Genomic DNA, 68158 nt, shown 5'->3' on the forward strand with positions numbered 1-68158 from the left:
AAAAGAGGTTCTGTCATAAAAAATGGTAAGTCTCCTGCTGTTCCTATTCTAATTATTGATTTTATTTTTTCCATGTTGAAATTTCCACCAATAATTCTTTCTAATTAATTTTGTGTATATATCTAACAGATGATCATAGAAATGCTACAGAGGATAAGATAGACGGTTCTGTAGTAGATGATAGATTTGTGTTTGACCCGGAGGAGTGCAGTGTTGAGAATGGAAAGTGGGTGTTCAACCGTTCTATCAAGCCTCTTTACACAGACAGAAGCTGCCCATATCTTGACAGGCAAGTTTCTTGTCACAAGAATGGACGGCCGGATTCTGACTATCTTCACTGGGAATGGCAGATAGAAGACTGCACCTTGCCAAGGTTGACAAGTTACAATTCATGTCAAATCACAGATATACTTCTGCATGAAGTTCTGTTTACCTAACAATTATCTTTGATAACTTTATATGTAGATTTGATCCAGAAGTTACTCTTGAGAAACTTAGGGGCAAGAGGCTATTGTTTGTTGGGGATTCTTTGCAAAGAGGTCAATGGCAATCTTTGGTCTGCATGGTTGAATTCATCATACCTGAGGACCAAAAGTCCATTCGACGAGGGCGCGCTCATACAGTCTTCAAAGCCAAGGTATATATAGTTCTTAGCTTTCAATCCAAGAATTGAATGGCCATTCTTAATGTCTACGATTTCAAGCTAAGTAATGAAATGTTTCCATGTTCAGGAATATAATGCTAGTATTGAATTCTACTGGGCTCCATTTCTGGTTGAGTCGAATTCTGACCTCCATATAATAGGAAATCCGAAGGAAAGAATACTAAAAGTGGATTCAATTGCCAAGCATGCCAAACACTGGGAAGGAGTTGATATCCTTGTGTTCAATACTTATGTATGGTGGATGAGCGGCTATACCATCAAATCATAGTAAGTTTCTCAATCAACCAAAGAAATTTTTTGAAGTATTGGCATTTTGTTTTTGCCATTTAAGATTGATTGGCAAGCAATGTGTAATTTGAACACAGCTGGGGCTCATTTCCAAATGGGGAAGAAGGGTATGAAGAACTAGAAGCACCAGCTGCCTACAGAATAGCATTGAAAACATGGGCCAACTGGGTTGACTCAAATGTCAATCCCAACAAAACTCGAGTCTTTTTCACTACCATGTCCCCTACACACATGAGGTCTTTCTCTCTCTCTCTCTCTCTCTCTCTCTCTCTCTCTCTCTCTCTCTCTCTCACACGCACACACAAACTTATTAGCGTAACCAAAAACAAAAAACAAAAAAAACCCAAAACCAAACGTAACAAGTCAAATTTGTAATTTGCAGAAGTGCAGACTGGGACAACCCAGAAGGGATGAGATGCTTCAATGAGACAAAGCCATTCTTGAAGAAGGGGTTCTGGGGAACTGGTTCAGACAAGAGGGTCATGCGCGTCGTGGCTGAAGTGTTGAAGAGAATGAAAGTTCCTGTTTCAGTCCTGAACGTAACCCAGATGTCAAATCACAGAGTTGATGCTCACACAAAAGTTTACACCGAGACCGGAGGCAAAGTACTAACAGATGAGCAAAAAGCTGATGTGCTGCACAATTCAGATTGCATACATTGGTGTCTTCCAGGAGTTCCAGATACATGGAACCAAATATTTTTGGCACATTTGTAGCCATACATGTTTCATGTTTGTTAAGCAACAACGAGAGAGGTATCAATTAAAAGTACCACCACGCATAACTTCTTGCTGTTCAATATGAATTCTTGTTTCATTTGTTTACATTGTATTTGAATTGAATTGTACAGCCAAGCTGCTGAAGCAACTTGTTAGTGTGGTCTTTGTTGTCAGCTCTGTTTTGGTAAACATAACAGCTACAATATAGCCATTTTTTAAAATTCATCAACAAAACATGCATCATATTTGTGAGCCTGGAGGACTTAGCAGAGCAAAGGGAACAGGTAAATAAGAGGTGTGTGCTTAGCATGAAAGTACTCGTTCAGCTTTCTGGTTGAATTTCCGTAGGTTGTTTGTTGGCCAAGTAGATTGCCCGCCAAATCTTGTTTCACAACAATAAACAGTGAAACCCAATGAGTTAATAACAGAAAGGAAAAAAAGAAGAAAAACAAATGAGTGAATACATCAAAGGATCTCTTAACTCGATAAAGAGCCCATTTGAAAATGCTTCTCTACTCTAGAAAGCATTTTTGTTCGTAAGCCATTTTTATTAGAAGCATGTTGAAATTTTAAATAAAAATCCAAGTGTTTACAAAAAGTGTTTTTTTGAATAGTTGCTTCTTCCATAAAGCATTTCCACACGCTTCTCCCCAAACCCTAAACCCTTTTATAACATGGAAACACTTTCACCTTTTTATGTCAAACATTTTTGGTTATGTGAAAGTGTCTCTAGGAATTTTAATTGCACTTACAAACATGCCCTAAGAACTTACATGCATACATGAAGTGTACTGCTAAACGAATCCTAAAATTAACTGAGTACACCTTATAATCTAAGTTAACCTTAATATTTAATAAAAATGTAAAATTAACTAAGTACACCCTATTTAACTACCAAAAATAGCCCTAGTACAACACTCTAATACCAATCCTAAACCAAATTTCTCTTTTTACAAGAATCTGTACCCTCTTTTCAGATTTTGGGTTTCATCAAAATCTTTAATTTCGTAATATCAATCTTAAACTAGTATTCGTTGCGTTATTCGTAAGCACCAAGCAATACGAAGATTTTTCTATGTTTGATAAGGGTTGAATATAGTGAGTAAGGTGTACTTATTAAAATTTTATTTGTTTCACAATTCAATATATCATTGTTGGTCATTTTATATTAGGATAAATTAGTAATTCAATAAATAGTTTGGTAGTAGGGTGTACTCAGCTAATTTTAAGGTTCGTTTAGCAGCACTCTATATAAATTACCATTAACAATATGTCTACATCAACTTCCAAAAATGCCCTAAGAACAATCGTACATGCATACATGAATTCCGATCGACAGTATTATCTACATGAACATCGCCGTGCGACCCCGCATCCATCCGTCGGTCTCTAGAGTACCAGTCCAGCCCAAGCCTGTGGGCCTTAAAATCTAGCCCAAGCATGTGGGACTTAAAATCCAGCCCAAGCATGTGGGCCTTAAATCCAGCCCAAGAATGTGGGCCCTACATTTAGGCCCAATGTTGTGAGCAGTGCAACCCAGCCGAAAGCCCTACTAGAAGATTTTTCTTTACTGTATCGCTATATTTGGAGGCTCAACGAAATCAAAGCCACCTAACCGTTGTTGTTTCTGGGAGATTCGAGAAACTACGACATTTTCTGATCACCAACGCTGTTCAGGTAAAAATTCTAACAATTAGGGTTCTCTCAGTCTCTAATCATCTTTGGGATTTAAATCTCACTCATTATCTTTAAAGATCAAAGCTGAGGTTTGCGGTTAGGGTTTAGTCAAATATCGCGCCTCTTTTCTGTGAACCAGTTAATTTTCTCTCTCTGAATTTATTTTTTGGGTCCGATTTTTCTCTCTCTGATTAGGCAACGACAATATACAACCATGGCGGGAGGTGCGAATTTCATGAACAGAGTTGTCTCCTACCTCGTCAATGAGGTTCTGGTTAATAGCCTTGCCAACAGGTGCCTCTCGATCCTATAATCCTATTTGATTAGCTTTTGATTTGTTGAAAGCTTCTTTCTCTGGCCACACGGACATCACTTTGTTCCCGATTGGCTCGTTCCCTTGAAGCAAAATTATCTCAAAGCTTCAATCTTGTTTCAGCTGTGGCGCGAAAATCTTATGCGCTATGGAAATTTAGATGCTTGAGGAAATTTTTCCCCGCAAAAGAACATTTTTTTATGGTTGTATTATGATTTTCTATGATCTTGTATATGTGATTTGTTCCATTTTGTCGCTGCTAATGAGTATTGAGCTAGTGAATAAAGCTTCTTAATAAGCCATTAAATTCCTGATTGGTATGCTCCCAGAAGCGAAACAAATTCAAAACCTCTAATTTGGAGCGTTGAGAATATTTTGCCACAGTTCTGGGTGTTGTTTTAGTTTAAGATTCTATATTTTACTGTTCTTTTCTTGTTGTTTTACTTTCTGGTTTGATGCATTCTATGTGGGCATGCTATTTACAATACTGGTGATGCATACTGGTTTGAATCCTGAAGCATTCTAAGTAAAGCTTTTTTTTTTTTGTGGCCTTGAGGAATATTCGCTACCACAATGGATTTGCTCATTCGTTGTGAAATATTTGTTAAACTCCCTCTCAATGACCGTAGTTATGTGAGATAAATTTCATTATTTTTTTGCATGTATGTGTGCCCCCTTGTAAGAGAAATGTTGTCACTTAGACCTGTAATCAGTCCTGCTCAGCACCGGATTTACTCCTCCGTCATCACTCTGTTTATAGTGCTATGCTTATGATGACTCTGTGTAGGCTTGTAATGATTGTGGAGATGACTGCACAAACTAAAAAACCAAAGATATTGGGCCTTTTTCTTTCTTGAAAATTATGTTCTGCATTCTTTGAGCTATGCTTGTAATGGAACTGATCTCTTACATGAAATTTGTCTGGTCTTTTCAGCCGTGCATTCCAGAGGTTTGCTGTGAGGACGTCAAAGAGGATTGAAGATATTTCAAGCATTGGTAATGTTGCGGTGTATTGTTCAATAATATTAGTTGCTCACTCAACTACACATTTGAGTATATTGTTGTGATGTTATTTTACAATGATTTTGCTTATGCAGCTGCCAAGAAGAAGGAACAACTTGCTGAACAGATGAAGGATTTATCTAGAAACATGGATGTACGTTTTCTTTCTTGTAAAATTTGCTTCCTTTGAATATTTGAGAATATATATATATAGTCCTGATCTCTTGAACTACAGGGTCCAAGAGATTTGTGGTCACTTACCATTAGCAATCCCAAAGTTTCTTTTTTTTTTTTTTCAAATCCTGTGATACTCCCATTCAAATATTGCCATGTGTCCATTTTAAAGTAGAAATTAAACTCTTTTTTACAGCTGGATTTATTTCATAATTTTTATCTTATGAAATAAAATTAGAAAATTGAAAAGAAAATTGAAAAACTTAAGAAAAAGAGAACGTATCATCATAACTCTCCTTTGGGATAAATTATGACAGTACCAATAATTAACAATTATGATGCATCTATTTTACATTATTGGTAAATGTGTATTCCTAGTTAGAAAGGCTTTGATATCTTTGGATATTCAAAACAAATTGGATGTAAATTCAACGGTTCACTTACTATTGCACTCCTTTTAAGAAATTTTTTTGAACCATTCGATTAATATCCAACGGTGGGTGACCACAATCTCTTGGACTCCTGTGGTCCAAGAGATCGGGACTCTATATATATATAATATTTGTTTCTAATGCCTTGTACTTTTTTGTCCCTGGCTGCAGTCTTTCAAAGACCGTTGATACTTGGGTGGTGGTTGTGGTCCTGTTATTGCAGCATCTGTATATGGTGAAATGGAATGCTTTTTCTTTCTCCGCCAGCGTAAAGAAGTTTTGTGTTTCGTAGATGTGCTTTTGAATGCACGTAGCATGTTGTTAGTTTCCAACTTGTTTAAACTCTGGTGATTCTAAACCTTTTACAATATTGTAATCAGCAGCTGAGTTAGAAGCTAAGTAGACCCCTTTTACGCGGCTTTACCCCTTTTATGTTGTGCATGGTGAACTCAAACATCTATTTCCAAAATTCTTCGCATATTGACGTGAGAGTAGGCCGTCCACATTTTTCTATGTAGTTCATGCAAGATAGCCAATGATATATTACAACGAATCGAATGAAACATATCAAAATTCAATACAAATTTAGAAATAAAATTATAATTAAGTATTACAGTGAACTAATAGAAACATGTAAAATGGCAGAAAGAATTAATTTGATTGATTCGGTTGTTTTGGATCGGTTTGCATTTTCACGGTTTACACCCGGCGAGAGGTAAAAAACGCAAAAAAATTTTTAAAAAAAAGGAAGAAGAAGAAGAAGAAAGCCCATCAATTTGTTACCATGCCCGCAAGCCCACTATCACTGTTACGGACATAAACCTCCAAACGCTATTGCAAATCAAATTTGACAAGAAAAGAAAGAAAACTTTGCAAGGGGTTTTAGCATTCTTCACCAGAAAAGGGAAAAGGGTTTAGCTTTCTCCACACCGCTACGATCCATGGCGACTATCATTTCCAGGACCGTAAATCATCTTCGTTACGTCAACCGCTCTCTGGTCCGATCCAGGTTGCCGATTTCGTCACCACGGCTCGCTGAGTCTCTTCAAAATCGGCATCTTCCACTCCTTCAACAGGTTCGTCTTCTTCAATCGTATATCATCTCTGCTACTCTTTTCTGTTCTTTCTCCATTTGGCTCTAGAGAAGAGAATTAGTAAAGTTTCAAAATTTCCTCTCCTTTATTCCCGTTTTCCTTCTCAAATCGAAATAGCTGGAGCTTATTTCATTTTCTGTTGGTTCATCTGCTTGGACCGCAGTCGCTGGGGATTTATCGAAGATGTTTTCTTTCAACCACAACCAATACTGCAGCAAATGAAGGAAACCCAGAATCAAAAACTTCAGAAAATGCAAATTCTGATAATTCTGGCGATGGGAACAAGTCTGGGGAATCACATGAAAGTAATAATGCTGGAAAATCTGTTCGAGGAGGGGTAATCGTATAGCGCATGTTCTTTTTATTCAAATGTGAAAATGTAATTGAAATGTTGATTTTTGAGGTTGCCTTTTGCAGCCGGTTTCGTGGTTGAGTTTTCTGCTGCTGGTAGCAACTGGAGCTGGAATTGTACTCTATTACGACAAGGAAAAGAGACAACATATAGAAGGTAGACTACTATGGTGAGTTGGATGTATGTGAGTCTTGCATGTTGGAGTTGAAGTCCATGAGTCTGCAACTTTGTCAGTGTCTCTTTTTAATCTTGCCCCATGCTCTGTTTGATGTGCCATGTGTATCAATATGCTGCCAATGCTGATTTTGATGTTAAATTTGTAGCCTTTTGCTCTGTTAATTAACTCCTTTCATTCTGTCTAAGGATGCTTTCAGCTTTGACTCACAAGATGCTGCTTGTGTGCGTAAATGGTTACATACTCTGTTCACCCAAGGATTAACTCCTCTCATTATTTTGCTGCAGAAATATTTAAAGCATCCAAGGAAGTAAAGGAAGGACCATCTGTGGGAAAGGCTGCCATTGGAGGTCCATTCAATCTTATCAACCATGACGGGAAGCGAGTAACTGAAAAAGATTTTTTGGGGAAATGGACATTGCTATACTTTGGTTTCACTCACTGCCCTGATATCTGCCCAGATGAGTTACAGAAGTTAGCTGCTGCAGTTGATAAAATAAGTGAGTCCTATGTTTGAACGAGGATCTGCCTTCTCTTTCTTTCTTTTCCCGAAGTTGGTATTACCATTTTCTGATCTTTTACTTTTATTATTTGTATTCTCAAGCGTGCAATTCCTTATATCATTGATGTTCTGTTGTGTCTGCAGAGGAAAAAGGAGGGATTGAGATAGTGCCCTTGTTCATATCTGTTGATCCTGAAAGGGACACCGTTGAGCAAGTCCGTGAATATGTCAAAGGTGCTTGTCAAGATTTTAGTGTGCTACCCTAGATCTCGTTGTAATAAGTAAAAATTACATGATGTAAGTTCATACCTGATATCTTTTTCTCAACTGTCTCAGAGTTTCATCCAAAGCTGATCGGGTTAACTGGTAGCTCGGATGAAATACGGAGCGTGGCTCGTGCATATCGAGTATATTACATGAAGACGCAAGAAGAAGACTCAGATTATCTTGTCGACCATTCCATAGTCATGTATGTATCAACATTTTCCAAAATGTTCTTTTACCATATTGATTCCTTCTTTCCTATTCATAAAAGCAGCTTACTTATGTGGACATGTGCTAGTGTGAAATATCACTGCTATATGAATTGAACTGTCCCTTAACCAATCTTTAAATTTGTTAAGTGCGTTCTGAATTCTTACTGATCGATAGCGTTTCGTAGAACAGATATGCTATACATATTGATAAGGTCTTCTACTTTTCTTGTGTGTGGTCGTTTGTTCATTTCGTTGTTAATACGAGTCATTTCTCTGTTGGTCTCGTGATACTTGTTGAATTCCATTTCTGTGCAGGTACTTAATGAGTCCCAAAATGGAATTTGTTAAATTTTTTGGGAAGAACAATGATGTTGATTCACTTGCTGAAGGTATAACGAAAGAGATCAAGCAGTACAAGAAGAAATAGAGGAATAGTTTTCCCTTTCATTCCCAGTGAATAACATTTGTACGGTTTCTTTTGAATTTAAGAGAATGTGATGAGCAGCTACTTATATTTGAGAAATTAATTTCAATCCAAGACATTTTCATGGAGTGACAATTTTCAGGAAATTTGTCTGAATTTTAAATTTCGTTGTATTTTTCTCACAGAGAGAGAGAGAGAGAGAGAGAGAGAGAGAGAGAGAGAGAATTTTTGGGAAACTTGTCTGAATTTCAAATTTCCTTTTTGTTGTATTTTTCAGAGAGAGAGAGAGAGGAGGAATGATTGTTTATAGGAGTCTTGAATGAGCATCATATTGTGATATCTCTGACATAAAACTAACTGCGACAATACAATATTCAATATTCATGTTACAGCGAAGTTAATTATTAAACCCTAGTAATTAACTTCAGTAGTACAAAAACCACTCTTATTTGACTAAGGATCGAGTGGCATTTCCTCTTTCTTGTCTGTATTTCTCGACTCCAACTAACTCTAGCTGAATCTGAAGTGACGCACTTCTTAATATCGACTTTGGGCATGTACATGTCCACCTCATTCTTAGACCCCCCAACCATTGCCTCATGCTTGCATATGGCTTCTGGCACTTCCCTGGAATGTATGGCATATCCTTTAAACAAGAATCGCTAGCCAGTCGTACATCTTATCAGATTACTCTTCAAGTATGGCTTAAAGTTGCGCATGCCTTTCGACATCACCTCTCAACTTCTTTAGGGATCATGGCCTTTCCAAGATAAACCTGTTGCATCTCTTCTCTCCAGATCTGCAAGCAGTTTGGCATATTTCTTAGTTAGTTCTTTCAGTATTCTCCAAGGGTTGTTCATTTACAACAGCCAAAGAAATTGAAAGCTACTAGATACTCATTGGCAGTTGCACCCCTATGTTAGGGATTATATGCATAATAATAAGATGATATAAAATGAGGTATTCAATTGTAGCGTGGTGGTGTGTGTGTCTGTGGGAGAGAGAGAGAGAGAGAGAGAGAGAGAGAGAGAGAGAGAGAGAGAGAGATGAAGCCTAAACAAGCCATGCATGGAAGAAATCACAGAGAGAATAGAAAAAGTTCCCCACCGTTTCACGAAATTCCACCCGGATATGAGGCACGTTTGTTTTGTGGATGTCATTTCCATCTGGCCCTCTCTTATAGTACTCTCTGCCAATCCAGTGTGACTGAACCAGAAAATTTGAAGACTCAAGTTCAACACTATCAACCAAAACTACTCATACGTTATTTCAGAGAAATAAGCTCATCAAGAATAATGAGTCATAACATTACAAACCAAGTGCATGTGTGGGAAATCAATTGCACATTCAAATCTGGTATGTAGCTAGATGCAGTGACTAGCTTATGTAATGCAATAACATAGTAACGTACCTTAAGTGCGTGTGAAAAACCAGATTGGTAGACAGAATTACGGGCAATTTCACATAGGTCACATGAACTCAATTTCCATACCTGTAAAGGGAGAACTTCTCAGTAACTGGGCCTTTACATACCGCTACCTAGAGAGAGAGAGAGGGAGAGAGAGAGAGAGAGAGAGAGAGCTCACAGAAGCAGCTATACTATATTCTTCCACCAAAGGTTCTTTTGTTAAGTGGATTTGGAGAGGATCATCAGTAGAAAGAGAAACATTAAGACCTCGTAAGAAAAACATAGGAAAAGGGTTCCGATGGTAGTCCAAAAACAGAGAATTGTTGCTCAGGGGTGACATAGCCAAGCCAATCTGATAAGATAAACAAGCGCAAGCGCTTGTAGAGAATCAGAAATTGCACAAGGCAAAGTCATTTATCCTATAAATAAGAATCCTTTCTCCTAACCTGGGCTAAATAATACAGATATTGAAGCACGGGAGATTTTCTCAAATTGATTCCATGTGCAATATTATTTGCGGTAAGAAAGGTTGCAGCAAGGTGGTCAATGTCACCAGCCTGAAAATTATTGAGCAATGACTTCACATGATGCAATACATGTGTTCAAAGAGAGAATAAATCTTTAATATATATACCTCCCCAGAATGCGGACGAAATTTGATTGTTGTCATGCCTTTTGATTCACGAAGCTATAAATAAAAATCCAACAGCTCAGCATTTGATGACAATATATGGCATAAACAGATATTAAGTACGCAATTAGGAGAACTACAGAAAATTAAAAGCGAACACCAAACTTTTAAATAATTGGAATAATTTTACTATTTCTTAAACTTGTAAAGATTCTAGTATTTTTATGAGATCTAGGCCCTGGTATTGCAACCACTGCAAATGAGACTTACAACAATGAAAAAAGTAAAAGAACTAAACCCATTTGACTTTCATGATTATAAACAACGAAAATGCGTAAACAATCACAAGGGACAAGAGGGATACGATAGAAGTTATACTACCCTAATCACAAAGCTGTTCTTCAGATAGTATGGGGAATAGATACAGAACATAGGAAAGTGTAAAATTGTTTTTGACAGCATACCTTGTTTAATGTGTAGAGATTAGCATAACAGTAGTACACGTAGTATGAAAATGCAGGATTGAATACATTGGTCCATTGTGCTGGTGTTGGCATGTGTTTTGTGGGGCGTCTTTCAGGTTTGCTTTCGTCATCCACCAAATCTAACCCCACAACCTGGAAATTCAAGCATGTTTAAGTTAAGCATCAAAGCAAGAACTTCTTCAAACCTAGACATATATGCAAAACAGTAGCCTGATTTCCCGAAATTCTCTTCTTCAATGAGGAGAATACTTAAATGTAAACCCAGTGATGGTAGCTTGACTTACATATTAATCAGACCAACGTTTATAACATATAGGGAAAAAGTATAAGAGAAGAATTTTTTAGGGCCCTTTTGAGATTCTAAACATGTAAACTAACCTAATTAACCTACATAAATGAAAAAAATATTGAAGATTTTGCAGACAAGGTGACAAACCTGTTTCAGGAAAACATGCAGTTGTGGATGAGAATCTGGATCTATGGTAACCTCAAATAGTGGAATAAAGATATTGTCAAGAATGTTCTGAAATGATGTTACTATTCCCATTTCCTTGTATATATTGTACAACCGTGGCAACTGAAAGGAGTAAGAAAATTACAAGTAAAAACCAACACATGAGTAACATTCAAGATTTTTATCTAATACAAGTGCTTGTGGAATAGTACCATACAATTCCACTAATCTTATAAACGTTACAGAGAAGAACAATTCTTTTTTTTTTTACCTGAATCAACCAAACAACATTCTCACTGTATAATTCATTGTTCACTATCCAACTAGCCATTTGGTCCCACTCACTTTGCTTCCTACCATATATTGATATTCTGTACTCAGCCATCTGCAGCAGAAAAATGGAGCATCAGGTGAGGCTGATCTATCTAAACATGCAGAAACACAACAAAGACACGCAATGAACATTCACACATGACAAGGCAAGGATAGCTCAGAAAGTGATTAAGAAGACAAACAGAGACCAGATCATGGATAAAAACCTATCTGCAAACAGGAGCAAGGAAGCACCTGATATTTACTGGCAGACAGATCAGAAAACACTTGCTTGGTCAGCTCAGCAAGGAAACGACCTATTCAAGAAGAGATTATCTAAGACCACAATTTATATATTGATCGCTGACTAAAAAATTAAGCGTCGTGATAAATTCTTTAAAATGGATAGAAACGACATCTCAAAGCCATGGCTTAAGAGTCTAGTTCTTCACTATAACGCAGTAACTTTTAATAATTGAGCAAACAAAAGACAATACCTTGAATAAGATTATCCTGCTTAAGGAAAATCTCACGAAGCCTACTTTGACCACAGGGGTTGTACTTGAGATTAAACTTATCAAAACGATGAAATGTGCTCTTGTCTGCATGAACATCCAAAAGGTCAACATTTAGGTCGTACCTGTTGAAACAAATGTGAGAGATTATTTCCTGCTGCTTAAAATAAATATTTTTAATACATGAACAAGAATTGATAACAATAAGATATTCGAATATGTATATTTTTTTAAAAATAAAAAATGGCAGAATAAAATACCCAGTCAAATCCAAACTCTCAAAAACCTCTTTCAAGGTCAAATAGGTTCCATCTCGAAATATCACAACCTGAATAGAAGTACACAGAACTCGAGAATAAGTGAATATCATGCAAAAGTCATAACTATTATTATAATAAACCTCTTTTCAACAGTTAAGTGACTATTTGCATAGCCCCTTAGGAAACTATCAAGTTTGGAATGATTATGCACAGTTGATAGAAATAAAGGGAAGAGAGAACCACTTAACAAAATATCAGCATAAAACTTTTAAATTACCTCATCAGGCTCTTTCCTCAACTTTGATTTTATAAACCTCAAAAGATGTTTCTGGTTCATGCATGCCGAATGATGAACATGTGTATCAACTTTTCTGACATTATAAAAGTCACGATGTGGAGCACTTTTCTGAGCCAGAAATTCCCTATCCGCATTAAGCATTAAATGAAGATTGAATTTCTGAATGACATACAAATAAACACATTGTCAAAGAACTATTACTGCTCCCACGTAGAAAAGAGCATCGACAAGCATCTCAATGACTAATAATTATCAACAAAGGTCTGTTTACTTGTTCCAGAAGATTCAGTCGATGATGGCATAAAGTTCTGATATTCCCTGCTGCTATAACTCGAAGTATGTGATGTAGGTCAGTGAAGAAGGTTGTTGCATCGGCAACAGGAAAAAGCTCTTCTCTTGCTGCAAAAGAGGGGGAGGGGGTAAATGTGCATTAAGATCTCTACAGAGGAACAAATGTCCTCAACTATGACAAACAAGAAAGATACACAGCAACAGCCTCTTACAATCTTTATTAGGATACACATGAACAACCCCATCTTGCATTTCAAAATAATGCTGCAGAACAAAGGAGAAGTGTGTTAATTGGACCCCCAAAAAAAATTACTATTTTTCTGAGTTAGAGCTTAGAGGTTAGAATACTAATTTGAAAAGTACAAACTCACATCAGACTTCCCCTCAGAAGTATAAAAAAATGGTGCTGGGTTAGGCTTTGGGGTACTGGGGTCAGATATAATTTCTTTCTCCCATGGAGCAACTGTCTCGCTGAATACATATCTTTTTCGCAATTCAAGGCATTCTTGAAGAACCACATAGACCTCCACTTCATCGGTAGATGGCACTTCTGGAAAAGTTATAGATGAAAACAGAACCAAGTAGATGTCATTCCCACTCTCCAGTTTCAAAATTACAATTTAACATCACGTACTTAAACTAGTTGAAACACAATCAGTAACTCGTCAAAACCAAATAATAAGAAGCAAGAATATGGTGAACAGGGGAAGTTAGTAAAGGGACATTGTTTAGGCTTCCACCATGAATATTTGCACATACAGAATATACATGCTTCTTTGACCTGATATCAAAAGTTTAATGGAATCAATTATCTTGTTAAAATCACTGCTATCTTTAATATTACCCACTCAGGTTATGCAGTTTTTTGTCAATGTTCCCCAAGAGTTGAAAATGTGCTCCTTGTTCTTAATGTTTCCTAGAACTTCTTATTTGTTACAATTTGTATTAGTATCTTTTTAGTTGGCAGCAACAAGTAATGTTCAATGATATACAGCAAGTCCATACAAAACCCTTCAAATAACACATCTTCTTAAAATATGCATGAAATTGTAATATATAATAAATCATAAATAAAAAGGAAACAACCACAGAAGTGTACTTCTGGGTGAAGAGAAAGAGCTCATACCAGTAGGAGTAATTTTAAGTTTAGCAAAAGTCTCTTGTTCTGGCTCTTTCCTTAAAATATCAGCTGCAATTGGATCAGGCTGAACGCCATGCAGATCACCAGATACACTATGGGACCGAATCATACTTGAAGGAGCTATAGGAATTTGCTCTCCATTGGCATTAACATGGTTCGGTAAATTCTCAAAAAGGATTTTACCATCTGGCCCCTGAAAGAGATGTCCAAATCCAATTCCAGATATCCGTAAGAATTTTTCAAGAATAACGAAACAAACTCAGTTTCCCTGAAGAATAAAATTCAGGTGCACACATTCACTGGAATATGCAATAATAATGTGAGGCCAAGGACAATGTGCAAGAACATCATGTTACTTTAAAGAAAGTGAGATTATGGAGGTTTGCACCTCCCTCTCTCTCTCTCACTCTGACACACACATGCTGCACAGGTGCTGAATAAACTCACCACAGTGCCTAGTTTAGCATTGTCAGTCATATTATCTTCATCATCTGATCCTTCTACACTCTCAAAGGCACTGGCACTTGCAACTGGAGATTTAGGAGAAGTTGGTCGTATAAGATTACCAGTTCTCTTAGCTGAACTCGCAAGCTCAGTAGATTTCCCTGAAAAAGAAGAAGTCTGTACTTTAACAGCAAAGGAAACTGGCATCTATCACACTGGTGCTTTGATATCCAAAATTTGGTAATGACAGATAGGGTAAAAAGGAAACTTCGTGAAACACTGCGCATTTGCACAATTCATATTATATCCAAGCCTAATAACAACATCAAGCACAAAGAAAATATACATTGTGAAAGAAAATCTTTCATCATTACTTGCCTTAATTTCACTCTTTGCCACCATGTTCCAGCCCACTTAAGGTGTCAAGAGGAAATGGAAAATCCATTTGCCAGTTTGCACGTGGATAACATGACAACATAGAAAACTTATCGCATCCAATTTGTGTCCTGTATATTTTAGTATCTTTTCCTTGTTCGACATTTACAGATGAGCTCCCACGGAGTATCTTATTTGTTCCATTTGTTTGTTACTGTTTTCATGCCCATTTGAGTAATTTTAGGAATCAAAGTAGCCACAAAAACTCTATGAATACAGCATACCTTACTTTCAACAAGTTCTAATTCCATTTTGGTTTACTCTTTGGTTAGGCTAAAAAATAAATGAAAGTAAATGAGTGTCATGCTTACTGCTTCTCATCATACAGAGATGCCATATAAGGCAATATCTATGAGTATTTCAATTAGTGCAGACTTATATTATAGAATAGCAATACACTGTAGTTTAGAAGGAGCTATTGAGGCATTGATAATCCTAAAGAAAACCATATGTCCAAATGACGAAGCCAATCCAAAAACCACGCGGCACGACTATATGTATCAAATCAAAATTATGAAATTAAAGCGAAAATTGATTATTCTGGTGACAAATCCAGCCGAGCCATACCTTCCGGAAGCGTGTGCAGCCTCGGCAACCCGGCAGGAATACCATCAACCGGAAGCAAGCCGTTGCGCCTATGATCGTCACCGTCAATCCCGCCTGAGATCGCCGTCACGTCCGGCAACGACGCCGAGCTCCGCCGGTAATAGCCGCTGCCCTTGCGACGCGCGTGGCTTCTACGCTTTTTCATGTGCTGCGGTGAGTCACCGCCATCGGAGTTGTCCTCTCTCTCCCTCTCTACCGTCTTCGCAAACTCAAGAAGCTGATTTAGGGTTTTGCGGTGCATATAGTAGGCCGACACAGCCACCAGCGAAGCTCCAACCAGAGCCGCCATGGCCAAATGTATAGCATACGACTCCATTTCTCGCGCGTTCCGTATTCTCAGAATACTATCAACGTTAGAAAAATGGTGGTTCCGATTTCAGTTAGAGAGAGAAACAAAACCCTACTGAAGAGCTCGGCAGAGAGTCTACAGATATAGTGCTCCCTGTTTTTATTCGGGACAAGCGCGACCTGCTTCAATATTTATAGGGAGAACGAGCGAAGAGCTGAGAGACTGAGACGACATATTCTCTCTGTTTTTCTCTATTTTTATTATTTATTAATTTTCTCTGCGGTGATAGTCTAGTAACAAAATTAAAATTAAAAATTAAAAATTACGAAAATGATAAGTGAGTGCTGGCTGCTTTTTATCGCCGCTTTTGCAGATTAAATTTTAATAATTATTTTGGTAATTATTTGTTTTGTTTTATGTGTTATTTTTGGATTTATTAATTAAATAATTAATTACCTGATATGGAGGTGTGGGCCATGGGTCCAACCAATGTGGGTTTGGATAGGAAGAGGAGCATTTCGTGTACACAGCGGTGTGGATACTTGAGTCACTTTCATTATCCACGCACATGCCACATATGCTAAGGGATTTCTGGGCACATGTTAAAGGAGGAAGCAAAAGCTTAAGCCTTTTTTACCCAAAAAAAACAAAAAGCTTGAGCCTTAAATCCTATCCTATGTGTTCCATTTTAAGCAAATTAATTGTTGCGTGAGAAACCCGCTAAAAACAATATAGAATTATTAACTACTTTTTTAGTCAAAATACTAGGTTTTTTTTATTTATTAAATACAAGCGATAGTCTAAACTACAAATAATAGAGATTTCTCACACGTACACAACTAAAATGTCTTAGGAGTTTGATGTCAAAATACGAAAACTTAATATTTCTTTGGTTTCTAGTTTCCATCTTGAATACGGAAAATGAAAATTGAAAAATAGACCAAATAGAAAATGAATAAATATATGGAATTTCGTATACGAAAATAAAGCTTCTATATTCAATATTACGAGGCATAGAGATAGCTAGCAGTTAATCTCTTAAAGATATTTTCTTCTCACTATTAATAATTTTCCTATTTTTTATTTAAAACCCTAACTATTTTCATTATTTTTCTAGTGCAAATCTTAGCAATAACGGAAACAACGAAAAACTGCACAACAATATAGGAAGATACAAGTACAACATGTATAAACGCTTGATTATTCTTTAATTTGATATCATAAGTGTCCCTTTTCACAATATTTTCTATTGTGTATTAATGAAACCATGATGGACTGAATTAGTGGAAGATAATCGTTTTGCATCATTTTTTCTTTTTTCAATTAGAAGAAGTGCATGATGAATATTTTAGAGTGTTAATAATAGGAGTTATAATAATTAACGAGATTGTAATTGCCGATCAAATTAAATGTTTCAACAACCCTTGTAGAACATTTGAATAGTGCACTTCTAATTAGTTTTCTTTTTCTTTTTCTAATGTGTAATTGAATTTGATACAATACTAAAAGCTTATATATTCTTCTATATAATATATTTTGTTAATTTCGACCATAATGCTTAATCCTTTTCTGTTTGGTAGTAGAAAGAAACACCCCACCTTCACAAATGGTGCACGGCAATAGTTATCTGGAATAACTAACCTTTAATGGACCATCTTGGAGCGATGAGTCATTCTCTCAATCTTGTTGAAAGCAAAGCAAATTCAGCAAATCGAAGGAAATAGAAAATAATAAGAAATCATCATCGGTCATGTATTCATATGTTCATCCAAGTCGCACTTTCTTGCAAAACCATTAAGCTTTTGACACAAAGCAAATTATATATATATATGGGGGCGAATCCGTGGCACTACGTTTTTGACACAAGTTTTGACACAATTTTTGGACCATTAGATTACTCCACTTTCAATGGTTGAGATTAAATATTACATGATAAGTAGTTTTAATTTTTTTAAATAGACAATCATTAATTTTATTCTCTCTCATAAAAATAAAAGGAAATTTTTATCTCTCCAATCTTTTTGAGGGTTTGATTTAGGAATTTTAATCTTCTCATATATGAAAATTGTGACTATTACTTTTTTTTTTCCCGATTAATAGGGACAGAATACAAGGAGAAAATTTGATGCCACACCAACTTGCTTCAACCTCCTCCCTCTTTGGGGTTGGTTCTAGAAATTGATGGATTACCTGGTGCATTGACATATGGAATTACAGTTTATGAATTGTCTTTGCTGGGCTGTCCAAAATGAGTGTTTCTTCAAATGACCTCAACACCCTGGTTGTACTCTGCTCCCCTGTGGTCCTATGTATGTTTGGTTGTTGGTTTTGGGTTTTTGCCCACGGGTGACTTTTATGAAAGTTCATTTTTCTGATAAGAGAGAGAGAGAGAGAGAGAGAGAGAGAGAGAGAGGGGCATGCGAATGTGGGGTTTGGGTATTTAGTTTTTGGTGAGATTCTTTATTTATTATATTCTAATAAATATTTGAGATTAAAGAGGCATGAGAGATTATGTCTTCCAGCAAAAAGGTTGGAGAGAGAAAATTTTCCTTTTATTTTTATGAGAGATAATAAAATTAATGATTGTCTATTTAAAAAAATTAAAACTACTTGCCATGTAATATTTAATCTCAACCATTAAAAGTGGAGTAATCTAATGGCCCAAAAATTGTGTCAAAACTTGTGTCAAAAATATAGTTTCATGGATCCGCCCCATATATATATATATATGGCAAACCTTAAACGCAATTAATCAGCATAATTAGTTCTAGTTGTGGCTTAACATATTTTTCCATGGCAACTAGTTAAGAGACTACATCTAACTAAAAGAAATGTATTGTCAATGGATGATTTCACAATCGTTGATGCACACGTGTCAAGTACAAAAATAATGTATAACTTCAAAAAATGTTAACATCAATATATTTTTTAACAGTTGTTTGGTTACAATCACGTTAATTTTACCTAAATACAATAACATCTAGGCTTAATTTCCAAAAAATTTATGCACATATGGCAAGTTATAGGAAAGGTTAACTGCAAGAAATGCTAATGTTGTTGGTTTCACAATCGTGCAATACTCATATTGCTTGAGTTTTAGTTGATGAAAAAGAACGATAGGTTTGTAAAACTTCAATTAAAACGTTTAAAGAGGACGTGTTGGTATATTGTGGGAGGGTTTTCCTTTACAAAAACGTATACTACAATCACGTGCTCAGAGATTGACATAGAATTGATTAAATTTACCTTATGTAAAAAGGTTACACTTAAATAGGTGTTATGAATAAATTTGAGTGGGAATATCATACTTATTGAGTCATTATGACTCATTAAATGATACATATGAATCATTAAATAGTTACATATTACTCTTAAATAGTTACATATGACTATTAAATAGTGCTACACCACTTAATGAGCTAAAGGTACTAATGAATGGATCACCATGACCCAACCATTATTATATTTTTATGTAAAGGGGTAGAAATATGATCGTGTACCTTTAATTTGGCTAAAGGGCTAGTGCATGCCATCAAGGCTTGTCGCGACAAAACATCGCTTGTTGACAGTTTGACATACCTGTGACCTTCCCTATCCCATCAATTTCGACCCAAACAAAAAAAAAAAAAGCCCATCACTTATGCAGTACATGGTAATTACTAACTAACCGTTAACGCATGGACCACAATTTTGCATAAGTTGGTGTGACAAATGACAAAAGGGGTCGATACCTTTCTTTTTTGTTCCAAGATCAGTTGAAGGAAACAAGATCTCAGTGACTCGACGACACATCTGGTTGACACGTCATTGGGTAAGGTAGAAATTATAACTGCTGGTACTTGATACTATATTGTTATCACTATGGAACTTGAAAATTATGACCAATCAAACAACTTGTTAGTTTATTTTTCTATTTTACGTAATAAATACAAACGATGATGAACGTGTCACTTAATGGATAAAGATGAATTTTTGAGGAATCAACGAGTTTGGTATTTTCAAGTGTTTGTATTGAATACGAGTTCGAATTGTTATCAGTCCTCAAAATTTGCAATGTCTTGCTTATTATTGTAGCATTGACGGATGTGTCTTCCACCTTGAAAGTAGGTTTGGAATTTCCTAAACCTTTTGATGTTGTTTAACCATAAAAGTACCATTTACAAAGGTGAAAAGCATATATAAGTATAGATCTAATGGATACGTTAAGAATAATTTGAGCTAGCTAGTGTAAAAGTGATTGGAAATTAATTAAAGAAATAACTTTCGCTGTTGTTTTTGAGTCACCAGTATCTTTTATATTTATCGCGTACTGATGTTGAAGGACACATACCTTTAAATTTAAATAATTTTCACTCTTTTTCGCTTAGTGCCCTAGTGGGCAGGGCACAGACTAAACAGTGTTGAATGTTGATGGTAACAAAATACTAAATACCAAGGATATAGCCTCAGACCACACAAAAACCAAAAAAGCATCTAGCCGAAAAAGAGAAACATAACAACTTGTGGAATGATCTCTGTTTTTTTATTGGGTTACATGATTCTTTGCTTTTTATTATCAGAAATGAATTAAGATTATGGTAAACTGAGAGTTCGATGCCCGTAACCAAAAAATAATTTAGACGTATATGCAGTAAGATATTATGTCATTGCATCTTATGCTGGTTTGATTCCATGAAACAACGGCGAGCATGAATGATTACGCAAAGGATTGGTGGGTTTGTTTGTTGGCAAATAGTGTTAGCATAAGGTCCTTTTAGTTGGGAAAATTCCCATAATATTCCTCTTTTTGGGGCTCTGGCTTGTGATATTCCAAACTGGTATCAGATTATTATAATTAGGCAGGAGGTCCTGTGTGTTGGGTGGAATTGGAATCACATTCCCTTGAAGCACATAGGGAGATTGTTAAAGAATATATAGGGGAATGGGAGAGAATTTCAGGAGGAGGACGATTGATAAGTGGATTTTGGACTGAGGATCAAGCATCTTCCTCTATGCTGCCAAGTTTTCTAAATTAGAAAGGTATCTTTTTGGACTCGTCGGTGAAGTCTTATTCACAGGGGACTTTGAATTTTTATGACCCAATAACTGAGATTGGGATAGAGAGATGGTAGCATAAGGACCGGATTATTCTTTTGAGGTGAGTCGTATGCTATGGGGACAAGAATTATGCCCTAAATAATACCAGTGTGACAAAATTTTGAAAAGCCCTTTGATACGAATATTTGTTTGTTTTATATTTGGCCTCTTTAGTGTAGGGGTAAATACCTCCATATACACTTGCTCTATTAGTTAGAGGAAATGGCATATTGGTTTGTGTTGAGTGATATTCCTATAATTAGTGTGTATGCGTTTAATGAGATTCTTTGTCTTTTGTGAATAAAGATTCGAACTTAGGACATCTTTCAACATTGAAAAGAGAAGTATCATTAAACCAAGAATTAGTTAATAAAACCATTTAAGTTAATTGATTCACGTAAGAGTGACAACCATTATTCGTATTCTTATTTCATCATATAGAATAAATTTGTGCATGTCCACTCATGATTTTGCCTCCTTGGGACTACTAGAGCCAAAAGGTTTTGAGAGCTAAAAATTATATGAACAAGAGAACCACTAGGATTATTACTTGACCTAGTAGGAGAAATCTCTGTAAGAATCCCCAACAGTAGACAAGCATTTTTTTTCTTTTTTTGGGGTCAATGTAGACAAGCATTACTTGTACAATAATGTAATCATTCTGTATCCATCTGTCCTTTTTCTTGATTCATTGTTAACGTAGAATCCAAAAATCCTTTTCAATAAAGATGCCAAATCCCAAAAAGTTAGTGGACTGCGAGCAACTTTTTGGGTCACAATTCCCTGACCACTTTTTTCGACTGTTCTAAAGAAAGACATCCATGCCGGCCTTTTTTGGGCGTAACATGTGCGTGGGCTGGAGTTAGTAAGCGCTTACTCTTTATGGCCCATAGCTAACAAACTGATCCTTCATGGGTCATTTACCTCAAATATTATATTTCTTCCTTTTTCTAAGCGATAGTCAAAATCACTCAAAATTAATCTAATCTATAATGATGGGAACTAAAACTTGAGTGCAAAATGACGAATTGACTGTCCTGATTAACTGACTTAACCCACATATGTAGATTAGTACACTTAAATGTAGGCATTCCTTCTCTCCTATACATAATTCTCTATCCCCCTTCTTTTTTCAATAAAATGTTTTCTTACATCTGCAAGTATCTCCCCCACTTTCAAAAATGTAACTTTTAATTGTCTTTCTCTATGCTAGGTATGTCAACAATCATTGTAAGTTAATTACAAGATTTAACTTTAATACAAAGCATGAAACATACTGGAATTCAAAGCTTCCCTTGGCTACTGAGCTTGATATGGCAACTATGAACCAGGTGAATTAATTATGAAATTACTCATCTAAAATTCCACCAAAAATAAAAGAAATTTCCTTTAACTTCGATCACTTTGACGCGACAGACCGCATCATTTGTACGATGTCCGAGGATTTATTAATCAACCTCGTCCCAACAAAAGCCAGTAAGGTACTAAAGTCTAACCACCAACCTCACGTCGCCACGTAATCAAGCGCAGCTTAAACTGCGTTTGCCAAAGCACACCGTATCCGCCCTCTTTTCTCCCCTTCGTCAAACATTTATCACTGGTAGTGTTATCGTCCACTCCGCGCAATTGCTTTTGCTCTTCTCTTCCTGCTTGACCAGTAAGCTCTTTACAGCTTCAATGGCGTCCGTACTGAATACGGTGTCGTCCATTAGATTATCGAAACTCAACGCCAGCCGAGTTCGGACTCAGTCCAATTTGGCGCCGATTTCTGTTTCGTTTACCAGTGAGTTCACTCGTCTGTCAAAATCCAGCAAACAGTGTTTGAAACACTTTCAAGCTGCCTATTCAATTATTTCAAATTTTACTTCCATTTCCTTTTTTATTTTCTTAGCAATCTAGTGACTAGTGAGATTTACTGATTGAGCTTCGTCTTATCTGTTTTTCTTTACACTGAAACGAGTTTGTAAACTTTTCAGGAAGAAGGCTTACGGTTAGGGCTGCGGAGACCGATACAAACGAAGGTATATTATCATATTGAGCTTCTGCATTTCTTTTTTCTCGAGAATTTTGATAGAGTGGAAGTGGATTATGGTGAGAGCTTTTGGGGATTTATGGTTGCTATTTTTGTTTCTTTAGCTGTTGAACCTCAGGTACCCGATAAGGCACCGGCTAAGAATGGTTCGAGCTTCAACCAGCTTCTTGGTATTAAAGGAGCTTCTCAAGAAACTGTAAGTCGTCAAATGTTGGCTCATTATATAAGTTTTAGTGCCTTTTCTCTGTGCTCGGAATTTAGTTTCTTCAGATGATGCTAGAAGCTTAAGTTTATAATATACTTAACATGATTAAGGCGGATAATCGGAGTTTCAGATTTTTAGTTGAAATGCATCTTCTAGTAGATTTTAAGTTGATAGAGTTATAGCTGCAAGAAAAGATGACACAATATTTGAATATGTGCTTTGAACTGTACAGAATAAATGGAAGATTCGTCTTCAGTTGACAAAGCCTGTAACTTGGCCTCCCCTGGTATGGGGAGTAGTTTGCGGAGCTGCTGCTTCTGGTACGCTCCTTGTATATACCGAACCACCTGTAGTTTCATAGTTTCTAGTTGCCTTATACTGTTGGTTCATGATTGGAAATTGTCTATGGAGCGAATGAAGTCCCCTACAACTTACAATGCACATCAATATTCCTGTTTCCCATCTCCTCCCAATTTGCAATTTCAAGGGCTTACTTTGGAAGTTCCTGCAGTAGTACTGCCATCTTATCGGGGCTGTGCTGTTCTCCATTAATACTTTCTTCCTTTTTAATACAGCTACTAAATGATTTGTCTCTGGCTTGGTCCGTTAAGCCTATAATGTTATACTAACCACACATTTAATGTTGATTGCTGATTTAAAGATTACACACCACTGCCAGAATATTTTCCTTTTGTAATGAATTTGGTCAGGATCTCAACTTGGAGATCCATTAAGGATAAAGAACTGCCACTTCACATTAATTTATTGATGTTATGAATTTGGTTAGTATATGGACTTGGAGATTCATTTAGGATGTATTACTGCCTGTGCCAGTGATGAGTAATTTATTGATNTTGAGACAACAGCACGGTGTGGGAGTGGTCAGAAGTTTTTGACAGGTCATCTGATATTAGCGGAAGTCATTATACTTCTTGAAATATTTAATGTTTGCAATTCTAGTAATATTTGCTACACTTCTTCTCTGTCCATAAATTACTTTTGAGGCAATTCTTTCATGTTGCAGGAAATTTTCATTGGACTTTTGAGGACGTTGCCAAATCAATAGTTTGCATGTGTATGTCTGGCCCTTTTCTCACTGGCTATACCCAGGTATGCTTTACTTGGAATGCGAAGTTTGGTTTTGCTTTTGATCTAATGAGGTCTTTACATTCCAATAACTCCCTGGCCTTTTTTAGACACTAAATGATTGGTATGACCGAGAAATTGATGCAATTAATGAACCATATCGTCCAATTCCCTCGGGGGCAATATCTGAGAATGAGGTAAGGGTGTACTTAACTGTGTTTTGTATAAAAAAGAATGGATGACGACTACATTTTTAATCCTGTTCTTTTGTTGTTAAATTTTCCCTCAGGTCATTACTCAAATATGGGTTCTGCTTTTAGGAGGCCTTAGCTGTGCTGGTATATTAGATGTGTGGGTAAGTAATTGAAATGGACTGGCTCTTTCTTACCAATATAAATATTTAGATCAATGTCAATCATGAATTTCTGTCCTTCTTAGGCAGGACATAAGTTCCCCATACTTTTCTACCTTGCTTTGGGTGGATCCTTTCTATCATACATTTACTCCGCTCCACCTTTGAAGGTAAGTTTTCCCCACTATCAACAAATCAAATATTCCAGAAGAAACTTTGCTTAACCCCTGACTAAGCTTCATGAGTTGTTGCAGCTGAAACAAAATGGATGGATTGGAAATTTTGCCCTTGGAGCAAGTTATATCAGTTTGCCATGGTGCGATATCCTCTACATGATCTCTTTTTTGTGAATTTACAAAAATTGAATGATTCATATAAGGGTTCAGAGCTCGCGATTTGATTTAGGAATCCTTTAGTAATTAAGATTGACGTGATTGTTTATGGTACCTAGATTCTTGAAATTTAAAGAAGTTTTATCTGGTATGCTACATGCAGCCAAGAACTGCATTGAATTGGATAATCATCATCCCTGCTCATTCGTTGAATTGGATACCTCTTAGGAATCTTGTTATAATGTAGCTCCCATTAATTAAGAACCGTCACCAATATATTCTTGTAGTTTGGTTAACTGCTAGAAGCTGTCTTAGATTCAGGTAACGTATTTTGGTTCAATCTTTTATTGATAGGTGGGCTGGTCAGGCATTATTTGGGACCCTTACACCTGACATAATTGTCCTCACACTCTTGTACAGCATAGCTGGGGTATGTTTCTGAAAGAAGTTCAAGTATCTTAACATGTGTTTACAAAAGATGATCTAACTGGCAGTGCATATTTTTCTGCCACATTTCAGTTGGGAATTGCTATTGTAAATGACTTCAAAAGTGTTGAAGGAGATAGAGCAATGGGACTTCAGGTCGTTTATTTTCTGTTTTACAATATTGTAAACAATCTTAGATGCATACTTTGTAACATTATCGTTGCGATGCTGTTTGCAGTCACTCCCTGTAGCTTTCGGTTCAGAAACTGCTAAATGGATTTGCGTTGGCGCCATTGACATCACTCAGTTATCAATCGCTGGTATGTTGTGTTCATGCAGAGCAATTTAGGTCAAAGAGATTGTAATTGTTGAAGCTGGTTTTTGTGATCATCGGATGTGTGGGTTGTGTTATTATGGTTGCAGGTTATCTGCTAGGGGCTGGTAAACCATATTATGCTTTAGCTCTCGTTGCTTTGATTGCTCCCCAAGTCTTTTTTCAGGTAAATCACTTTTAAAAGATTGTTATTCTTTCTAAATCAGTTTTCCTTTTATTACCACAGATAGATAGGTAGCTGTATATGTTATGCTCTTACATTTAGATTGCGAAAGTTTCGGCATTGCTTCTGCTAAATTTTTTGCTCTGCAGTTCAAGTACTTTCTCAAAGACCCTGTCAAGTATGATGTTAAATATCAGGTATTGCTTCAAACCCTGCTTGACATAATCTGATTTTGCACCATCAAAGAATCAGATATTCAAATCTGCTCTATTTACATTCCAGGCCAGCGCGCAGCCGTTTCTCGTGCTTGGGCTTTTGGTAACAGCATTAGCGATGAGTCATTGATATTTTGAACGCATGGTGCTTGGGCACGAGATGAAATAAAAGAAAGATGTATAGAGTGGCAATCACACAAATCACCGAATGCAGTACTTTGCCAGTCGTGTAAAACAGCTGCTGCTAAAGTATGTCTCCGTCACTTATTGTACCAAAGTTTTGCTGATTGATTGAGAAACAATTTACTGGGAAGTTGCTGTTATAAATATGCTTCTTTTAGCAGTGTCATCTTTAGGTGAAAGGTGGATCAGTAAATTCATTCGGATAAAGCAACAATCTGTTATTTATGCTCTTGAAAGGAATTTGACTGTTTGTTACAATTTTGACTTAATGTTACGTGCCTCGCTTGAACATAAGAACTAGATTGTTGAACTTAAGCTATGAGATTGTAGTTGGACCTTTCGAAACCCTAGCAATTAGGATTATTATAGCAATCTGAACCCTAGTAATTAGAAGTACCATTGAGACCTGGTCAGTGATACAGTGATACAGTTAAGGAAGAGAGAGAATTCCAAGCCCAACTATAGATACAAAAGAAAGCACAATGGTCACACACGTAGGCCCCTTCTTAGTTCAGACTCTATCCTGACAACATACGTGGGCAACAAGTAAGAAAACTCCAACCAACTAGGAAATACAAAGACAGTAGAAACCATCCTACAACTCTAGTTAGAACAAAAACACTAGAAGCAAAAAAAAAAAATAAATAAAAAATAAAAAAAAACCAAAGTGAGAGGCCTTGAGCTTGGAAAGTCAATAATGATCATATCAGCGGCTCTTGGTTTTGTACTTGGACTCATCAATGGGGATGCCTTCCTCAGCAGCACGCTCTCCTCCAGACTTGTCCTTGGTGCTGAGCCCTCCTTTTTTCCCCATCTCACGGTACCCTTCCTGGCCTATCTGCTCCTTCCTAGTCTCGCCGCCACGCTGGCCCAACTCCTGGTACCCTTGATGACCCACCTGCTCCCTCCGTGTCTGCCCTCCGCGGCTCCGGCCTTCACCACCACAAAAACACAGAAGTAGCCAGGTTAATAATGTGGAATTACACTAAGACCTGAGAAACAATTACGCAAAACAAAAGCCATGGAAAGAGTGGTTTTAGTTTACCTTCAGCAAGGTGCTCTTGAGCCTGGAGGCTCTTGCCACCAGTTCCACCAGGGACAACAACCTCTCCCTGCCTTGCCTTCTCTTCTAGTTCTTTTCTTTTGCTTAGGTCACTTCTGTCCTGCTCTGATGCCATCTCCTTTGAACTTCGTCTTTCTCACAAACTCTGAACTTACTATATATTGGAAGTTGAAATGAAATCTCTGCTAATATAATATGCGAAGTTGAATTGGAGGGAAATGGGGTGTTTATATAGAGGGAGGCTTGGAAAGTGAGTGAGGAGGCTGAGAGAAGGAGGAGGTGACACATAAGAGCTGTTGAACTATGCTGTGATGACACGCAGGTGCTTTCGCCAGTGGAGATGCAGTGAGAAGGACGCGAGTCCATAGCTTCATGGTCATCACTAATTCTCTGTCTTGTTTCTTTCTTTTCTGTTATTTTCTTGTCCCAGCTCATACTCAGGCTCCAGTGCAACCGCACGGTTGCCAAGAGATTCGAGATGATCCTTTCTTTTAGGATGTCTCTGAGATGAACTTTTAAGATCACTGTAACTTTCCATTTATAATTAGAAGTGAGTGGGCTTTTAGACTAGTAACTAAGGGAAGTTAAGATCAGTGTAATTTTATATTTTAATTATATAGGAAAACCCTAATTTATATGCTCACTTGTATTTTTTTTTGGGGGTCAAATAAACTAAGAAGTCTGCAACATTGTATCCCTCTAATCTAAGTTGTGAAACGACTACATGATACAACAATTACTCTGCATTTTTTTGGTTTGCTTTAACCGTTTTGTGGAAAGACCGACAGACTCACACCGCGTGGAGATATACGAGGAATTTTATACACTTCCCGATTACTAGGTTTTGTTTTCCATTGATAAGGAACAAAACAATAAGAAACTACTTAACAAAGATCGATTGGCTATACTCACAAACCACTTTTTTTTCTATCAAAATCACCAAAATTGATGAAACCAAAATTTCTTACAAGAATCCACGGAACTCTGCAACTGCCTAACCAAAGGAAAGCTCGTGATCTTGATTATGCTATATGATTCAGATACCACTACATTTTGTATCACAATCTATGTAGGACCCCAACAAATAAAAAGAGAGAGAGACCGTACACTGAGTGTGACGATATTTTGTCAAGAAGGATCCTTACTATGTAAATAGGAGTTATTATATTCTTGCCAATAACATTGTGACGTGTACAAAAACTTTTCTTTTTGTGCTTTTGATAAATTATTTTTGCATCTGTCTCAAACTGTGACTCGTAGGGAAGATAAGGGCCCCTTTGGTTACGTTTTAAGGGGTTGTTTTCATTTTCAGAGAACAAAAATGAGGCAAAAACACGTTTGGTGGACCAAAAACACTGAGAATGTTTTCATAAAATAAAAACAAGTTCATGTGTACTTGTAGAAAACAGAAAAAAGTTATTTAAGTGTTGTAAGTTCTTTATGAGAAAAACTAATTTAAAAGTCTTACCAGTGACATAGATGAACCTAGCCCAGATCAACACGAGCAAGTGTTGGACGATGATTCAGAACCAGAGGACGATTATCCAGATCCATATGATGATGAGCCAGATCCAGTTGATGGATGGTTTGACGATGACCAGAGAGTCGACATTGATCATCGTCAAACCATCCATCAACTGGATCTGGCTCATCATCATATGGATCTGGATAATCGTCCTCTGGTTTTGAATCATCGTCCAACACTTGCTCGTGTTGATCTGGGCTAAATTCATCTATGTCACTGGTAAGACTTTTAAATTAGTTTTTCTCATAAAGAACTTACAACACTTAAATATCAAATGAATAGTTTGCTGACCAGCGCTTTCCCAAATAGATTCCCTCAACGGTCATTTCCCTTAGTGGTCGGTGAATAAAATTGTGGAGGCAAGCCCGAGTTCCATCTGGAAGTTTCTCTGACCATTTTGAATAGAACGTAGAACCGGCCCAGTGATGTCCCCATCTGGTAATTCAGCAGCAAATGGCGATCTACATCACCAATTAAGTCACCAGCTTGCCCGCTCATGAGATAGACTGGAATTAAAACCGCAGGGTCTTGATCTGCCTGTAAGGTCATGGGTGAGAGAAAAGAAGACATTAAAAGGTTGATACTGTCATCTATGGGAAAAAAGTAATCATTTCATAGTACAATCGTTCTACAGCTAAGTTCAGGCAGGGTGCATGTGTGTAGTTGGTGCTGAAGAAGCAAGCCACGGTCACAAAATTAAGGAATCAAGCTTAATTAGCATCAAGACAGTTACAAGTTCGTTATACCAAAAACTATCAGAAATAACCAGCAGAAGCATAAATATGCTTGAAGAATGCAGACCAAATATTTTATTCGAACTAATTTCATAATGTCCATTTTGTAGTGATTTGTGAAAATTTGCATCATCCAGAAACAATTCAAGAAAACTGAGCTGACTAAAAGGGTACACTAGAGAGTCCTATTATTGATCTTGAAAGTTCCTCGTAAGTTTCTTGAAATTGAGAAAGAAGTAATCATTTCATTGTACAACCGTTCTACAGCTAAGTTCAGGCAGGCTGCATGTGTGTAGTTGGTGCTGAAAGAAGCAAGTCACAGTCACAAATTAAGGAATCAGGTTTTAATTGGCATAGACAGTTCCAAGTGGTTATACCAGAAAACCAGCAGAAGCATAAACACGCTTGAAAAATACATACCAAATATTTTATTCGAACTAATTTCATAATGTGCATTGTATAGTGATTTGTGAAAATTTGCATCATCCAGTAACAATTCAAGAAAACTGAGCTCACTAAAAAGGTACACTAGAGTCCTATTAATCCTGAAAGTTCCTCATAAGTTTCTTGAAATTGCGTTACATATAATAATACGTCTCATACATTATCTAATGGGAGTCAATTCTGGTAATGCTCAGAAAACTGTTTGATAGGGTTGCTAGGTAGAATCCTATAGAAAAGTTAAGATTTTTTGATGCCCTGTAATGTTAGTTTATAATTACAAAAGAAAATCAAAGAAGAAGAAAACTGAGCTCACACTAAAACTTTTAAGAGTTTTTAATACCCCAAATATTTTATTCGAACTGTTTGATTGGGTTGCTAGGTAGAATCCTATAGACGTATAAGGCCATAAAACTATTATCTCATCTTTAAGGAAAAGTTAAGAGCTTTTGATTTCCTAGGGGCATGACGGAAAATTACCTTGGTGCGAAAAAATTGATCGACTTTGGAAAACCAATCCCATCACCCACCAGAGGAAACTGGCCCCTCATAGCTTAATGTGGAGGAACCTGATGAGCATTAGAACCATTAGTAATTTTTGAAAAGGAAAAAAAAAACAGACACACGTATATATATACCATACCACACCTGAATCACTCATTGTTAATAGCTCCTTCTGATAACTTATGAAATTAACAAAAGAAAATCAAAGAAGAAGAAAATCAAAACCCATATCTTGAAGCAGGAGTACTTCAGAAAATAAAAAATAAGAAACTATTTCTTGATTGAACCAATCTCATAAAAATATATTTCTTACAAGAACCCTAATAATCCATGGAACTCTGCAATTAGGGAAACCAGGGGAAAGCTCCAAATCTTGATTTTACTATATGATTGAGATACCGGTACATTTCTATCACAATCTATGTAGGACCAACACAGAGAGAGAGAGAGAGAGAGAGAGAGAGAGTACCGTACAGTGATTGTTTATGGAAATTGAAGAATGAGGAGGGTTTTGCCTTGCCCGAAACGAAGGCAAACAAGTTCGAAATTCTGAATAAAATCGAGGTGAAATATTCGAGATGGGCTTGTTGGAAGATGATAAGGTAGAGCCCATATGTTGGAAAGGGATTTCCATATACCCTCCTGAAGTCTTCTATTTACCGAATTATTAGCCAATGCTTTGCCTATAAAACTATGGCTTCATTCTCATTTGTACGAGAGAACAAAAGACTTAATGAAAAACATCAGCTGAATTCTCTGATGAAACCCATATCTCTTATTTCTTTTTCTTCTTCCTCACCATCATCATCATGGACTGATCCCTGCTTCCAAAACCTCACTCTCACATACACAACAACACAGACTGCCCCAAGTTCCTCCTATGGCCGCTCATCATCACTGGGGTCTCGATCATGGTTTTTGGGGACCATGTCGACACGCAGTTGTTTTCAGTCTGAAAATTGTGTTTGACATGCAGTAAGAATGACACGAGTCCATTGCTTTATGGTGACTTACTGAATTATCAATGTATGAAGAGGAAACCAAATATGGACAATGTATACCTTAAATTGGTACCAAATAATGTTTTCTCTAATGGCATGATCAATGTGGTGAAGTATATTTGACTTTGTATAATTCATTCACTTTATAGAATAGAATGGTCATGTTTGAATGATAATGATGAGTTTTACTGAAGATAATATTAAGTCATATGGTAAATGAAAATGTTTAAATTCAATAATTTCTTTATATCATAGAAACAACTAAATTGAACATGTATGCGACACTGGCAATGGTTTTTAATCATTTGAACTCCATTAATCACTTGAGCTACAAACGCAGTCCAATCTCTCAACATGATCCCCGTAGCTTTCGGTTCGGAAACTGCCAAATGGATTTGCATTGGCGCCATTGACATCTCTCAGTTATCAATCGCTGGTATGTTGTGTTCATTATGAAAGAATCTTAGTTTTCTTCTATTCCAAAAACAGATATTACAATCTATTTATACACAGGGTATATGAATGTAAACCTTTCAGTTACTACATAACGAAAATGTATTTACAACCTAATAATATCATAACAGCAGAAACAATTACATGCTGGCACTCATTGTCTTTAAACCACCCGTTACTAGTCAGGACTATGGTAACTGCCTAACAAGGTTTATCACGCCCCTGCAAGCTGAGCGGACAACAAAGAACGGGAAGCTTGGAGAGTAAATAGCAAAACCGAAGAGTGGAAAGACCCTTGGTTAGAAGATCAACAAGCAGATCCGTAGACGAAATGTGATCAACTTCAAGCTCCTTGCGAATGGCTTTCTCTTGAACATAGTGATAATCAACCTCAATATGACGATTGTGGGACTGAAATACGAGATTGGAAGTAAGGGAGATTGCACTGACATTATCACACCACAAACGTGGAGGAGTAATGGGAATACGAATGTCACGACCCGATTCGAAAAAAAGGAATATTCTCGAATCACGGTGTGAGTCATACCATAGTCATAAGAAAAAAAAAATCCTACAACCATGATATGATGAGAAATAGAGCCACAAATAATACAAATTTAATTAACAACACAAAATTAGAGTCACAGTAACTCGTAGTTAAATACACACTAAGATTTTTATCAAACGGTTGACTACTTACAATTATTAACTACACAAATAAACAATAAAAGCCTAGCAGCTTAGTTGAAACCCGCTTCCTCAAACTTCGTCTTGAATCCTGCATAATCCATTAGGGTATGAGCATTCTAATGCCCAGTAGAGTACCGTCAAACCCCTCAAGGTTAACTATCACAGTTAATCAAAGTGTCATGCATCAAACGACACAAGATACAGAAATTATGCAACCATACCACATAAATAAATTTGTATATGCGGTGATGCCATGAACTCACTCCCTTCTAATTCCACTAATTCATACCTTAGGGCAACAAGCATGCATGTCCCATACCATGCGTTTTACCACTGTGGCTCCGAATACCCTAAAATATGAACTAGTGCCCATATGTCCCTTAACCCAGTTTTCTTTTGTTTACAAATTTCTCAACTTTTACTTTTCATTAGAGGCCCTGCTCTCATCACCTCAATATATTCAAGCCCTGCTCCCGTCACTTAAATGTATTCCGCATTTGTACTCATATATATCTAAAGCCTTCTCCCACCCCTTAGATATACCTCAAACGACACACACACCCCTAATTACCAATGTATTTATGATGCATATGTAATGCAGCGCAAACATCATTTATCTGTGCAGAATAATAACACAAATGATAACAATAATATTTCAAGCTTCATCATATGAATAATAATATTCATCCAACGTCAAAAATAATAACCATGGAGAAACATCAATAATAACATTCACATAACATAATATTTATCGAGCAAAGCAACAATATTATTCATATTTATAATATTATATATAAACACCAAGATTAAAAATGACATAGCCCTATCATCGGGAAATCAGGAAACCCTACCTCATGTCCACCTAGCTTAACCTTGTGCGAGTTCGTCCTCGAAAGTATGCAGAGTAGAACACCTAATTAAGATAATTTACTAATTAAAATTCACTGAAAATAAGAAAACACGTTTAAGTGTCCTACAGGCGCAGATCAAAGCCCTATAATAAACTTGACAAGTTGTTCGACCCGATTGTTACTCCCTTAACCTCACGTTCAAACAAGCATAGAACCAAGTGTCAAGGAAAAATCAATCTATTCCCCTCCTATAATTGTTATACTCTTTGGGATGTTTAAAATCAGGTGGTTCAGCTCTAGACTCATAAAGAAAATTTAAAACATCAATTAAAACAAAAACTTCAGTTTTGCTAAACATTTAGGTTGGAACACATTAACTTTGAAAATTCACTAAATATTGAGTTTAAATAAAAAAAAAATGTAAAAAATTTCAGGACATAACTAGACATAGAAAAATTTAAAAATGTCAAAATTTGATGGAAATTAGGGTTAAGGAAGCATGTCAAAATAGAAACCAAAATAGACTTGGCTGCAGAATGTGTGTGTTTTTTTTTTCTTTTCAGGTTTGTACACTTTATTTTGAAAACTCATCAAACTTTCAATTTACAACCAAATTGGATAAAACTTTCTAGATTTGAAGAAAATACGCGAAAGTAAAACATACTAAAATTTCATGAAAATCCAAGTTCAGGAAGTTTTCAAACACGTATTCAAAACATGGCATGCTGTAGAATCAGAACAATTCCAACAACATAGTCTCTACTTTGAAATTTCACAAAAAACTCAATTTAAATTCAAATGGCACAAAACCAACTTTGAAATAACCTTGAGATATCAATTTTGATGTAACAAAATCCTAGAATGAAATTGGTACAAGATCACATCGAAATAATCTAGAACTTCATAGAAACACACTTTGAATGAGATATATGTCATTGAGGCAATCTAACCAATACTTGATTTACAACTAGTACTCAAAAAGACAATACGAAGATGAGCTTCATATCTTCAAAGAATCATTTACTTGAGATGATGGTGGCTAATTTGATCAATTGAATGACAAATAACAAACCATTTGAGAGAAAGTACACATCTATAACAAGAAATTCAATATAATCAATGAACAAGTTCCACTCTAAACTTTCCCAAGATGGTTATAGAAGTCAGATCAATCTAAATTTTTGATATGTTATAATAGACAGAATTTTGAACAACTTTGATGAAGGAAGCAAGTCATTTGAGTACAGGAAATCATAGAAACATATTGAAACCTAGCATACTACTGCGAAATCAGAAAATGGTAAACATACTGTGATCATACCAACTTTTCGGAGTCTGTACTAATTGGATTGAGGTGAAAATGTAGCATGTTATATAAATCACGTAAATGAATAACTTTTATGAAGGAAGTTTTCTCATTTGTACTTTCTAGATTTGAGTTCTTGGCTGCTCAAAGGAAGTGACGAATTTTGGATTTTGAAGAGGAACAAAAGAATAATGAGGATGAAGAAAGTGATGATACAATGAATGATGAGGATAAGAATAATTTCATGATTGAAGATTCTTAGGCTAGGTGAGTCATCAATTTAGAAGAGAGTGATAATACAATGAATGGGGAGGAAGAGAATAAATTCATGACTAATTAAAGAATCTTAGGCTAGGTGACTCACCACCACTTTAGACTAGGTGACTCACTAATTTAGACTAGATGACTCATCTTTTTATAATGGCAAATTTGAAAGCTTGACGCAAGAAGGGAAGAGTGGGAGGAGGGTGATTTGATGCCCTCCACGTTTCAGATTTTTTTATATTTTTATATTTATTTTTTTGCCTACAAGGGTATTTTGGTAAACTTTCACACATAAAGGTATTTTGGTCATTTTGTCCAGCTTGAAACTAAACACACTTAATTTAATAATCATTATCCAATATCACTTGATAAAATACCCATGATCATTCTCCACCAGAATATTATTTTTCACTGAAATATGAAAATCCACTTTGAATGTTTTGGGTATTACAACGAAGATCACAAAACAACGAACGCACCCAGGACAAGGTAGCAGCAGTATAAGCTAATTGGCGGTATTCGGCCTCCGTATTGGAGCGTGAAACACCACGCTGTTTCTTAGAGCTCCAAAACAAGATTATTACCAAGATAGATACAATACCCTCTTGTATAGCGACGATCATTAGGATCACCGGTATAGTCAGCATCAGCATATGCAGTAAGACGTAACTCACCAGGCTTATACACTAGACCATGATCAGAGGTAGACTTGAGATAACGAAGAATCAGTTTGACGGCAGCCCAATGAGTTGTCGTGGGTGTGTGCATAAATTAGCAGACTTGATTAACTGAAAAGGCAATGTCTGGACGTGTGTAAGTAAGATATTGAAGAGCCCCAACCATACCACTGTACTCAGAGACATCAGATAATGAGTCACCATCATGCAAACTTAATCTGCGACCACCAACAACAGTAGTAGGCAAGGGTTTGCAGTTTAACATCTTTGTGCATGTCAAAAGATCCAGTATATATTTGGACTAAGATAAATGCAGGCCTGTGGAGGTCCGTACCACTTCCATGCCAAAGAAGTAATGCAAGGGACCAAGATCTTTCATATAAAATTGACGGCCCAAATAGAGAATGAGCTGAGTAATGTGCGACCCACTATTGCCTGTAACTAAAATGTCATCAACATATCAACAAGTAGATAGTAATAGACAAATGAAAGTTCATGAATAAGGAGGAATCAGCCTTGGAAGCAATAAAGCCCAAATGCTTAAGATGAGTAGAAAAACATTGAAACTAGTGGTGCGGAGCCTGTTTGAGCCCATATAACGAATGGTTGTGTTTACAAACATGTGTAGGATATTGTGAATCAAGAAACCTAGCAGGTTGCTTCATGTAGACTTCCTCAGTGAGAGAACCATGGAGAAAAGAATTTTGGATATCAAGCAGGCAAATAGACCACCCAAAATGAACAGTGACAGCTAAGATAAAATGAATGGTGGAGCGATTGAGCACGTGGCTGAAGGTCTCGACATAATCCAGACCCTCTTGTTAATGAAAAACATTGGCCACCAAACGGGCTTTAAACCGTTCAATGAATCCATTAGAGCGTGTCTTGATACGAAGGACCCATTTGTTGGGAAGTATATTCATAGTAGGCTTGGAAGGAACCAGAGTCCAGGTGCCAGTTTTCTATAAAGCATTAAATTCTGCAGCCATGGCCTTGCGCCAATGTTCAGACTTTTGGGCTTGACTAAAACAAGTGGGCTCAACCAAGTGATTAGTAATAGCAGTAAAATGATCATACTTAGGATTAGGCTTACAAGTACCAGCCGTAGCACATACTTAGGATTAGGCTTACAAATACCAGCCTTAACACGTGTGAGCATAGGATGAGAATCAGATTCACGAACTTGGGGAGAAGAAGGAACTGGAGATGGAGATGTAGCAGCACTTGGTGAGGGAGGAGACGGGTTGGCATACCCCATATTTCCTTTCGTTGCAGCATGGGAGGGAAATGTTAAAACATTGCGGTGGGAATCACGGCGGTAAGTGTGAAACCCCATGTTTATACCGTATATTAACGACCAATGACCGCCTGACACGTGGAGAAAAACGACAACTTGACATCACAGGCCCTTCGGCAGGAACACTACCGAAGGGTATACATCTTGACGCTTTTGCTCTGGGACACGTGTCATGCTCACAATCCACTCCTACAGTCCCACATCGGAGATTCCAAAATAAGCTCACCTCCCAAGGCCTATATAAGGAGACCCCTATTCCCAAAAGAGGGGGGACAGAACGATCAACGGTACGCTATCGCTTGATCTGTAATCTGATATTTACTAAATCCGTACTTATTTAAGCATCGGAGAGCCTTCGGCCGGTACCGCACCGGTACCCAAGGTCTTACCGAACGTTCCCTTTTTGCAGGAACTTGATCTTCTGAAGACTAACTCCCTTCCGAAGACACAATATCACTAAGTTGGGCGAACCACGTGTCAAACCACTTTTTCGCATCAACACCCCATATTTATAAAATTATATAATTTGAAGATATAATATTTTGCCATTTAATATATATATGTGTGCAATTTTCACTATTAGTTTTAATTCATGGTCTTGTTAGAGTTGGGCACTAGGAAACTTAATCACTTCATCTCTTGCATGCAACACCTCTTGACTTTAATTATTATAGTTGGCAACTTTGCATTTCCTTGCATACTAGATAAACAACATGGAAGATATTTACACTTACTTGCAGCACACTAAGGCTCACATGTGTCATTGTGACTAAGCAACATTACCATGAGCTGTTACAATTGTAGAAATAGTTATCCATACTTGAAGTAAATCAACATGCAGCCAATGAAAGCATAGGATAGTTGCCGCCTTTTCTTATTATAAATAGGACCTTCCTTACTTGTTGTCATGCATAGTAGTGCATGCAAAGAGAAGAGAAAAATAGAGAGAGAGAGAGAGAGAGAGAGAGAGAGAGAGAGAGAGAGAGAGAGAGAGAGAGAGCAAGTGGGGATCAAATTCTTAGGAGGAGTTAGAGGTCGTAGCTTGTGTATTCTCTTAACGTGGAGTTGGCTTTAGAAACGAGGTAGGGATTTCTTGGGAGCCTTTATATAAGATTGATTTAATTAAATTTCGTGAGCTCTATATTATGTGTGATATTGTATAATGTTCTTGATATGAGATATTTATGTATTGTGAACTATTTGAATAATGTTGGCATAATTATATCATGTCATGGTAATTAGTTGAAGTTGTTGGGTGGAGAAGATAATAATGGAAAAGAGGGTAATGGATATAGTCTTTTGTGTAGTTGAGTCTAACTCTTGGCATGTATCAGGTCTCAGGGATCCCACAGTGCACATGGTTTTTATTGGGTGATTCAGGACTCGTGAAAGGGAGTTAGACAAGATGACTAACAAAAGGGGAATTATGGGATGATTGAGATGGGTGTTAGTTCATATAAATGGGCATTCGGGACCAAGTGGTATAAGTATGGTATGGGACGTGCAGGTTTGCTTGTCCAGTTATATGAATTAACAGGATTAGAATTGAAGAGCATTCATGCATCATTATTATTATTATTATTATTATTATTATTATTATTATTATTATTATTAATGTGATATTTGGCTGTGTAATTGCATGTCACTTAATTTAGTTATATCAATTTACTGTGGTAAGTTCTCATGTCCCTACTGAGCGGTGATTGCTCATTCATCACCCTGTTTAATTTTTCAGATGAATTAGTGGGTAAGACGAAGACTAAATCGATTGAGACTGAATTAAATGAGAGTAGTAGAGTTTTATTTATTTCTTGTAAAGTTGTAAGATTTTAGATCTATTTTTATAAGAGAATTTTATTTTAAACCATGTTTCGGCTTCTTTTTATTTTAGTTTAGTTTGTATTTTCTCATGCACCGGGTGCGGGGTTTTTACCTACCCCCGGATCCAGGGCGTGACAGTAAGTCTGCAAAGGAGGAGAAGAAGCAGCAGGCTGTGGAGTAGGAGGAAGAGGTGATGATGGAGGAGGAGGCCTAATTTCAATCGCGACCTCAGGTGCACTTGGAGAGCGAGCGGCCAAAGGAGGAGTGATGATGGTGTCTTTAAATGGAAAAAAATGTTCATAAAAAACAACATGCCTAGGTAGAAAAACAAGACCAGTATGCAAATGAAGACAACGATAGCCATGGTGATTTAAAGAATACCCTAAGAAAACACACCGTTTTGATCGAAATTGAAGCTTATGTTGATTATATGGACGTAAATAGGAAAAACAAGCACAACCAAAAACTTTAAAGAAATCATATTGAGGAGTCTTATGAAACAACCTGTGATAAGGAGAAACATTTTGAAGCACACGAGTGGGCAAACGATTAATAAGGTAAGTAGCAGTATGAAAAGCCTCAGCCCGATATGACAGAGGCATAGAGGCATGAACCAAAAGAGTTAGCCTAGTTTCAACTAGATGACGATGTTTATTCAATTATGCTAAGGCCCTGTTTGGGATTGTTTTTTTGGTCAAAAACCTGCTTCACTTTAAAGTTGAGCAGTTTAAGGTGTTTGGTAAAAATAAAATATCATGATTATTTTAAAAGCAGTGGCCTTTTGACAGCAGCTTTTAAAAGCAGGCTCTGTGTTGCTTTTCAAAGCTGCTTTCAAAAGAAGTAGAGATGCTTTCAAAAGAAGCAGAGATGAACTTTTAATGAATTTTTTTAATTCCCAAAATACCATCATTCATTTTAAAAAATGACACCACCTCCACTTCAACATCCAACTCCACCACTTGCACCACCAAAATCACTACCTCCACAACCACCATCACCACCACCACATCCTCCTCCTCCTCATCCTCTGCCTTTCACCACCGCAACCGCCACCTTCTCTACCACCACCACCACAACCTCCAAAACCTCTGCATCCACCACCACCTCCATAACCAACACCACTACCACCACTATGTTGCCACTGCCACCACCACCACCACCTCCACAACTGCCATCTCCACCACCACCAACTCCACCTTCATCACCACCACTTCCACCACATGAGTAGTACATAACACTTCCAACATCATGTCTATTTTAGTCATTATTCACAGTTACAACAATTTTATATTAAAATTTACTAAACGATTTTGACACTGCTTTTTATACTAACAACAATTTAAAAATATTGTTTACCAAACATGAAGCTGCTTTACTTTACTGCTAATTATTTTTAAAGCACAATAGAAGCAACTTTTTTAAAAAATGACAGCAATCCCAAACTGGACCTTATTTCTCTTGCATGGGCTCTTCCTGGGCAATTTTTTTGCTTTTGAGTCTGCGCTGTTTACAGTGATACGCACTTTAGCGACATAATATGAGATTATGTAAAGAATTCCTTTTGTTGATATTTGACTGAAATTCAATTATAAGCCGGCAAGTTTCTTTGTTTACATAACAAGATACAATCCTATGAAAATGCATCTCTGAATTGTTTATTCACCAACAGTGTAGCATAATTTTTCTACTTCCTTTATTTATTCAATACCCATGTTTGGCTTAATATTTCTATTTTCCTTGATGAAATCATACAGAGAAAACAAAAGCTTAACAGGAACTGCACGTTATGCTAGTTGCAATACCCATTTGGGAATTGGTAAGTAGAGAGGTACTTAAGTCTGCTGTTCTATATGCTTGGCTGTCTGCTTCCTCATTCTGTTGTTTCATTGTTTTAAATCAGAGTCGTCGGGATGATTTGGAGTCACTTGGCTATGTTCTTCTATACTTCTTAAGAGGAAGGTATGTAGTAAAGTCAAGGGAGCTTCACTAATATATCCAAAATGGGGGCTGAAATTATAAAACAAAACTCCACATAGAATTCACTTTAGAAATACACCCAAAACTCATTTACTACATAAGAAATTGGTGTTTAAGTTTCTATAAATTACGTGATTGCCATTAATCAACTTAAAAAAGAAGTCCAACACAAAAAATTTAAATAGCACCTAAAACAAACCCAGCCCAATTTTATAAAAAAAAACCCAAACAATTCATTACAAACAAAACGTCTTGAAAACCATAGCTTCATTAATGTGTTATGTTGATTAATGACTGTAATATTCCACACCTTTACTATCATGTTGATTAATGGCTGTAATGTTCCGGTCTAGGGTAATAACACTGCTAGTTTGCTGTCATGTTGATTAATGGCTGTAATGTTCAAGTATAGGGTAATAACTGTAACATCTCACATCGACCAACGGAGAGGGGGTGATGTGCCTTATATGTGCACACCCGTATCCATCTAGCACGAGGCCTTTTGGGAGCTCACTGGTTTCGGAGTCGTAGGAACTCTGAAGTTAAGCGAGTTGGGGGCCAGAACAATCTTAGGATGGGTGACCCACTGGGAAGTTGCTCGTGAGCTCCCAGAAATAAAACCGTGCGGGCAGAGAGGAGGGGCCCAAAGCGGACAATATCGTGCTACGGCAGAGCCGATCCCGGGTTGTGACAATAACACTGCTATTTTCCTATGACATCCTATTTCTAATGCATGTCTACCCCTGTAATGTTCTAGTCTAGGGTAATAACACTTCTAGTTTCCTATGACATCCTATTTCCTATGACATCCTATTTCTAATGCATGTATACCTTTGTAATGTTCCAGTCTAGAGTAATAACATTGCTAGTTTACTATCATGTTGATTAATTGCTGTAATGTTCCAGTCTAGGGTAATAACATTGCTAGTTTCCTATGAAATCCTATTTCTAATGCATGTCTACCCTCTGTAATGTTCCAGTCTAGGGTAATAACACTGCTAGTTTATTATGACATCCTATTTCTAATGCATGTATACCCCTGTCTAGGGTAACAACACTGCTACTCTCATATGACATCCTATTTCTAACGCATGTCTACCCCTGTAATGTTCCAGTCTAGGGTAATAACACTGCTAGTTCACTATCATGTCGATTAATGCTTGTCATGTTGCTATTTCTAATACATGTCCAACAAAAAAAAGATGAAGAAAGAACAAACCTGACCAACTCAAAACAAGTTGAGCCCAAATTGTTAATACTATTGTGTCATAGAAGTACGTTGTTAATACTCTGTAATAGAAGTACATTGTTAATACTCTGTCATAGAAGTACATTGTTAAACAAAAATAAGATCCATAACTGAAATAGTAATAAAAAGATAAATCAATCATCAAATCTTAAAATACATTTCGAAAATCAACTAAAATCTGAAGAGAAACACAAAATTGAATCAAAGATCAAAAATCTCAAGTCCAAACTAAACAACGACGACGACAATGATGATGACAACGACAACGACGACGTGGCGAAGAGGAGTAGAGCTCGAAGATGAGGAGTAGAGCTAAGAGCATTTGATCAAAGTTCGTTCGAGGTCTTGAATAATCCGAAGAAAAAAAAAATAGAAGCACGATTTTTAAACAAGAAATCGAAGGTGAAATATTGAAAATTGTAGATTAAAGATGAAGAATATAGTTGGACTTGAGACTGAGCTTCAATGGAAGCTCCTCTTGCTCCAACACCAGAGAAAGCACCAGCAAGAAAGGAGAAAATAAATCTGATTTGGTTTTTTGGCAAATCTGTTTTTTTGGCAGATCTGATTTTTTTCTCTCAAATCCATAATACAAGGGCAATATAGGTATTTAACACACACAAATAAACTAAAAAACAGCTATTAAATTAACAAAAATTTACAACTAATCAATTTTTGGATTTTTTTTGGGTGTGTTTATAGTTTTTAAATAGTATAGAGTTTCTTTATAAGACTATGTTTAATATTGGGTATATAACTAAATTTCTATAAAGTCAATACCACATTTCAGAAGAGAATTTCCACTGGAGTTCCAGTTAGAATTTTTGTCATTTTGATGACTTGTATGGTTTGCACAATGTTTTGACCAGATAACAAAGTACTATATTAGTTCATGGCCTGACTAACTGGTTTCTGCATTTAGCCTTCTTTGGCAGGGTCTTAAAGCTGCAACGAAGAAGCAAAAATATGATAAGATTTGTGAGAAGAAGCTATCAACTCCCATTGAGGTATGTGCCACTTTCCATTAGGTGATAGTTTTGCATCTTGCGAATTGGGGGGGTCATAATGAACTGATTGTGAAATCTGTTTTCAAGGTCCTATGTAAGTCTCATCCTGTGGAGTTCGCACCTATTTCCATTATTGCCACTCTAACATTTGATCAACGCCCGGATTATGCATTCTTGAAGCGCCTGTTTCGTGACTTATTCGGCCATGAAGGTATGATATTTTATCCAACAACATACTTGGACAAGAAGTACGAAAACTACAACCAACTAGGAAATACAAAGACAGTAGCTACAACTCGAGTTAAAGCAAAAACACTAGAAGCCAAAAAATCCCACAAAGTCACAGACATTTGAGCTTGGAAGTCAATGATCAATGATCATATTAGCGGCTATTGGTTTTGTACTTGGATTGGACTCATCAATGGGGATACCTTCCTCAGCAGCACACTCCCCTCCAGACTTGTCCCTCTTTGAATTTACCAGCAGAGACAACAACAAAAAAACTATGGCCCAACTAATTTGTACATCCGAACCGAACTTCTCTAACTTGAATTTCAATCTCCGTCAATCCTGAAATATCAAAGTAAGGAGAAATAAGGAATAAGATCAACTATAGACAAAGTTTCATAAGGAAGGGCAAAGCACAAGTTTTAACGTCTAAACAGATCAATATCACGAATGTTTTCACAAGAAGAAAATCCTATTCATCCAACTTTGATGTGCAAACAAACTTTCTTTAGACCATTTTATTCTAACTTTTCTGTTCTAGCAGCCCCGCCGCGGCCCCCTCCAAAAAAAAATAAAAAAAATCAATGCAACAGGAAAGCCCAAACTCACACTAACATGACTGACATAATTAAAAACACAACTGTCTTGACAAGAGAATCAACTAACAAAGACAAACAACGAGCCTTTAATATGCATTTATTATTGCATTTTATTGAGTTGTTAATTAGATATTCACTATTATAATTGAAGTCTGCTAAGGATTAATTGTATGATTTGCATAGTCAATCATTTAGAAATATAAACACTTGTTCAAATGTACAACTGGCATGTCATAGCTTTTCATATAAATAACCAGAGGCATGTTAAAGAATCATCAGACCTTGTGTTGTAAGCAGTATTTCAACTGATATGTATTATATTATATCAAATAAAACTGAAAAACAAAAAGAATAAATAAACATATTTCTACACACCTGGTAGCGTGGAGCTCAATCTCACTTAACATCTCTACAAATGCATGCCACTCCTCGTCATTACCTTCTTCGGGCACAAAACAATCATCTCCATCTCCATCACCATCTTTGAATATCTTTCTGTACTCACTTGGCAACCTTGCTCGAGCCGCACAAAAACAGATTTGTGAATTGAGACTTTCAAGGGCAGTGGAAGTGCGCCTAAAGACCCAACCCAATTGTCTTTGAATTGGATTATTCAGTCCCGGTATCAATAGCACAACTCCCATCTCATCTTGATAAAAGCTGAAAAACAGATAAAATCAGTGGGTTACATTGTGTTTTAAATAATCCCAATTTTCTAACCTTACGTTTTAATTAATGCTAACCTCAAGAGTTCATGGTCGCGTCTTCCATCATCTTCAAACCATCCGTCATCTGGATCTGGATTTGGATAATCATTCTCTGGATAATCATCATCCTCTGGATCTAAATCATCGTCCAACACTTGCTCGTGTTGATCTAGGCTAGGTTCAACTATGTCACTGGTAAGCCTTTTTAAATTAGTTTTTTTAATGAAGAACTTACAACACTTAAATATCAAATGAATAGTTTGCTGACCTGCCCTCTGCCAAATAGATTCCCTCAACGGTCATTTCCTCTAGTGGTTGGCGAATAAATCTGTGGAGGCAAACCCGAGTTCCATCTAGAAGTCTGACCATATTTTGAATCGAATGTAGAACCGGCCAGTGATGCCCCTATGAAAAGCAATCACCTTCAGCTCATACTTGAGATTATGGTAATCCCGCAGCAAAAGGCGATCTACATTGCCAATTAAGTCACCGACATGCCTCCTTATGAGATAGACTGGAATTAAAGCTGCGGGGTCCTGATCTGCCTGTAAGGTCCTGGGTGAGAGAAAAGAAGACATTAAAAGGTTGTTACTGTCATCTATGAGAAAAAAGTAATCAGCATGTGTGTAGTTGGTGCTGAGGAAACAAGCCACAGTCACAAAATTAAGGAATCAAGTTTTAATTAGCATCAAGACAGTTACAAGTTCGTTATACCAGAAACTATCAGAAATAACCAGCAGAAGCATAAACAAGCTTGAAGAATACAGACCAAATATTTTATTTGAACTAATTTCATAATGTGCATTTTTTAGTGATTTGTGAAAATTTGCATCATCCATAAACAATTCAGGAAAAATGAGATGCCTAAAAAGGTACAGCTAGAGTCCTATTATTTATCCTGAAAGTTCCTCACAAGTTTCTTGAAATTGAGAAAGAAGTAATCATTTCATCGTACAATCGTTCTACAGCTAAGTTCAGGCAGGCTGCATGTGTGTAGTTGGTGCTGAAAGAAGCAAGTCAGAGTCACAAATTAAAAAATCAGGTTTTAATTGGCATCAAGACAGTTACAAGTTCGTTATACCAGAAACTATCAGAAATAACCAGCAGAGGCACAAACATGCTTAAAGAATACAGACCAAATATTTTATTCGAACTAATTTCATAATGTGCATTTTGTAGTGATTTGTGAAAATTTGCATCATCCAGAAACAATTCAAGAAAACTGAGCTGACTAAAAAGGTACACTAGAGTCCTATTATTGATATTGAAAGTTCCTCATAAGTTTCTTGAAATTGAGAAAGAAGTAATCATTTCATCGTACAATCGTTCTACAGCTAAGATCAGGCAGGCTGCATGTGTGTAGTTGGTGCTGAAAGAAGCAAGTCACAGTCACAAATTGAGGAATCAGGTTTTTATTGGCATCAAGACAGTTCCAAATTCGTTATACCAGAAATTATCAGAAATAACCATCAGAAGCATAAACATGCTTGAAAAAATACAGACCAAATATTTTATTTGAACTAATTTCATAATGTGCATTGTGTAGTGATTTGTGAAAATTTGCATCATCCATAAACAATTCAGGAAAACTGACCTGATTAAAAAGGTACAACTAGAGTCCTCTTATTTATCCTGAAAGTTCCTCATGAGTTTCTTGAAATTGGGTTACATATAATAATACATCTCATACATTATCTAATGGGAAACAATTTTGGTAATGCTCAGAAAACTGTTTGATTGGTTTGTTAGGTAGAATCCTATAAAAATTTTAAGATTTTTTGATGCCCTGTAATGTTAGTTTATAATTAAACTTTAAGAGTTTTTGATACCCCAAATATTTATTCGAACTGTTTCATTGGGTTGCTAGGTAGAACCCTTTAGATGTATAAGGCCATAAAACTATTATCTCATCTTAAGGAAAAGTTAAGAGTTTTTTATTTCCTAGGGGCATGAAGGAAAATTACCTCGGTGCAAAATAATTGATCGACTCTGGAAAACCAATCCCATCACCCACCAGAGCACGCCCATCTGGCTCCTCATCGCTTGATGGGGACTCATAACTTAATGTGGAGGAACCTGATGAGCATTAGAACCATTAGCAATTTTTTAAAAGGAAAAAAACAGACAGACAGACAGACACACACACATATATATATATATATATATACACACACACACCATAACACACCTGAATCACTCATTGTTAATAGCTCTTGCTGATAACCTATGAAATTAACAAGAAAGAAAATCAAAACCCATATCTTGAAGCAGGAGGAAGCAGTACTTCAGAAAATAAAAAATAAAAAAACTATTTCTTGATTACAAGAACCCTAATAATCCATGGAACACTGCAATTACGTACCAGATGAAAGCTCCAAATCTTGATTTTCCTATATGATTGAGATACCGGTACATTTTTATCACAATCTATGTAGGACCAACACGGAGAGAGAGAGAGAGAGAGAGAGAGAGAGAGAGAGTACCGTAGTGTTCATGGAAATTGAAGAATGAGGAGGGTTTTGCCTTGCCCAGGAAACGAAGGCAAACAAATTTCGAAATTCTGAATCAAAGCGAGGTCAAATATTCGCACTAAAATGATGAGCTCCGTCGAAAGCAGGTACCATATTGGTGGCCTCCCCCCTTCCCCCTGCTTGACACCCAGGCTCAAAACTCCAGGGTTTCTTTCCTCCCAAATGTTTTTATGAGCTCCAATTGGGAGAGAATTTTTGTATTTATGTCAGTCAAATGGCATTATTGGTTCAGACAAAAAAAAAGGGCTTTTTGCGAAAATTCTACCTTCGGGTCACAGACTGTTGTGTACGCCCCAAATATCACATATGAAATTAACAATATCATCTACTAGAACGGGTATTATCTAGTTGATGGCATCTACCCGATGTGGACAATATTTGTAAAAACAATTCCACATCCCCGGTCCCATAAGCAAAATTTTTTTGCTCGCTATCAAAAGGGGTACAGAAAAGATGTTGAGAGGTGCTTTAGTATCCTTCAAGTCCGGTGGGCTATTATCAGGGGCGCGGCACGTCTATTTGACGAGGAGGTGCTTAGGAGTATAATGATGACTTGTATAATCCTCCATAACATGATTGTGGAAGATGAATATGATTATGATGCTGTTGAAGTGTATGAACCAAATCCCATGGACACGGCCCTAACATGAATTTATGAAAAATCAGTGGGGCCAAATGGAGAACCAGTGCAGCATGAACTGTTGGTTAGAGATGGTAGTTTCATGCCCGTATGATTGATCGCTACACGGAGATGCAATCTTCGTATATTCATGAACACCGTCAAGTTGACTTGATGGAGCATTTATGGGCGGTGAAAGGCAATGAAGGTGAATGAAGTGAAGTGAAGATTCTTTTTTTTTTAAATTTATTATGTTTATGTTGTATTTTTAGTTATGCTTTGTTTTTTTTATACTTTATTATTTTTAGTTGTGGGTTGTTTATTTTTTATACTTTGGTTGTGGGTTGTTTATTTTTTATGCTTTGGTTGTGGATTGTTTATTTTTTATGTTTTGGTTGTGGTTTGTTTATTTTTTATGCTTTGGTTATGGTTTGTTTATTTTTTATGCTTTGGTTGTGGTTTTTTTTTTTTTTTTAATGCTTTGGTTGTGGTTTGTTTTTTATGTATGGAATGTTTTGAATAAAAAGGATTTTTGTTGAATATTTTCTTTATTCACTAAAAGAAAAGCAATACAACTAATAAAATAAATACATGAATTAAACAAAACAAAAAATACAATGAAATCAAAGGCAAGTAAACTAAGACATGAAAGGCAAGCAAACTATTTTAATGGTTTTCATCATTTAACCAATCCGTGTTGCTAGGTCCATCGTCACGAAAAAGTCTTCGTCTCATAATATCCCTTCGTTCTAGCTTTCAAAATTGTTTTGTTTCAGGGGACATATGGCTTGTATCCATGGCCATGGTTTCCCGATCTTTTTTTTCAATGTTTTGTTCGCGTACATACTCCATTTCTTTTGCATATTCTAGTTGAATAGCCATATCGTGCTCTTGTTGTTTCAAGTCCATTTCAATTCGCATGGCTTGGTTCTTTGAAAGTTCCTCCAAAAATTTAGATGCATTCTTGCTAGAATTACTCCATCTCCTCACCTTCGCCGCCTTCCTCCCAATAGGCCTTGGCTCCTTTTCAATGGGTGAATCTTGACTCATCGGGAAATCCATAGGTGAATCCGATGCCGGCGTCTCATAAAGTGAAGTCTCGTTCAAGACTACCGTCGGACCGGTTGGAATAATTTGGAATCTCTTACAAGTCTTCACCACCTCCCAACAATGGGTATGGTTGAAACTTTTTTTCCCTTGCCCAGTAGCACCAAACCACATTTGTGCTTGCATAATCTATAAAAAAAAATTAAATGGAAATGCAAGAAACTTTTAAAAATATTGGCAATGCAACATGTAAAAAAAACTAATGCAAATTCGATAAATTTAAAAAAAATGCAACATGTATAAAAAAAAAAAAAAATTAGGTTTTAGACATAATTAACTTTATTAATTAGTTTGTAAGATATTGGATATTTTGGTTTTAGTTTTAATACCTAGGAAAAAACTATTATTTTGGATTAGCCCAAAGAGAGGCCCAGATTCGTTGGGCCAGGTAAAAAATAACAACTGATAAGACAATTCTACCCTTAAATAAAATGTATTTGACAGTTAAGCACAATGGCACATGTAGTAATTTTAGGGTTGTTGGATGTCCTTTTGGTAAAATTAGGTGGCTTTGGTTTTATATTAATTAAGCAAAATTAATTATCTTTCTTCCAAATTAGTTAAGTTTTTTATGGGTTAAAACTAAAGAGCCCTAAAAAAAACTAGAGACATATTAACAAAATATATAAATTGCAAGAAACATTTAAATAAAAATGAATATGACATAGAAATTAATAGAACGAAAATGACAAATAATTTACCTCACTGCTAAGGTTTTCTCTGCTTCGATGGTTGTCCATCGCTTTTGCTAAGACATTTCTCCATTTCACAAACTCTTTATTAAGAACTTTCCACATACTGGATAATGCCATTTCTGTACGTGTAGAACCAATTGCCCTTTCACAAAATGCTTGATGAATTTTTTTCCACATACGAGAAAATTTAATCTCATTGCCCATTACGGGACAATGACTAACTTGGACCCAAGCCTCACACAAGCTAACATCTTCCATCATGCTCCATGCCCCTCCATTTTCAGTAGAAGAACCCATAATATGATAGACAAAAATACAACTTGAAAGTGAAAAAAATATTGAGTAGAAAGTGAATAAATATTGAGGAGAAAGTGAATAATAGTAGAAGAAAAAGAAGAAAATGTAAGAGGATTTGGTGTTAAAAGTGATGAGTATTGGTTGGTATTTATTCAAAAAAAATTCAGTAATTTTTATGTATTTTTTTAAAAAAATTTCGATTTTTTTCAATTTTTTATTGCAAAAAATTGCCTGCCATTGGATTGAAGGAAAAAAAAAGAATTGGAGAGCCAATAGGTTGCCACGTGGAATGTAGCCGTTGGCGGCTACTGTAGCGCGTCGTTTGAAATTTTTCTTTCGGAGCAAAAACTTATAGCTGCTTTACAGATACTTGCGTATGGGGCATCTACAGACCAGGTGGATGAGATTGCTAGGATGGGGAAATCAACTATCCTAGAATGCGTGGTCAGATTATGTGATGCAATAGAAACTCTCTAGACGAGGGATTACCTCCGCAAATCTGCACATAAGGACCTCCAAATGCTTTTACAAAAAGTTGAAGCTCGAGATTTCGTAGGCATGATTGGAAGCATCAACTGCATACACTGGCAGTGGAAGAATTGCCCAATTGCTTGGAAAGGAGATTATGGGAATAGGAAGGGCAAAAAAAGTATCATTCTGGAGGTCGTTGAATCATTTGATACTTGGGTTTGGCATGCCTTTTTCGGAGTTGCCGGATCTCAAAACGACCTCAACGTGCTTGGTCAATCGCTGATATTCAATGATGTGTTGATGGGTCATTTCCCCCAGATCACGTATCAAATCAATAATACTGTATACTCGGATGGGTACTACCTAGCTGACGGAATTTCTCTAAGGTGGACGACATTCATCAAAACAATTCCGAATCCCAAATTGGAGAAGGAAAAAAGCTTCATTGCATTTCAAGAAGGTTATAGGAAACAATTATGAATCCCCAATTGAAGAAGGAAATGTGTTTTTGTATCTTGCAAGTTCGTTTGGTAATTATTAGGGGTGGTGCTCGTATGTTTGATGAAGAGGTGCTTCGGAGCATTATGATAACTTGCATCATCCTCCATAACATGATTGTGGATGATGGGTATGATTATGGTGCCCTTGAGATGTTCAAACTCAATCCTATGAACACAGCATTTACAAGAATTTATGATCGGCCCGTGGGAGCAAATGGATAACCACTGGAGCATGCACCGTTGATTAGGGACTTTCAATACACCAACCGTAAGATTGACGTTTATATGGAAATACAATCTTCTTATATTCACGAGAGACGTCAAGTTGACTTGATCGAGCACTTATGGGCCATGAAAGGTAATGATGATGGATGAAGTCAAGTTTAATGCTTTGTTTGGAATTATGCTTTGTTTTTATACTGGTTTGTTTTAAATTATGCTTTGTTTAGTGCGTGGTTTGTAATGAATTAAGATTTGTTTTGATGTATGAAATCTTTTTAATAAATGGCTATATTATTTAATGCTTTCTTTATTCAATAAAAGATAAACAATAGAACAAATTAATACATATGACAACTCTTTCAATACAACCTAATGATTTTGATAATTTAACCAATCCATGTTGCTAGGTCCACCGTTATGGAAAAGCTTTCTTCTCGTAACATCCCTTTGTTTTAGCTATTCCAATAAGACTTTGTTTCAGGAGACATATGATTCGTATCCATGTCCATGATTTTCATCTCTTTGGCCTCTATGTCTTGTTGTTAAGCCTGCACCCTTTCTGTTGCATATGCTTCATATCGTGCCTTGTCAGCTTCATCTATTTTTAAGTCTCTCTCAATTCTCAGTGCGTCGTTGATAGCAATTTGCTCCAAAATTTTTGAACATTCAGTGTTCGAAGTGCTCCCTATCTTGGCATTTGCCGCCTTTCTCCTAATAGGCCTCGGATGATGTTGGATTGGTGAGTCTTGATCAATTAGGGAGTTTAATGGCGAATTGGCCCGTGAATCGTGAAACGGCGTCTCATTCAACACAATTGTCGGAACAGTATAAATAATTTTGAGTCTCGAACAAATCTTGACAACGTCCCAACATTGGTGATTGATGAACTTTTTTTGCCTTGGCCAATGGCACAAAACCACATTTGTGGTTGAATAATTTATTTAAAAAATAAAATTGAAAATGCAAGAAAATATATAAAAAAAATGTGACATTAAATTGAATAAAATGGCATTTAGAAATATTTTACCCCATCGCCAAGATTTTGACCGCTTCGAACGTTCTCCTTCATTTTTGCCAACGCATCTCTCCATTCCCCTAACTATTTATTTAAAAATTTCCACCTACTAACTAAAGCCATTTCCGTACGAGCCAAACCCGATCTTTCACAAAATTCTCTATGAATTTTTCTCCACATATGAGCAGACTTCGTCTCATTGTCTATGATGATCGGACAATGATCAACTTTGACCCAACACTCACATAACAAAATATCTTCCACTGTTATCCACGAGCCTCCGGCTTCGATGAAAGTGGCCATTTGTATTTTTACACAAACACGAATGGAATTTAGTAGTAGAAACTTTGGTGTAGAAAGTGAAAAATATTGGAAGGAGAAGAATTTGTATGAAGATTTGGTATGGAAAGTGAATAATATTGGTAGGTATTTATAGAAAAAAAAAATTCAAGATTTTTTTTCATATTTTTTTTACAAATTTTTTCGATTTTTTTCAATTTTTTAGCCAAAAAAAGTACAGCCTTTGGATTGGAGGAGATTTTAGAATTGGAGCCTCTAAGAGAAGCCAGTTGGCTTGTAGCCGTTGGTTTCTGGCAACGCTAACTCAACGCTAGCGTCAGTGCTGACATCATCTGCCCGAAGGCAACACGACATGCCAAATCTCCCCATGAGCTTGGGTGGGCTCGTTAGTCCCACGCTTTGCCCGAGCTGGGTCTTGAGCACTGAGGCTTCCTTTCAGGCCCAAGGCCCCTTTTGCCTAGGCTACCCCTTTGCGGTGGACTTGATCTAAGAGATAGAGTTAAGGACACTAAATTAAAATTAACGACAACCAAAAAGTGTACTAAATAGAAGTTGAAATGAAGGCAGGTAGAATTTTCAGAAAGAGTATGTGGTATTGGCTACCCAGTCCAAAGCCCAACATTAAAAAAAAAAAAAAAAAAAAAATTGAATCAAGAACTCCAAACCTAGTCCTCCCAATTTAGCAATAAGGGTTAATAATCAAAATGGTCCCCAAATTATCGTTCAAGTATCATTTTGGTCAATCAACTAAAATTTTCATTTGAACCGTCCTTAAACTCTTTATTTTGTATCCAAATGGTCATACGTGACATATTCCGTTACTTCTGATCACGCGATGCCACGTGACTGAGTTTTAAAGGGTATATGCGACTTTTTGAGAAGCTCTATCTTTTAAAAGCAAAATACCTACAGTTTATTCAATGTTTCTCTTGTTTTAGGCGATTACCATAGACTGAAAGGGATTGTAATTCAAATGGTTGAATTGTTCGATGCTGTAGTAGTGTGCCAGTCGCTGAATTGGTTAAGTTAGTGTGTAATTTCAGTATTAATTTTGGAGTTCAAATTTCGGAGTTTGGGTTAGGGTTTGATTTTGGGGATTTTGGAAAATTCATTGCTTGCTGATAATGGAGTTCAAATTCCGTTCAGGTGGAAAGACTCCCAAATACAGTAAGGGCTTCTGTAATGCATTTTATGTTGTTTTTGTTTGGAAATGGATGAGTTGTCCTTGTCTGGAAGTGCAGTTTCTTTTTGCGTAAAAGATTCATTTTTCTGTGTTTGTGTTTGGCTTTTTGGTTATTTTATATTTAAAGTAAGGGTAAATGAATCATTTTCCTGCATGTGGATTTGGCTTTTGGTACATTGACTGCAGAGTGTAAGCTTTATTTTGTCTGAAATGTTGAATGTGGGGTTTTTATAAATGTCTATGGTCCCTTGGTTGTCTGCTTCACATCCAACTCAGTAATTGTTGTCCTTAGTAGTAATGACAAAACTCTGACTTTAAATTAACATATTGTTGTTTCAAATTTACAGCTACCAATGGAATGTGCACTCTACAATTACATCATGGGGGTTGGTTTGAAAATCGGGTTTTTTAAAAAGGTAAGGTATGTTATTTGGACAATATTGTAGAGGATTTTCTATCCTTGTTAGATTTACTGAAAATTGGGAGAGATCTTGTAAGATCCCACATCAACCAACGGAGAGAGGGTGATGTGCCTTATATGTGCACACCCGCATCCATCTAGCACGAGGCCTTTTGGGAGCTCACTGGCTTCGGAGTCGTAGGAACTCTGAAGTTAAACGAGTTGGGGGCTAGAGCAATCCTAGGATGGGTGACCCACTGGGAAGTTGCTCGTGAGTTCCCAGAAACAAAACCGTGAGGGCCAGAGAGGGGGGGCCCAAAGCGGACAATATCGTGCTACGGCGGAGTTGATCCCGGGATGTGACAATTTGGTATCAGAGCCACTCTGCCGTGTGGTGCGAGTGTGTCGACAAGGACGTCGGGCCCTTAAGGGGGTGGATTGTAAGATCCTACATCAACCAACAGAGAGGGGGTGATGTGCCTTATATATGCACACCCGCATCCATCTAGCACGAGACTTTTTGGGAGCTCACTCGCTTCGGGGTCGTAGGAACTCCGAAGTTAAGCGAGTTGGGGGCCAGAGCAATCCCAGGATGGGTGACCCACTGGGAAGTTGCTCGTGAGCTCCCAGAAACAAAACCGTGCGGGCAGAGAGGGGGCCCCAAAGCGGACAATATCGTGCTACGGCGGAGTTGATCTCGGGATGTGACAATTTGGTATCAGAGCCACTCTGCCGTGTGGTGTGAGTGTGCCGACGAGGACGTCGGGCCCTTAAGGGGGGGTGGATTGTAAGATCCCACATCAAACAACGGAGAGGGGGTGATGTGCCTTATATGTGCACACCCGTATCCATCTAGCACGAGGCCTTTTGGGAGCTCACTGGCTTCGGAGTCGTAGGAACTCCGAAGTTAAGCGAGTTGGGGGCTAGAGCAATCCCAGGATGGGTGACCCACTGAGAAGTTGCTCATGAGTTCCCAGAAACAAAACCGTGAGAGTTGAGAGGGGGGCCCAAAGTGGACAATATCGTGCTACGGCGGAGTTGATCCCGGGATGTGACATTTTTCATTCAAATAAGATATCGTGGATGTGGTCAAAGAGGCCATAGTAGAGCAACATGTGACAGACAAAACAATGAAAACCAACATGTATGACAGTTAGACACCTTGTTTAGTTCTATGTTATGGCCCAATTGCTTAATAATTTTCTTATACATTTGCAGGTTAATGCATCTTCAGCCCAAATGGAGCAAGGTTCTTCTTCACAACCATGATCTAGCACAGTCAGAGGGAGATGCATAAGTAGAGGGAAAGGTATAAGTAGAGGGAAAGACGTAAGTGGGGAAATAGGCAATGTTGCTGAAGCCACTATTTACCCAAATTCACAATAAAGTGTAAGTTTTATTTTCTCAACCATTCAATTTTTTATTGCTTAAGTCATTCAAAAACAATAAACATCAGTAACCTTTTCAAGTGACAAGAGGTAGTGGACAAGAAGTCTTACCATATTCACATATTGGCTTAGGAAGAGGTTTACCATTTTTACAGCTAAGTGCAATTAGAGGAAGAGGCTTAGGAAGAGGCATAAGTAGAGGAAGAGGCTTACCATCTTCAAAGCCAAGTGTAAGTTATTTTTCTTTGGTTTAATTCTTACTCATTTGACTAATTAACAAATTTTCAAACCTTTACACACCTGACATTACTACATTGTTTAGGTGGCAAGAGGAAGGGGACAAGGAGGAGCAGATTGGGACAACATTTCCCATGATAATAACATGGCTTGAAAATAGGGAAAACTATTGCCAAGGGTGTCATATGTTGTGTATTTTGGGATATGTACTTTTATGGGCATGGGGATTTTGTGTAAATAGTCTTCAAAGCTGAGTTTGGATTGTGTAAATAGTTTTGAGTTTGAAGGGCTAAAACTGTGTAATTGCTTGCCTATTCTGGCTTAGGTACTTTCTGGGCAGGAGGATTTTGGGTACTTTGTCTAATTGATTTTGAGCTAGAAGGGCTCAAACTGTGTAATTGGTTGTCTATTTTGAGATATGTACTTTTCTAAGCAGGTGAATTTTGTGTCCTTTGTATAATTGGTCTTGAATGGAATGGCTCAAACTCTGTAATTGGTCTTCAATGGTTTTGAGCTAGAAGGGCTCAAACTCAGTCATTGGAATGTTTGGAATGTTTATATGGATGTTCATTTTGTAAATTGCCCATGTGGTCAAGAATGGAATGACTTTTAATTTGTTCTACTCAGTTTCTGTGCATTGCCCAGATACTCAAATAACCCCAATTCAAGAAAATTTGAGAACACTAATGGACATTCATTCTACAATTGAAACAGAAGTCTTCACCATTACATTTAAAGAAACAAACCCCATAACGTAACAATTAAAACCTCCCACTCATCACAAATGTTATAAACAAACCTTAAGAAAAAAAATCAAGAAAACCCACATTATCAATTGTCTTTGCCCATGAGCTCATTCCAAAATCTTTTTTTTTTTTGTAAAAACGTCACTTTTAGTCCATGTGGTTTACCACTTTTACCACTAAAGTCCCTATATTTTCAATTTGATCAGTTTTACCCTTGTGGTTTTCAATTTAAGCAATTCAAGTCCAATCTTTAATTTCTGTAAAATTAGGTTAATTGCTGTAACTTGTTGAGGGGCATTAAAGTCCAAAAACAGGAAAGAGAGAAGAAAATAATAATAAGGGTAAATTACTCAAATAGTCCTCAAACTTGTATGCGATTTACATTTTGGTCCATAAATTAAATTATTAGTCCAAATGGTACATAAACTCTATTTTAATCGCTCACTTGATCCAACCGTTACATTTTCTGTTCAATGTAACCAAATTTTAGGAGTAAATACGACTTTTCATAATTAACAAATAAAATAGGGTTAAAATAAATACAAAATTAGAAAATAATTGAAGAAAAAGAGAGGAAAAAATCATGAGGACCAAACCCCCTCCCTTCGATTTCTTCTCCCATATTCCAATTACTGAGTTTTTATTTTATTTTTTATTATTTTTTTATTTTAACGTACGAAATGACCAATTTGCTCTCATATTTAACAGCAATTTTGACAGAATGTAACGGTTGGATCAAATAGGCGATTAAAATAGAATTTATGTACCATTTAAACTAATAATTTAATTTAGAGACCAAAATGTAAATCGCGTACAAGTTTGAGGACCATTTGAGTAATTTACCCATAATAATAATACAAGGGGAAGAGAAGCCGTCAGCCACACCCACCCTCACCAGCCCACATGCCAACCACCACACACGCCCCAATCTCCCCAATCCAGTAAACTCTGTTTATACCGCATATTAACAACCAATGACCGACTGACACGTGGACGAAAACGACAACATGATATCGCAGGCCCTTCGGCATATCCCCTACCGGATCCTACATATCCTGACACTTTTGACCTAGGACACGTGTCATGCTCTCGACCAGCTCCTACAGTCCCACATCGGAAATATAAACATAATGCACGCCTCCCAAGGCCTATATAAGGAGACCCCTATTCCCAAAAGAGGAGGACAGAAAAAACCAACGGTACGCTACCGCTTGATCTGTAGTCTAAACTTTACTAAATCCGTACTTACTTAAGCATCGGAGAGCCTTCGGCCGGTACCGCACCGGTACCCCAAGGTCTTACCGAACGTTCCCTTTTTGTAGGAACTTGATCTTCCGAAGACTAACTCCCTTCCGAAGACACAATATCACTAAGTTGGGCGAACCACGTGTCAAACCACTTTTTCGCATCAACAGTTTGGCGCCGTTTGTGGGAAACGAAAAACAATTAACCCACTATCCCCTAAACACATGGGGACCACTTCAATACCCACTTTTCTATCGGAGGACGGGGCACCGTTCGGAAGGCAAGCTGGGGCTAGCCCAGCGCTACCCCCATGCACTCCCTACGGAAACACCCCATCAACCCAAACAACCGCCGAGGCCGAGCTAGTAGCCCAAATCGCATCCCTGCGAAAGGACATGGCTAGGCTTCAAGAGCACAACCACCACCTTTCGTCCAAAGTGGACGAAACCCAACGGCAGCTGCACCAGCGGCAACCGCAGAACATCCAGGCGACTCACTCTTCCGAAAGCTTGGGAACCCCTCATAGGAGGAGGCACCGAAGGGCAGCAAGGGCAACGCCCGCGCCCTCCAAACAACTGGTGGTGCCGACACCTAGGGACCAACCGCACATACCGAAGAAGGTCTACTCTGATTGCCGACACCGGCTTAACGATCGGGAGGCAGAGAGACAGAGATATCCGGTCAGAGTTGACGCTCGGCTTAGGGAGTCCCGGCTGAACGCCCTAGGAAGCAAATCGCCTATTCGGAGGGTCAGGGGGCTGGACGCCACAGAAGAGTCAGCGTCCGAGTACATACATTCCAATACGCAAACTTCCACCTACCGTTCGGAAACACCTCGATACTCGGGGGATAACTCCGTGAGCCCGCGGAGACGCTCGAAAGATTATGATGCCGAAGGAATCCCAAGCCGAGACCCTGTTGTCCGACTCCTTTTTCAGAAGGTCCAGAAAATGGAAGACGACAAGGCTCGCTCCCAGGAACCTGAGTGGGGAAAGCTTCGGCCCGGGCCGTTCACGAGACGCATCCGTCGCTCTCGGCAGGATCGGGAAGTACATCTATTGCGCATACCATTCTACACGGTACCGAAGACCCTTTAACCCACCTTCACTCATTTCAGTCTGCTATCGGATGCAAGGGTCTGAGCGACGAGGGGCAATGCCTGCTATTCCCGTCTTCACTTACCGAGGCAGCCCTGAATTGGTTCTACCGTCTGGAGCCGGAAACGGTGGATTCTTTTGACGAGCTGAAGCAAATTTTCCTCAATCACTTCATGATCCAAACGGACCGTCTTTACTCTGCCGATGATCTGTACACAATTCGGCAGAGGGAGGACGAGCCATTGAGGGAGTACGCGGCGCGTTTCAATCACGAGTACTCAAGGTGTCCGGAAACAGATGATAGGGCAGCCTACGGCGCCTTCAAGAGTGGCCTTCGGTCCTCGCATTTCCGATACCTAGTACACAGCAGTAACTGGCGCACGTATGATGAGCTGATGAAGCAGGCGGCGGTGCACGCCAAGGCCGAGTACTTCAACTCAAAACCAAGCGCTTCGGCACGCCGAGAGGATGCCAAGCCAAACGTTTACCCTGCGAAGGCGCCATCCTACGATAGGACCGACTCATATTCGGCGGGCCATAAGCGGAAAGATAACCGTGACGATCGGAGAGATCAGCCAAAGAAAGGGAAAGGTCGGTATGGTCACAACGACAACCGGGGACCCCTGCCCAACCGTGACCACGGCAACGAGGTCTTCACCCTGCTGAATACCACGTATGAAACCGTTCTGATGAACGAACAGGAGGTCATACCGAAGCCGAATATTCGAAGACCCAATCGGCAAGACAACCGGGAGACCGGTAAATTCTGCCGATACCATCAGCACAACAGCCACAACACGGAAGATTGTATAAGTTTGAGAAAGATTGTGGAGCGGCTGATCCGAGAGGGGAAACTGGACCAGTATATCGCCCGGCAGCCATCGGCGCCGGTGCCGAACCCTCCTCGGCAGATAAACATGATCAGCACTATCAGCGGATGACCTACCGTTGCGGGGATGAGCCACCGTTCGATGAAACAGTATGTGCGTGCCGCGCAGTTTCCTCAGGTGCTCGGAATAGAGGTGAATCGGTTCCAGGAAATACCAAAAGTTCATTGGGAGCCGATCACATTTTGCCAAGAAGAAGAAGAGGGAATCCTCTATCCCCACGACGACCCGATGATCATCCGAGCTGAAATTGCCGATTACGATGTAGGGCGAGTGCTGATCGATACCGGGAGCTCCGTGAGCGTAATCTTTGCTGAAGCTTTCGGAGAGATGGGAATCAATGACAACCAAGTCGACCGGCAGTTGACACCTCTGTTAAGCTTCTTTGGAGACCTGGTCCAACCGATCGGTAGTGTCAGACTGCCAATTACATTTGGCACGGCGCCGAGAAAAACAACAACGTACGATCAGTTCCTCATCGTCGACTGCCCGACGGCATACAACGTTATCGTTGGCCGAACGGCGCTGACGAGGATCAAGGCGCATCTTTCACCCCACATGCTGTTGATGAAGTTCCCTACCCCGAACGGCACGGGGGCAATCCGGGGAAATCAATTCAGCGCGCGGACTTGCTACGCTACGGCGCTCAAAGCAACCTCGTTCATACTCCCCAACGAGACCATGACGGTGCAAGGTTTACCGAACGGTACTGGACCGGTTGACGACCCTAGAGATGAATCTCCCACCCCTCACACACAACCTGCCGAAGAATTGGAAACCATAACCTTGAGCGATGAACAGCCCGACCGACAGGTTAGAATCGGCACTAGACTCACTGCGAACCTCCGAACGCAATTCATAGACTTCTTGCGGCATCATTCGGAAGTTTTCGCATGGTCTTACGAGGACATGCCCGGCATCGCCCCGGACGTGATTAGCCATAAACTCACCATCTCTTCCGCCTATAAGCCCGTAAGGCAGAAGCGCCGGTCATATGATGCCGAACGGTATGAGGGGATGCGCACGGAAGTCGAAAAACTTCAAACCATCGGTTTCATCCGGGAAGCAACATATCCGGTATGGCTTGCTAACTCCGTCATGGTAAGAAAGTCCACGGGCGGGTGGCGGATGTGCCAAGACTATACCGACCTCAACAAGGCCTGCCCGAAGGACAGCTTTCCGTTACCACGGATAGACCAGCTCGTGGGCGCCACTGCCGGCCACGAACTGCTGAGCTTTATGGATGCCTACTCCGGCTATAACCAGATATTCATGCACCCTCCCGACAGCGAACATACCGCATTCATAACGGACAAAGGGTTGTACTGTTATAATGTCATGCCGTTCGGTCTGAAGAACGCGGGGGCAACTTATCAAAGGCTCGTCAACAAAATCTTCGCCGGTTACATCGGCAACATCATGGAGGTTTATGTTGACGACATGTTGGTAAAAAGCAGAACTGCCGAAGATCACCTGCAGAACTTATCGATCATGTTCGGCATACTAAAAGACTACAGGATGAGGCTGAACCCGAAGAAATGCGCTTTCGGTGTATCTTCCGGGAAATTCCTCGGATTCATGATCAGTCAGAAGGGGATTGAGGCGAATCCCGAGAAAATAAAGGCAATCATCGATATGGAGAGGCCGAAGACGACGAAGGACATTGAGAGCCTTACCGGACGCGTGGCCGCCCTGACCCGCTTCATATCGAAGGCTACCGATAAATGTGTACCGTTCTTCAAAGCCTTGAAAGGGGGCAAACGGGATATCACATGGACTGCCGAATGCGATAACGCATTTCAAGCCCTGAAGAACTACATGAGCAAAGCCCCCCTTTTGTCAAAACCGCTGCCTGGGGAAATTCTCTACCTCTACCTCTCGGTATTCGGAACTGCCGTCAGCTCGGTACTAATTCGGAAACCAGAGAAGGCAGAATTACCAATCTTCTATGTCAGCAAGGCACTCCAGAGTGCGGAACTTCGGTATCCACCATTAGAGCAGCTGGCTCTAGCCCTTGTTGTCTCGGCACGAAGACTTCGGCCATACTTCCAGGCACACGGGATCAAAGTCCTGACCAACCAACCCCTCCGGCAAGTTCTCCAGAAACCAGAAATTTCGGGCCGATTGATCAAATGGGCGATCGAACTCGGGGAATTCGACATCCAGTTCGTTCCGAGGCCCGCGGAGAAGGGCCAGGCTGTTGCCGATTTTATCTCCGAGCTTACCCCAGCGACAGTACAACCGACATCTGAGGCAATTACCGAGACCATCTTGCCGGATCAACCAGGCGCCGAACGCCTCGACACATCACCTCCCGTCTGGGGTTTGCACGTCGATGGCTCGGCAAACCAGCAAGGATGCGGAGCTGGCTTAGTACTGACAACACCGGACGGACTCAAAATCGAGTACGCCCTCCGATTCGACTTCCGGACATCCAACAATGAAGCGGAATATGAAGCCCTCTTGGCCGGCCTTCGGTTAGCCAAGAGCATGAATGCAAAGCAAATCCGAATTCACAGCGACTCCCAGCTCATTGTGAACCAGGTAACGGCAGACTTCGCCGCCAAGGACGCCTCCATGTACGCCTACCTTTCAACCGCCCATCAGCTACTCAGAAGTTTCCAAGCATACGAGATCAAACAGATCCCCAGGGGCGAAAACAGCCATGCCGATGCTTTGGCAAGACTCGCTTCGGCGATAAACGACAAAGTCGGAAGAAAGGTACCGGTGGAGATCCTTGCCCAACCGAGCACGGTAACCTCCGAAGCGTGTGCCGTACGGTATGAGGATACATGGATGTCTCCCATCTACTTATACCTGACGAACGGCATCCTTCCTGAGGATAAAGCCCAGGCCCGGAAGCTGAGGTACCGATCAGCAAGATACACAGTTATCAACGATGTACTCTACAAGCGCGGCTACACTACCCCGTATCTCAAATGCCTCCCGGCAGAGCAAGGGGAGTACATCCTTCGGGAGATTCACAGCGGTGTGTGTGGCGATCATTCCGGGTCCCGATCTCTCGCCTACAAAGTCTTTCGGCAGGGATACTTTTGGCCAACCATGCATCAGGACGCCAATACACTGGTGAAGAGGTGTGACAAATGCCAGCGCTTCGGTAATGTCCCACATATCCCTGCTGAACCTCTCACCCCGATTGTAAGTCCTTGGCCTTTCGCACAATGGGGACTGGACCTGATTGGCCCAATGCCGCAAGGCAAGGGGCAGGCAAAATATGCAGTGGTTGCCGTTGACTACTTCACCAAATGGGTAGAAGCCGAACCTCTTGCAACCATAACGGCGGCAAAGATTGAAGATTTTGTCTGGACTCACATATGTTGCCGATTCGGTATCCCATATGCTATCATTACCGATAACGGCAGGCAATTCGATTCGGAACTCTTCAGGCAATTTTGCACCCGTTTGAAAATCAACTTGTTTTTTGCATCACCAGCCCATCCCCAGTCGAACGGTCAGGTCGAAGCAATAAACAAAATAGTGAAGAAACTGCTGAAACGGCAGTTGGACAAGGCAAAGGGAGCCTGGCCGGAAAAGCTTCCCGAAGCACTGTGGGCCATTCGAAAGTCTTACCGAACGTCCACTGGAGAAACCCCTTTTTCTATGGCCTTTGGATCGGAAGCAGTGGTACCCGTGGAAATCGGCGAACCTTCCTACCGAACGGAAGCCTTCGCACCGAAGCAGAACGAGGAGGCCATGTCTCTAAGCCTTGACCTACTCGAGGAGCACCGAGCACAGGCCAACCTTCGGAATGAAGCCTACAAACAGCGTGTGTCTCGGTATTACGACTCTAGAGTCAGACCCCGCTCTTTCCGAATCGGGGGCTGGGTCATGCGCAAGGTATCGCTTGTGACGAAGGATACCACGGAAGGAACCCTCGGACCTTCCTGGGAAGGACCTTATGAAGTCATCGGTATCCTTCGCTCGGGAACCTACAGATTGAGAGGCTCCAACGGCAAGGCCCTCGGCCATCCTTGGAACGTAGAACATCTCAAGTACTACTACAAGTGACCTAGCCTACGGCAGGTGGGAACTGTAATTACTCGATGTATTTGTTCTACTGGAATTAATGGAAAGCCCTCGGCACTATTTCTTTAGCCTCCCTCTAATTATCATTTTTGCCCACGGCAACTAAATGTTAACATCCTACGACATTCTATACTAGCCTACGGCAATGAATGACCGATCCGATTTTTTATCCTACAGATCCCTTCGGGACTTTACACTCAAACATCCAATAGCGTCCTTATTTGCCTACGGTAATAAGTGACCTTCAATCAGCAGTTAGCCTACGGCAACTAGCAGTTATAATTCGCGAAACTTGATTCTAAACGATCTACGGGCAATTAGCCCACGGCAATTAGCAATTATAACGTACTCACATGGGTTAAATTCGAAAATTTGGACAATCGATGGTTGAATTAAGAAAGCATAAATTTGAATTAAAAGATGCCGTCGGCATCAAGACGTTCGGAACAAATAAAACTAAAAATACATAGATAAATGTAAAGATAAAGGCCCTCAGGCAGCGGCTTCGTCACCGGCGGCGGCATCGGCAGTCCCAGGGCCCTCGGCGGCGTCCTCCCCTTCGTAGTCTTCAATCATCTCTTCGGTAATTCCTTCGGGAAGGGGAGGGGGATCGGCGGCAAAGTTGAGGTTTAGCTTCTGGCCAGGGTTGTACCGTTTGAATCGGTACAACATACCCACCATCTCGGAGCCAACTTCCCCATCCAGCAGGGCAGCAAACTCCTCGGAGGAACGGTATCCCGGATTGCCGTTTGTACAGCAGCCTCCACCTCCGCAGCTTTATTCCGCTCAGACTCCTGCATGGCATCCTGGATCGCCTCTGAGACGGCCTCGGCATCACGCGCTGCCGACCGAGCTACCTCCAGATCCGCCCGCGCTGCCTCCAAGGCCACCCGCAACTGCTCCGCCTTCGCCTCCGAAGCAAAAGCTTGCCGTTCGGCGGCCTCTTTCTCCTTGAGCAGATGGGCGTGGTCCTGGATAGCTTTGCCCGCTTCGGCGACTTTAGCCCTGCCGTCGTCATAGGCCTTCTTCACCCGTTCGGCAGCGGAGATGGCTCGCTTGACGCAGAGCCACATCTCCATGGAGGCCTGCACACAAGGAAAGTCAAAAACCGAGGAAGCCAGCGGGTAAAAATTATGAAATGACACGGAAGATAGAAGATCTTACGCTACTGCGGTTCCGGGTATCCGTCAAAACTGCTAGAAGAAGCCTCTTCGGCAACTCGTCAACTTCCGGCAGCTCCATTTGAGATCCGAGGATCATATGTTTGACGAATTGCACCGTCTTCGAGGGGCAGGCGATGGTGACGGCCTCGGTAGGCCCATCCTCGTCCTCCGCCGCGAAGACAGCCCTCGAAGCCTCCGACGGACGGCTCCGTTTGGAAACTGGCGAAGCCTCCAAATCGACCATCACCGGCCGCTTACCTGCTGCTCTTGAGGCAGCGGCATCGGCATCCGGCTGCCTCGGCGCCTCCACCTCGGCAGTAGGCCTGGCAACGGGCTCAGAACCCAACTGCCGCAGGCGCTCCGACAGGACAACGTCTTCGGGATCCGTCTCTAGCCGAACGGCAGGGGCCTCGGGCTGTTTCTTCTTCTTCTTCTCGAGGCCCATCATAAGGCCCCGCCTGGAAGATTCGTTCATCTTCTTGTCCTCGGCAGCCTTCCTTGCGTCCGTCACTGGTCAAGGATAACCTGTTAGTCGGCATGCACAAGCCAAAAATATATATATATATATATATATATACAAAACAGAAAAAAGCAAGTAGACTTAGTCTCGGCTGGGTTGACGAGTCTGACTCTGATCAGGTTATCGGTAAAAAGAAAGCGGGGGTAGATCCGATCGGCAGCTGGGACCTTCAGCCTTACTCTCTCGAGCTGCCGAATCTCAGCCTGAGTGGGGGTTGGCTGCTTGACTTTACCTGATCAAGGAACGGATTGATAAGAATGAAATAAGTTAACAACGCTAAAATCCTACCGTTCGGTAATTCGGAAACCTACCGGTGGTTTGGAACGTCGTGGGCACCGGAAACCGCGGAACTACTCCCGAAGGTGATTCCCAGTCACCGGAGAGTAGCCCCCGCCGATTCCTCCACGACTTCTGGGAAGTCGGCACCGAGCTAATGAAATGACCCCGCTCGGAAGCCTTCAGGCAGTTCGCCTGAACCCAGCCACCATGATCGGCGCTCTTCGACTTCGTGATGCTGTAGAGATACGAGAATTGCTCGTAGGAAGGCTCCCCCTCCCCAGCAATCCCGAAGGCGGCTATCACCATCTCGACCCGAAAGTGGGGTTATCACCTGGCGGGGCATACCCTTTAATGTCATACGGGCCGGTATCCCTCTGCAGCAGACGCAGGCGTGGGCAACGCCCCTTGCAGAAGCATGTCGGTGAAGAAGACGACTTCACCGTCCCCAGGTTCGCTAAGGCATTTCGTAGCGCTCGGAATCCTCATCTTCACCGAATCTGGAATGAGGTATTCGGCCCTAATCTTTTGAAGCTCCCGTTCGGTGATCTTATTCGGCTCTAAATAGTCGACCCCGAACAGAGCCTTCTTCGGCACGCCTATCGGGATCCTAGATCGCTCCCGGTGGACGATTGTTAGCCTCGGCCGAGAGGGACCAGCAATGACCTCATCACGACCAGAGGTAGAAGCCTCCGGCAGGGGATCGGGGGTACCGAATCGGGTACCATCTTTGAGGACTGCAGCTAACGGAAACGGCTGCCCCGTCATCAACCCCTTGCCGAAGCCATGAGCAGGAACGGAGTTCGCCTCCTCACCGATAATTCCAACATCGGTGTCCTCTTGCTCACGGCCAAACTAGACGTGTCCCAGCCCGATGACAACTCCCCGTCGAAAGCGTTGGGCTCACTGCCGAAGGAGGACTCGCTAGAAGACATCTACAAGAAAAAGGAAAAAAGGTGGCTAAGGTTCTGTAATGAATTACCCTACCGATGTCTAAGCCACTACCTATAGTCCACTAGACTACCGAAAGAAATCCTATGTTACGATCGGCAAGCCTACGCCATAAGGAGATACAATCAAATAAAAAGAGTTGGGAGTACTGAACGGTGCCTTACCTTGGGTGTTGTTGGGAGCTTGGTTGCCGATAAACTGCTTGAGAATCGCCTTGATTGCCGTTCGAACGCTTCGGGAATCTCCTTGACTGCCGAAAACTCGTGTGGAAATCGCCCTGCTTGTCGTTAACACACTTCGGAAATCGCCTGCGCAGAGCTCTCGCTTCAACTCTCAAATCCGAAGTGAGCTCTACGCCTGGAGCCATCTCTATTTATAGGGAGATGGCTGCAACGGTACGCCTCGGGAAACCAAACGGCTCATAATTGCAGCCGTCAGACGTCGCTTCGCTGGCCACGTGTCGCCCGGTGGATGGTGATGTCTGCTGCACGCTTGGTACAGAAGACGAAGCGTCTCTGCACGCCGGGCGCGGAAGGCGAAGCGTCTCCACGCGCCAGGCGCGGGAAACGAAGCGTCCTGCCTTCACCCCTCTCAGCATCGGCGACCCTTCAGATCTCAGGGGAGCCTTCCACAAACAAACTTGCCGAACGGCAGGGCATCTATGAACCCTCAGGATGGAACCAAATTCCCTTCCGAAGAACCTTCGGAAGAGAACTTGGGGGACTACTGTTTATACCGCATATTAACAACCAATGACCGACTGACACGTGGACGGAAACGACAACATGACATCGCAGGCCCTTCGGCATATCCCCTACCGGATCCTACATATCCTGACACTTTTGACCTAGGACACGTGTCATGCTCTCGACCAGCTCCTACAGTCCCACATCGGAAATATAAACATAATGCACACCTCCCAAGGCCTATATAAGGAGACCCCTATTCCCAAAAGAAGGAGGGAGAACGATCAACGGTACGCTATCGCTTGATCTGTAATCTGACATTTACTAAATCCGTACTTACTGAAGCATCGGAGAGCCTTCGGCCGGTACCGCACCGGTACCCCAAGGTCTTACCGAACGTTCCCTTTTTGCAGGAACTTGATCTTCCGAAGACTAACTCCCTTCCGAAGACACAATATCACTAAGTTGGGCGAACCACGTGTCAAACCACTTTTTCGCATCAACAAACTCCACCACCACGATCTTGATGCTATAGCAGAACTTGGCTGCTATTCAAAGCCGTCAGGGAAGTTGGAGACTGCTATTTGGCACTGGACTTCTTCTATTTCGTCGTCGTTCTGATCCTGGTCTTCAATTTGTTGGTGGGGCTGTGATGGGTTCATCTCTTTTTCTTTGATTACGTTGTGAAGCTTCTGATTTTTTGACATGAGAGGAAACTGAGGGCACTTCAATCGTTGCCTTTTGTATTTTTTTTGCCATTTTGTTGTTGTTTTGTATTCATCCAGTTTTGTTGGCTTGGTTGCATGATTATAACATATCTTTTCAATCTATTGAGTGCAAAAAAGCTTTCTGATGTATGGGATGGGAGACGTGTGATTTGTACAAACATGAGACTCGGGAGAGAAAAAGCCATGGAT

At 39.3% G+C, this 68158-nt stretch overlaps 9 protein-coding genes and 1 long non-coding RNA gene across 17 annotated transcripts in view; 5 read left to right on the top strand and 5 right to left on the bottom strand.

Moving 5' to 3' along the window:
- LOC117631583 (protein trichome birefringence-like 3) overlaps positions 1-1844 on the top strand; it is a 2178-nt gene extending 334 nt beyond the window's left edge. The window contains exons 1-6 of the mRNA XM_034364819.1: positions 1-25; positions 130-373; positions 466-637; positions 732-931; positions 1030-1188; positions 1335-1844. The exon at positions 1-25 is cut by the window's left edge and continues 334 nt beyond it. Coding sequence (XP_034220710.1) covers positions 1-25; positions 130-373; positions 466-637; positions 732-931; positions 1030-1188; positions 1335-1668 — 1134 coding nt within the window. The 3' untranslated portion in view covers positions 1669-1844. The remainder of the gene's footprint in view (positions 26-129; positions 374-465; positions 638-731; positions 932-1029; positions 1189-1334) is intronic.
- A 1416-nt stretch (positions 1845-3260) lies between these two features.
- Positions 3261-5700, top strand: LOC117631363. Its single transcript, XM_034364474.1, has 5 exons — positions 3261-3348; positions 3544-3642; positions 4596-4657; positions 4759-4817; positions 5440-5700. Exons 2-5 carry the CDS (start codon positions 3563-3565, stop codon positions 5455-5457), a joined length of 219 nt encoding a protein of 72 aa, XP_034220365.1. The 5' UTR covers positions 3261-3348; positions 3544-3562; the 3' UTR covers positions 5458-5700.
- A 429-nt stretch (positions 5701-6129) lies between these two features.
- On the top strand, positions 6130-8437 carry LOC117630815 (protein SCO1 homolog 1, mitochondrial). The gene is made up of 7 exons (XM_034363603.1): positions 6130-6344; positions 6526-6699; positions 6780-6870; positions 7177-7389; positions 7536-7625; positions 7728-7860; positions 8183-8437. Exons 1-7 carry the CDS (start codon positions 6210-6212, stop codon positions 8292-8294), a joined length of 948 nt encoding a protein of 315 aa, XP_034219494.1. The 5' UTR covers positions 6130-6209; the 3' UTR covers positions 8295-8437.
- A 96-nt stretch (positions 8438-8533) lies between these two features.
- On the bottom strand, positions 8534-16059 carry LOC117630814 (AMP deaminase). Of its 2 annotated transcripts, XM_034363601.1 has the most exons (19): positions 15533-16054; positions 14534-14691; positions 14072-14279; positions 13317-13495; positions 13158-13209; positions 12926-13053; positions 12634-12813; positions 12357-12424; positions 12079-12221; positions 11837-11898; positions 11541-11654; positions 11252-11392; positions 10795-10947; positions 10334-10387; positions 10146-10256; positions 9878-10051; positions 9703-9783; positions 9399-9497; positions 8534-9090 (listed from the first exon to the last, which is right to left on the bottom strand). In XM_034363601.1, exons 1-19 carry the CDS (start codon positions 15885-15887, stop codon positions 9022-9024), a joined length of 2529 nt encoding a protein of 842 aa, XP_034219492.1. In that variant the 5' UTR covers positions 15888-16054; the 3' UTR covers positions 8534-9021. The 2 variants fall into 2 exon arrangements, with proteins under 2 accessions (XP_034219492.1, XP_034219493.1); XM_034363602.1 differs by lacking the exon at positions 8534-9090 and having other exon boundaries at positions 9416-9531; positions 15533-16059.
- A 6472-nt stretch (positions 16060-22531) lies between these two features.
- On the top strand, positions 22532-26558 carry LOC117632895 (chlorophyll synthase, chloroplastic). Its single transcript, XM_034366508.1, has 15 exons — positions 22532-22719; positions 22913-22957; positions 23073-23164; positions 23406-23493; positions 24198-24283; positions 24370-24456; positions 24549-24614; positions 24698-24781; positions 24866-24927; positions 25298-25373; positions 25463-25525; positions 25608-25689; positions 25793-25869; positions 26016-26063; positions 26149-26558. Exons 1-15 carry the CDS (start codon positions 22614-22616, stop codon positions 26209-26211), a joined length of 1125 nt encoding a protein of 374 aa, XP_034222399.1. The 5' UTR covers positions 22532-22613; the 3' UTR covers positions 26212-26558.
- A 143-nt stretch (positions 26559-26701) lies between these two features.
- Positions 26702-28405, bottom strand: LOC117632898 (protein SLE1). Its single transcript, XM_034366514.1, has 2 exons — positions 27310-28405; positions 26702-27197 (listed from the first exon to the last, which is right to left on the bottom strand). The coding sequence occupies exons 1-2, from the start codon at positions 27440-27442 to the stop codon at positions 26971-26973; spliced, it is 360 nt and encodes a 119-aa protein (XP_034222405.1). The 5' UTR covers positions 27443-28405; the 3' UTR covers positions 26702-26970.
- A 184-nt stretch (positions 28406-28589) lies between these two features.
- Positions 28590-47359, bottom strand: LOC117632896. 6 transcript variants are annotated; one of them, XR_004586536.1, is made up of 8 exons: positions 47142-47359; positions 47021-47048; positions 46847-46882; positions 46623-46734; positions 44927-45213; positions 44695-44850; positions 44327-44611; positions 43320-43694 (listed from the first exon to the last, which is right to left on the bottom strand). XR_004586536.1 is itself a non-coding variant. In XM_034366509.1 (7 exons), exons 4-7 carry the CDS (start codon positions 45025-45027, stop codon positions 43679-43681), a joined length of 558 nt encoding a protein of 185 aa, XP_034222400.1. In that variant the 5' UTR covers positions 45028-45213; positions 46623-46734; positions 46847-46882; positions 47142-47359; the 3' UTR covers positions 43320-43678. The 6 variants fall into 6 exon arrangements, 5 of the variants coding, with proteins under 5 accessions (XP_034222403.1, XP_034222404.1, XP_034222400.1 ...); XM_034366509.1 differs by lacking the exon at positions 47021-47048; XM_034366512.1 differs by lacking the exons at positions 43320-43694; positions 44327-44611; positions 44695-44850 and adding an exon at positions 28590-29288 and having other exon boundaries at positions 45069-45213.
- Positions 31979-35106, bottom strand: LOC117632899. Of its 2 annotated transcripts, none has more exons than XR_004586538.1 (3): positions 34848-35106; positions 33527-33588; positions 31979-32396 (listed from the first exon to the last, which is right to left on the bottom strand). It is a non-coding gene; the product is annotated as an uncharacterized LOC117632899 (long non-coding RNA). The 2 variants fall into 2 exon arrangements; XR_004586537.1 differs by having other exon boundaries at positions 31979-32763.
- Positions 47360-59667: 12308 nt separating the features above from the next.
- On the top strand, positions 59668-63627 carry LOC117630535. Its single transcript, XM_034363243.1, has 3 exons — positions 59668-60917; positions 61056-62868; positions 63121-63627. The coding sequence occupies exons 1-3, from the start codon at positions 59668-59670 to the stop codon at positions 63625-63627; spliced, it is 3570 nt and encodes a 1189-aa protein (XP_034219134.1).
- Positions 63628-64137: 510 nt separating this feature from the next.
- Positions 64138-65913, bottom strand: LOC117630536. Its single transcript, XM_034363244.1, has 4 exons — positions 65640-65913; positions 64810-65318; positions 64401-64730; positions 64138-64281 (listed from the first exon to the last, which is right to left on the bottom strand). Exons 1-4 carry the CDS (start codon positions 65911-65913, stop codon positions 64138-64140), a joined length of 1257 nt encoding a protein of 418 aa, XP_034219135.1.
- Between the last annotated feature and the right edge of the window lie 2245 nt (positions 65914-68158).

The sequence above is a fragment of the Prunus dulcis genome, chromosome 6, assembly GCF_902201215.1.
Source record: "Prunus dulcis chromosome 6, ALMONDv2, whole genome shotgun sequence".
Lineage (NCBI taxonomy): Eukaryota > Viridiplantae > Streptophyta > Magnoliopsida > Rosales > Rosaceae > Prunus > Prunus dulcis.

What these genes read in the sequence shown, in the direction of transcription:
- LOC117631363 (XM_034364474.1), top strand. Translation starts at nt 3,563, where the DNA reads ATGGCGGGAGGTGCGAATTTCATGAACAGAGTTGTCTCCTACCTCGTC. An exon ending in GTTAATAGCCTTGCCAACAG is followed by an intron (nt 3,643 to 4,595) that starts GTGCCTCTCGAT and finishes TGGTCTTTTCAG; the next exon opens with CCGTGCATTCCAGAGGTTTG. An exon ending in TGAAGATATTTCAAGCATTG is followed by an intron (nt 4,658 to 4,758) that starts GTAATGTTGCGG and finishes TTGCTTATGCAG; the next exon opens with CTGCCAAGAAGAAGGAACAA.
- LOC117630815 (XM_034363603.1), top strand. Translation starts at nt 6,210, where the DNA reads ATGGCGACTATCATTTCCAGGACCGTAAATCATCTTCGTTACGTCAAC. An exon ending in GAAAATCTGTTCGAGGAGGG is followed by an intron (nt 6,700 to 6,779) that starts GTAATCGTATAG and finishes TGCCTTTTGCAG; the next exon opens with CCGGTTTCGTGGTTGAGTTT. An exon ending in TGCTGCAGTTGATAAAATAA is followed by an intron (nt 7,390 to 7,535) that starts GTGAGTCCTATG and finishes TTGTGTCTGCAG; the next exon opens with AGGAAAAAGGAGGGATTGAG.
- LOC117630814 (XM_034363601.1), bottom strand. Translation starts at nt 15,887, where the DNA reads ATGGAGTCGTATGCTATACATTTGGCCATGGCGGCTCTGGTTGGAGCT. An exon ending in GAGAGTTTGGATTTGACTGG is followed by an intron (nt 12,222 to 12,356) that starts GTATTTTATTCT and finishes TTGTTTCAACAG; the next exon opens with GTACGACCTAAATGTTGACC. An exon ending in GTTTTTCACACGCACTTAAG is followed by an intron (nt 9,498 to 9,702) that starts GTACGTTACTAT and finishes TTTCTGGTTCAG; the next exon opens with TCACACTGGATTGGCAGAGA.
- LOC117632895 (XM_034366508.1), top strand. Translation starts at nt 22,614, where the DNA reads ATGGCGTCCGTACTGAATACGGTGTCGTCCATTAGATTATCGAAACTC. An exon ending in TTGCGGAGCTGCTGCTTCTG is followed by an intron (nt 23,494 to 24,197) that starts GTACGCTCCTTG and finishes TTCATGTTGCAG; the next exon opens with GAAATTTTCATTGGACTTTT. An exon ending in AGTTATATCAGTTTGCCATG is followed by an intron (nt 24,928 to 25,297) that starts GTGCGATATCCT and finishes TTTTATTGATAG; the next exon opens with GTGGGCTGGTCAGGCATTAT.
- LOC117632898 (XM_034366514.1), bottom strand. Translation starts at nt 27,442, where the DNA reads ATGGCATCAGAGCAGGACAGAAGTGACCTAAGCAAAAGAAAAGAACTA. An exon ending in TCAAGAGCACCTTGCTGAAG is followed by an intron (nt 27,198 to 27,309) that starts GTAAACTAAAAC and finishes GTGGTGGTGAAG; the next exon opens with GCCGGAGCCGCGGAGGGCAG.
- LOC117632896 (XM_034366511.1), bottom strand. Translation starts at nt 45,027, where the DNA reads ATGGTCAGACTTCTAGATGGAACTCGGGTTTGCCTCCACAGATTTATT. An exon ending in ATCTATTTGGCAGAGGGCAG is followed by an intron (nt 44,851 to 44,926) that starts GTCAGCAAACTA and finishes AAGGCTTACCAG; the next exon opens with TGACATAGTTGAACCTAGCC. An exon ending in CGCGACCATGAACTCTTGAG is followed by an intron (nt 44,612 to 44,694) that starts GTTAGCATTAAT and finishes TCTGTTTTTCAG; the next exon opens with CTTTTATCAAGATGAGATGG.
- LOC117630535 (XM_034363243.1), top strand. Translation starts at nt 59,668, where the DNA reads ATGAGCCACCGTTCGATGAAACAGTATGTGCGTGCCGCGCAGTTTCCT. An exon ending in GCATTCATAACGGACAAAGG is followed by an intron (nt 60,918 to 61,055) that starts GTTGTACTGTTA and finishes GGTAAAAAGCAG; the next exon opens with AACTGCCGAAGATCACCTGC. An exon ending in TTGACTACTTCACCAAATGG is followed by an intron (nt 62,869 to 63,120) that starts GTAGAAGCCGAA and finishes CTGAAACGGCAG; the next exon opens with TTGGACAAGGCAAAGGGAGC.
- LOC117630536 (XM_034363244.1), bottom strand. Translation starts at nt 65,913, where the DNA reads ATGGTGATAGCCGCCTTCGGGATTGCTGGGGAGGGGGAGCCTTCCTAC. An exon ending in CACGACGTTCCAAACCACCG is followed by an intron (nt 65,319 to 65,639) that starts GTAGGTTTCCGA and finishes ATCCTTGACCAG; the next exon opens with TGACGGACGCAAGGAAGGCT. An exon ending in CTGCGGAGGTGGAGGCTGCT is followed by an intron (nt 64,282 to 64,400) that starts GTACAAACGGCA and finishes AACCCTGGCCAG; the next exon opens with AAGCTAAACCTCAACTTTGC.